The sequence below is a fragment of the Ixodes scapularis genome, unplaced genomic scaffold, assembly GCF_016920785.2.
Source record: "Ixodes scapularis isolate PalLabHiFi unplaced genomic scaffold, ASM1692078v2 PGA_scaffold6__148_contigs__length_123643588, whole genome shotgun sequence".
NCBI classification, from domain to species: domain Eukaryota; kingdom Metazoa; phylum Arthropoda; class Arachnida; order Ixodida; family Ixodidae; genus Ixodes; species Ixodes scapularis.
In genome coordinates, this window is record NW_024609881.1 from 85,078,128 (window position 1) to 85,139,075 (window position 60,948).

Consider the following 60,948-nt stretch of genomic DNA (forward strand, 5'->3'; position numbering starts at 1 on the left):
TTCCCCAGAACACTTTCGCGGGTTCCTGGGAGCACCTTCGTGGGTTCCTCGAGCTCCCAAATCTCCTTGACCGACCCTGCCGCCAAGTGAAGCGTATTTCCAGTTTAAGCGCCGTTTTAGCAGATCTGGGTCAGCCATTGGTGGTGCATAACCACGGCCAGACACTCTTTACTATTACAGTGCCTGGAATGTGTGCCGGACTGGTGTGTTTACCACGTCCCAAAAAGTGGTCCCTCGATTTCCACCTGACGGCGTCGTAGAAGTGTCATGCCGTCGTTGGCCGTGATCCTGACGGTGTTGCGACAGTGGTGGTGGATGTGACAGACGACTGCTCTGGTGTAGGTCACTTTCCAGTGTGACAACGAAAGCTTTGGCAGTCAGAAGTTGGGACACGATGACAACGGTGACACCCGCATTCTCTCACACTTATTATAATAAGTGCTAGCACTAACTGCCAGGATCGTGGCATCCGACAGCATGACACTCTGGCTTTTCTAGCATCGTTTGTCACTGCCCCGGGACCCATTTTTGATGCACGGGCGGGATGGGACGCTGAACACGTCAGTCAAAGACGCGTTCGAGGCACCACTATATGATGCAGTAGAACCTCTATATGGTAATCTTGTTGAGACCGGGGAGTAATATTACCATATCAGGAGTCTTACTGTATCAGGAGCACCTTAAGAAATCTGTTTTTGAAGCTATGAAAAGGGAGTGGAAATGAATAAACCGTTTATTAGTCCAAAAACAAACACCACAACTATAAAAATATCACTTACGTTACAGTAAACAACTCAGTTATACCAGCCTGTTCTTTTAGGTGCTCTGTACTTCACAAGGAAGTTGTCGAGGCTCGTCATGTGCGAATAGTGTTGCCCATTAACATCTGCTGCATTTAGAGCCCTCACAACTGTCCAAAGCAAACAGGAGTTAACATCTTGTAGGTTGGGTTTAGGTTCTTTCTCTGGACAACACTTGCTCAGTTCATTATTCCACGGATGCATTCTAAACGGCGTCTTCATCGCCTGAATTCTGATAAAAACTTGATAAAAACTAAGGCGGTTCCCCGCCTTCAGACGTTCAAACCATGCGTCTGTTGCCTCGAAGTCTTTTTCTCTCGCAACAGGTCCATTGATTAGCAATGCACGCTTGTCGAAACCATTCAAGCAGCGCTGTGTCAACATTCTTCTTTTATGGACCTTCGTAGCCTTTTGCAGTTTTCACTTTTCCATTGGCAGTTATATCCTCAATACGCTTCCTGTTTTCCACCAAGGCCAACACCGTTGCCACAAAAACGCAGAATTTATCCGCTGTTTGCTTTCGCATTCAGTCGTTACCTGCTTTTTGAAGGAGCGTAGTTCAAGTATGTTGCAGATCAGTCGTGATGCACAGTTCAGCCCCAATTACCCTGAAAATGGCGGCACCTTCTTAGTTTTGTTAGGCATATTGTTCTGATATGGCAGATGATTGCGGGCCTGCAAGAATGAAAACAGTCACGAACGACCGCAGCACCACTTAGAAAGCTGCCGTCATACAACGTAGCACTTTAGCCTGTAGCGCTTTTGTAATTAATGCACACTTTAGAGTTTCTAGGAACCAGTCTACACCGATCTCACCGAGAAATTATGCTGTTGTGGGGAAATAACATTTCATCAGCACTGCTGTGTTTTACTATAACTAGTATTCCGAGTGTTCACAGTGTGCTACATCAGAATTTCGGGCCACAGAGGAAATGGGAAATCAGTCAGGACCGACACTTCCTTTGACTATAACCGGAGCTTTACTGTATACTGAGTTACTATAACAAGATTCTGCTCTATGCAATATTGTTTACTGCATCTGTCCGCTTCTGCACTCTTTCATTGCATGAGTTACGAAAACGGGAGAGTCCGTTGCTGTCAATCGAGAGATATGGGCATTTCCCTAGATTCAAAAGTTTGAGAGGCTCTGCATTGGACAGTGGGGTTGGCTGATCAATTGTCGCATAGGACCCGAGCCTCATGCGTTTGCATACCGTAGGTTCCCTTGGGTAAAGTGCAACCTACAACAGCCAGATCTCGGCGCAGATAAGTTTTGTCATTGGCTGATCCCAAAAGAATGAAGGGCCTCTTTGTAGCACCCTGCCAGAAAGCGAATGCAGAGGAAAAGTTGCGCCATCGGCAGGACTCAACGACACTCGTTTCCATGCCTCAGCAAACCTCACTCATAAGGGCCCTCACTCACTCTCTCACCCTCATCTTCACAGGCGAGGTGAGGGTGAGTGGGTTTCTGAACCCCGAAAATTCATGAGTGTGGGAGTGAGGGAGGGCCACGAGGGCTGTGAGGACCATGAGGGGTATGAGGGCGGTGAGGGCCGTGAGGGCCATAAGTGTGTGAGGGGTATGAGTGCGTAAGGGAGGTGAGGGATGTGTGAGGGCTGCGAGGTTGAGTGAGGGTGAGTGAAGGGCTGAAGGTGAGTGTGACTGAGGATGAGGGTGATGAGGGGCTGAAGGTGAGAAGCTGTGAAGGTGAGGATGAGTGAGGAGCTTATGTGAGCGACTGTGAGGACAAGGGTGAGTGGGGGCGACCTAAAATGCTGACCTCTGCTCGTTGCTAGGTCTCCAAACATACCGAGAGGCTCAAGACACGCGTGTTGCCGCCCTCGCGCAGGCGGGGCCACGACGACCTGGGGGACCACTACCTGGACTGCGGGGACCTGAACAACGCCCTCAAGTGCTTCTCCCGGGCCAGGGACTACTGCACCAGCAGCCGTCATGTTGTCAACATGTGCCTCAACGTCATCAAGGTGAGATGGGGCGACCTTGAACGCGTCTCCGACTGGTGTGCGTGCCCCATCCTAAGAAGCAGCCCCTCGATTTCCATCCAATGACGTCGCGCAAGTGTTGTGCCGTCGCCTGCTGCGATCTCGGCGGTGTTGCGGTAGCGGAGGAGGATGTGGCAGACGTCGGTTCCGCTGCAGGACAAAAGTTTATGGAAGCTTCGGCAGTCGCGATCCGGGCCGTTGCGGCGACAGCAACACTCGCGTTTGCTCGTGCCTTTTGCCGGAGCTTTCGTGACCGACTGCCGGGATTGCGACATCCGACGACTCGAGTCGCCGACTCCCGTGGTGCGACTTTGCCGCCTTTCTTTGGAAGCACTCTCGCGGCACAAACAGTGCGGAACGCCGAGTGGACTTGTCGAAGACGCGTTCCGAGCACCGTGACGTAGAATCACGCCGTCGTCCGGAGTCGCTTGCACCGAGAAAGTTAGCTCCAACTTTGTTAGATCAAGCAATTCTCGGAACTGCGCTCGGGAGGGGATCCCTTCGCGTGTCACCCGTGGGGGGCCGCATACTACTCCGCATTATGAGACGTTATCGTCGTAGACAGGCAAAATCCATCCAATGAGAAAGAGCACCGATGCCGGTTTGATGGGAGTGCAGTCGTCGTATCATCTGTAGACACATGTGGGCTGTCGGAGGACCTGCTGGACCGTTTTCCAGCAAGCCTCCGTGCTTGCATACATGGTCTCCCTTGCCTTCGCTTTCCTCTGTTGCGATTTTCGGAGGGAACCGTCCCGTACGACCAACATTCTCGGTACCTGCCTTTGCACAAAATATTTAGCGGGGCTGGGCGTCGATAAAAAACTTTAACCCGATTAATTTACTTCCTTTAGTCCATTAACGAATTGATTAATTGCTTTATTTCATTTCCACGCATAATAGTTAAAAAAGGTTGAAATAAAATTTTTTGCATTTGATGAATATGCGAAAAACGATACAATGTACAATTTCAAACTTTAAATCAACCTTGATGCGTAGTTGAGAAAGGACAAAAGATACCCATGCTCGCAAATTATTACTTTTTGCTGCAAAGGCGAAGAGACTCATAGATATTCTCTGGCAATGGGGAACTCCTTCGATTGCTCACAATAGAGTCTGCTGCGCTAAACGGACACTCGCACGCCGTTGAAGTGGTCGGGGCATGTATAAACGCTCCGCTCTTTTGGAATTACGAATTCTGCCCTTACAGTTTACTTTACATCTAAGTTTCACCTAAAGTTTGCTTTCATACAAGTGTACTCGTCTACGTCTGCATTGTGAAAGCTTTGAATTTTTACTTTTTTTCTCGTTTGTCAAAATTTAATGGATTAACCGGTTATTAAAATTAATTGCAGTAAAAGCATTAATTGATTAATTGGTAGGTTAATCAATCAAATGCACAGCTCTAGTATTTAGTCTTTTTTGCCTATTTTTCTCTGAGCATTGATGGTATGGGGCACCAAGAGCAATGAAAACCGATACAGCTGCACGGTGCTACCGTGTTCTGACAGGATGAGGTGTGTGGGGCTGCCTGTCATTTGACGTTTACAGGCCACCTCCCTGACAATGCACTTTACTCGAAAAAGGTTAATTCCAAACCAGTTTCTGCCGACGTAAGACGGCAGCTCTGTGGTGCAGCCTTTTTACATCGGCCGTGACACTGCTTGTGTCCTGTGTAGGGTTTGGTGTTTGGACAGACCTTTTAGCGAGATGGTGAACTAATTTTCCAAAGCTTTTGGGGCAATAGTTTTAAGCCTGTTTTGGACAAGGTCGCCATCTTGTCTGCTTCGTCCCATTGCTCCTTGTAGCGTGAAGAGCGTTGGCATTTGTTTGTTGACGGATGCGGGTGTTGACGTCTGCGCAGGTGAGCGTCTACTTGCAGAACTGGTCGCACGTCCTCACCTACGTGAACAAGGCGGAGGCCACCCCGGAGTTTGTGGATGTACGTTGGGCCTCCTGCTTTGCTGCTCTCCTTTTTGTTTTTGGACCCCGTTTGTTTTAGCATTGTTTTAAACACTTGCATGATTAAAAGCACTTACGGCTTTGCTGAGGCGGACATAGGTTTTAACAGCTGACAAAACATCTGAGACATAGTTTGTATGTGGCATTGTTGCATCATGCTGGTGGTCTTTCCTACTTGTTCTTGTTGAGAAAAGCGAATTCAATAGTATACTTTTGAAGGTACATGTTCGGCAGCAGGGCAACTGCAATGGCGGCTGATGTGACGTCTGGGCAAGCCATGTACAGGATTACACAAACTTGGCGTCTTTTTCTCTGTTCATATTTTTTCTTATATATAAACAATGCCTTATTGGCATCATTATTGTATTTTTTTAGGTCCGTGTGGTGAAGTATTGACAATTTTTGGTATTATTATAACAACAAAAATGGAGCTGTCTGATTGATGCTATTCTTATAGTTCTCCAGAGGAAGCATGGTGTGCATTGATCACTTGCTTTATTAATGAGTGGGCCAATTTTTGATGTCACGTAAAGGCTTTTTTCAGCATAAAATAATGTTAGAACAGGCATAAAAAGCGTCGCCACAAATGCCATATATTTTTTTAAATAAAAATTTTATACATATATAAAATATATTAAAAAATATAAAAATTAAAATTTGTATATATTTTTCGGGAGTTGACTTTAGCAACTCTAAGAATTAAATTGAATCAATCTCCATAACTCGGTTTCTACTAGTTGTTTAACATCTATTTGAACACTTGAAATCTGCGGGAAATGCGACGTCTCGATGTACGATGTAGTAATTACTCTTTCATAAATAGGGAGCTCTGTAGCCAGGGTCCAACTGTAGGGGGGGGGGGGGGGGCTCCGCCTCTGGTGCCAGCTTTCCACCTTCGATATCACTAGGGCTACTCGTAAGCACCCACAGCCAAATCAAAGAATGAAAAGCGATAAGCTTGCACTGGAACAACACTACCTGGATAGCGAGGCTCTGTTGCTGGATTTTCTACGTCCCCTATCCGAAGCCAGTGCATGGCACAGATCGAACACGAGCGATGCGCCAGCGATTGGCTCAGGCTTGCGGTTAATTGCAGGAGACTTGTGTTCCAGTTGAATGAGGAGGCAGCTCTTTCATCCAAAAACAGTGCCCCACGCCAGCCTCTGGTAGATGGTGCAGAAAGTCCAGCACTTATGACCTTGCTATTTAGAAAGCGTTGGTTTTAGACGGAGCTCCTGCTGCATTCTTAACCTATTACCAACTACAAAGATGCTCATTTCCCTCGAAAGGTGCTAATGAAATGCGAAGGTTGTGAGAGTAGTCTGACTCGTCTGCTTTTCTGTCTTTGACTCGTCTTTTGACTCGCCTGCTTGTCTTTGTCTTGACTTGTCTTTGTCTTTGACTCGTCTGCTGGACAGGGCCACGCCAAGGACACCCACCAGAGCATTGTGACCAAGCTCCGGTGTGCCGCCGGCCTCGCCGAGCTGGCGACCAAGAAGTACAAGTCTGCCGCCAAGAACTTCCTCCAAGCCAGCTTCGACAACTGCGACTTCCCCGACGTGAGTTCTTGTCGGTCCCGTCAAACAAAGCCAGTCTTGCATATATGTCTGTATGCGAGGTTTCCTGGGGCCCTAATCTACACGGCAGGACCGAGCGGGATCAAGGGAATGGGACATCACCGCCTGCTGCGATTGGCCAGCGCCACCGCACCGCTGACCAATTGCAGCAGACGGCAATGTCCTGGCCCCTTGTTCCCGCTCGGTCCCACCGTGTAGATTAGGGCCCCTGGTGTCTTGGGCATTTTTACGTTTCTACAATTTAGGGCACAAAGGTCGGACTGAACCGGCATTTATAGAGAGAATGAAACCCGCCTTTTCGGTCCGTACAAAGAAATAATCCGTCTCCAAAAGCTGAAACTCCATGAGAATGTGAACCCTAGCGGTGGTGACAAAATGCAAAAGTTTGAGCACATAACATTACCTGGATCAAAAGGCACGTAAGGAGAACGTCTCTCCGTGAGCCAACGTCAACCTAAGCCTAATATTTATCAAGCCGAAATTGGAGATTTTGGGTGCCTGCAGCATTTGCTATTGCAGTATAAAAAGACTTGTTGGCAAGAACGAAAACATTGTCTTTCTTACTGACAAGTTTTTTCATCGAAATAAATGCTATGGGCGCCCACAATCTCAAATTTTGGTTTGATGAATGTTGGGCTAAAGCGCATTTTACATGCAATGATTTTGCTCCTAGAGCGGCACTATTCACGGCACTGCAGTCCTCTGGCCAACCACAGGGACAGAGCGGCACGTGACAGGAGGAGAAATGCTGCAGGAAAGCGTGCCTGTAGGATGGCGTTTCCACATTTTGAGCAGACGACATGAGGAGAAAATGCGCAGCCAATCTGGTTTCTTGTGCTGGGTCCTTTTTGGTGGGCTTATTTCCAGCTTCAGTGGTGTGTCCAGCCTTGAAGGGGTTTAGCTTGTGTGTCTGGGTACAGCAAAGGGTCTTTGTGAGGTCGATTTTCTCTTTCGTCTTCCCTTCTGTGTTGCAACGTGTATGTATTCACATTCCTGGGGAAGAACTGAAACTCGTTTTAGACAATGAGCTCTCAAAAAACGCTAAGCAAAGGCACATTAAGATGGCTTTTTTGGGTGTTTAAAATGTCTCTTTAGTTTTAATAATACAAAACAAAAAATAGACACGACAAATAGAGTAGCGAGGTCGTTACTGCGAGCCGCAGAAACCCATTGGGTGCACACGCTTGCTGCAAGCAACATTGGACAGCGCAGTGGCAGAAAGCGCTCGTGTGAAATCAAACCTTGCAAACCGTGTTGCCGCGTCTCTAACGGCAGCAATTTTGGCCGTGGACTCGCAGCACGCGGAACGTGCTTTAGGTGAATACCGTAGTTTCGTTTTCTCGATTGATTCACGTCCTCAAACTTGCCCAAGCACATCAGACAGTTGCGACCTGCTTTATTTTCTTGTCTCGTGCGGAATGTCACAGATGCTGTCGCCGAACAACGTGGCCATGTACGGCGGAATGTGCGCCCTGGCCTCCTTCGACCGCAACGAGCTCCTGCGCAACGTCATCTCCAGCAGGTGAGGAGGTGGCTTTCGCCCGAAATCCCGAGGGACAAATTTCGGAAAAGCGGTGTCTGGGGTGCCATGAGCGTTGCCACACAGCGGTGCATCGCACTGAAAACTGTGGTTGCCGACTTAATGGGGACGACGGGGAGGTGTTTAACTCGTCCTGCCTACGGCGTCTTCGGGAACACTCCACCATCTTTCGAGCCCCGAGCGTGCGCGTGCCGTCAAGGCGCACACACGCTGTTCTCGTCCTGTTGGCGATCGTAGCCGTGTCATAGTCGCACGGAGTACTCTGCTCCGAACGCAGGCCTTTTACTGGCGGTTCCATGTTCTTTCGAATGGCCAACCCTTGGTAGAATTTTCTGCCTGTCGTGAGCTTATTTAGTTCCGTTTTCCTCCCTCCTTTTAACGAACAAATGTCTTTTTTTTTTGCTTTTTGCACGGAGGCAACTTTGAAAAGAGATACCGTATTTACTCGCATAACGAACACACTTTTTTCCCCGAAAAATTACACGGGGTAACATTTTTGCATTTACACACTTCGTGCAAATGTCATATTAGGTGCCAATATGATGCGGCAAGGTACTGTGGCATGTCTCCAGTGGTGGAGGCGCACCCACAGCTGGTCGGGGCCGCGCCACAATAACCATGCTTTATAAATTGCAAGCCCTTTTATGGCGCTTTTTGGGGTGCCTTTTGCTGAAAGAAAAGTGCCCTACAAAGCTCAGTCAGCACGAAAAGCAACTCGACCGTTCTTAGGCGATATATACTGCTAGTATCCGGCGGGCACGCTCGGGTATATCCGCGACTACGCGTTTAAGAACTCCGCGTATAAGAACTCTTATGAAGTCCAACCCCCGAAGCCCGCTCCCATGGATCAAGTTTCGTTCACGGAGACGAGGAATCGTACGAAGTGCAACCGCCGACCCCCCGAAGCCCGCTCGCACGGGTTAAGTTTCATTCACGGAGAGGCTAGCAGACACTCTCAGCCTACAGTGCAGGGTGCACCTCGCTGTGCCGCTCTGTTACGGTTTAAATAAACCCATTTACCCGGAATATTGTCACGAATGACGAGTGATGAGGCGACAATAACTGAAGAAACTAAACGTTTAATGGGGCGAACTTGTGCCCAAAAATAAAAAGGGAACAGAAGAAAGCAGAGCGTCGCGGGCGTCGAAGTCAGCGTGACAGCAGAGTCGAACGCTGGGGCGAAACTGACTCCGGCTTGCCACGCGGAGCCACTTTTGTATGTGCGTGGGCTTGTGGAGCATTCGACGTAGAAGGTTTGGTGCGTAGAACATTATAACCTCGAATCAGCAAGACGGTTCTCGAATTTTTAGAATACTAGTCTGCAGGAATAAACAAAAAGATGCGCCGCTTCCAGGAATCGAACCCTGGCTTTTCGCGTGGGAGCCAGGTACGATAACCGTTAGGCCACGCGCGCGCGCTGCCTACTTGGTTAGCTGCGCGCACGGCAATACTTCCTCCTTTAAAAAGTGCATTGCCCCAATGCAACGCAAAACAAAACAAAATAAAATAGAACGATAAACTAAAATGTCCTTTGGAGCACATAAGGTCCACAGTCCTATCGAGCGTAGTACAGCTTCAGGCGCACGACGTGGATGACCTCAGGTCGTGGTGGGTGGCGTGACGATGTTCGTGTTCCGTCGGGCATCGCCTCGTAGTTCAGCTCGCTGAGGCGACGAAGTACCTTGTATGGCCCAAAGTACTGTTTCAGCAGTTTCTCACTGAGGCCGCGGCGACAGATGGGCGTCTGCACCCACACCCTGTCTCCGGGCTGGAAGTGAACGTCCCTGCGACGAAGGTTGTAGTGGCCCGCGTCGACGCGTTGCTGGTCTTGAATCATGAGTCGGGCAAGCTGGCGGAGTTCTTCGGCGCGTTGAGCAACTGCCTGGGCGTCGTCGCTTTCATTGTCAGATGGCTCATGGGGCAGCATTGCGTCCAGCATGGTAGTTAACTTCCGACAATGTGCCAGCTGGATAGGTGAGAATCCAGTGGTCTCTTGAACCGTTGTATTGTAGGCGAACGTGACGTAGGGCAACACCTCGTCCCACGTCTTGTGCTCTACGTCGACATACTTAGAGATCATGTCGGCGATCGTCTTGTTGAGTCGCTCAGTCAGCCCCGCTGGTCTGCGGGTGGTACGCAGTGGTACGACGATGGCTGGTGTGACTGAGCCGGAGGATTTCTTAGGTCATCTGTGCCACGAACGATGATTCGCGATCTGTAATCAGAACTTCGGGAGCGCCGTGCCGGAGGACGATGGGCTCGATGAAAAACTTGGCGACTTCCACAGCAGTCCCTGAAGGAAGGGCTTTCGTTTCGAGGTACCGTGTGAGATAATCGCTGGCGACGATTATCCAGCGGTTTCTCGACGTTGACGGCGGAAAAGTGCCAAGTAGGTCCATTCCGATCTGCTGGAACGGTGCGGTCGGGGGAGCAATCGGCTGCAGGAAATTAGGTTTAACCACTTTCACGATTTCACTGTCCGAAAGCGGACCACAGACGACGACTTGTTTGTTGACATCAATGCATCCGATAGACGAAGAATGTTCGGGGCTCGGCGATTCCTTGACCCAAGCTTTGTCAAGTGTGCATGACACTCGGTTTCACAGCTGATCACTTCCGTAACTTAACTACCGCAACCACACACTTGCGGCCATTACGAGAGCGGCTTGGCTTGGCTCGACTTGGCCTGACCAATTGGCGGCAAAAGAAAACTGGCTTGGTGGCTTGCTAAATTGGACGCAATTCGAGACTCGCGGATCCGAAGATTGGAGGTGCATTGATCACGTAAGTGAAAAAGAAGTCAAGATATTGAGTGTGAAGTCGTTATATTTGGGGGGGGGGGGGGGGGTGTTCATTACAGGGGGTAAAATTTTTGCATTTACACACTTCGTGCAAATGTCATATTAGGTGATAGGGATGAAGATTTTGATAGGGATGAAGATTTTGGCCTTTTGTAAAAGGAGCATGCAGAACGCACATTATTTAAAGGAGCATACAGTAGACTCTCGTTAAATCGAATTCCAGGAAGCCACAAATTTTGTTTCAATTATCATAAATTCATTTAAATAGGATGCAAGGCAAATATATGATCTGCCACACGAATGACTACGCATGCAAAGCAGATATTTGATGATTTCCTCTAAATAGGCCTACTGATCATCAGCAGGTAAGCCACATATAAAACATTTGTGAAATGTATGACATAAGTATAGGTATCCCCCAAAAATGTTGTTTATTGTGGACTCTTTAGGCAGCACATGACAACTCAAAACAAAATTAAGTTTGGTCATCAGGCCGAGAAGTTGTCTAATGTGGAGTATTAACTCTTTCCTGACCGTGCCCATAGACCATCACCGGTGATCAATGGTTTCAAAGCGCTGTCAAGAAATTAAATTTAGTGCATAGAATTATATTCTACAATCTTGTGGATAGCCAAAGAACTGTAGTTTCAATTTCAACGTGGGTTTGAGCTTTATCACAGGCTGGTGGGCTGTCTAAAATAGTCTTGGGAATGGTGGTTGCACATGTCTAACACGGCTAACTGCTACGAGTCTTCGTAATAAAGATGGCATTATTCAATAAATTCAACTCTATTGTGGCATATTTAGTAGAGCTCAAGAGCTCTGGAAACACTTTAAATGATGTTATGGGCGTCGCTTAATTAACAGATGGCTGTCGGTAAGCATCACTATAATTTCCAATGCTGTCCTGAGTCTGCATGCACGTTTTATGTTCCCAACAAGGCGGACCAAAATGCTAAATATTTAGGAACTGCAATCAAGACCCATCACATAATGAAGGTAGAACACAAAGAAAGCAATCTACTGGGCTTGTGAGGTGTACTATCTGTGTTTCCCATATATAAGCATTCCTTCATTGAAAAGCGCACGTGTTATGGAGGCTAACTCTCCGACGAGCCAAAAGTGCACTTAACGGGGGCTCAACAAGGGCACACATGAGCTATGAAAACGGGCACCACATGAAAATTTCCATAGCAACTTGCACGGACGCTGTGACGTGGCGGCACGGCATAGGTGCACATTGCAGCATTTGTGCAAGTTGTTATGAAAACTGCTGTGCGGTGCACATTTCCATCATTCATGTGTCCCCTAACTCTTCCCTGATCACAGGAAAAGTAACAATTTTCAAAGGATTCGTGCAAACAATTTTATTTTCCTAACTAATTTGCGTATCGAGCAATATGGCACATCAAATTCTGGCCAATTAGTTGTTTGTTCAAAACAACCTGAGGTTAGTATAACGTGAGAAGATTTTAAAACATTATTGTCTGAAAATACAATGTGTGCACGGAAGGCGTATAAATGCCGACAATTGTGCAGCTACTCTAATTAAACATCAAATAGAAGAAAAATTCAGAACATACAAAATGTGCTCCACACTCACAGCTATAACTTCTGAAAGTTAGTGGGTGGGGGGGTTCCCCTTTCCTTCTTGTGGGTCAGCCTTTATTGGTGAGGCTGGTCAAAGGTTTGCATTCCCTGAAATTCCAAAGAACCACTTGCATAGATACGTCTGCATGAGTTTGTCTTCCTTTCTAGGGGCAAACCAATCTCATGTTTTGCCTGCCTTCCAAGAGCACGCATCTTCCTAACGTATCACAAAAAAAAAATATTTAAGAATAAAAAAAAGTTTTAATTGTAGAAGTTAGAGAGGCGAGATGTTCCGACCTCAATGCAGCCTTTACACAAATTTTGTTCTCGTTGCGTGCCACGTGTCTACTACGTACGGGCTGTTGTGTACCGGTGTGTGTAAGGTTCCCTTTAATGCAAAGAGTCATACTGTCAAAAGAACCAACGAAAATGCCCAAAATACTGCACTGTGCCGCAGCTCGTTCAAGCTGTTCCTGGAGCTGGAGCCCCAGCTGAGGGACATCATCTTCAAGTTCTATGAGTCCAAGTACGCCACCTGCCTCACCCTGCTTAACGAGATCAAGGTGGGTCCGAGCGGCCTTACTTGCACTTCTGCCAGCGTCTGCAAGCCGCGTGCTTGTGAGGGCGTGCCTTCCCACGGCGCGATCGTGCCCTGCAGAGAAGCGCGGCAACACAGTGCAGAAAGCACAGCTGTTACCCACTTTTTTTTAAACTAAATGTCTGCTCTACAGAAAAGCAATGCTACCCAGTTCAGTATAATTCAGCTATCGGTCGATTCTGTCCCGTGCATTTGTGTATTGATGAGGAGTGGGACAAGAAATGTGGCTTGGACCACTTTCAAATGCTGTGGAACATTTTTTAGAGCGCAGCTCTTCGGTGCCCGTTTCCGGCTTGAGCGGCGTCGGCGTCGGTGTAACTGCGCAGTGCATTATGGGAAATGTCCCATAATGCACCGCGCGAGCCCCCCCCCCCCTCCGGGGTCACGTGACCTTGGGCGGGGGGGGGGGCACGTGACTCCCCCTTCCCGAAGTCAAGTGACTCCCCGGTCACGTGACTCCCCTGAGGTCACGTGACCCCCCCCCCCCCCCCCCGATGACGTCATCGTCACTGATGACGTCACCGGCATCATCATCATCATCATCACTGATGACTTCACGAGTGACATCACTGATGACGTCACCGGCATCGTCATCGTAATCATCACTGATGACGTCATCAGTGACGTCACTGATGACGTCACTGGCATCTGCATCGTCATCGTCATCATCACTGACGTCACTAACGACGTCATCGGTATCCGCATTGTCATCGTCACTGATGACGTCATTAGTGACGTCGCTGATGACATCGGCTTTGTCATCGTCACGTGACCCCCCCCCTGGTCAGTTGACCCCCCCCCCCTCCCGGTCAGTTGACCCCCCCCCCCCCCCCCCCAGTACCCTTCCCTCCTCCTCCTCAAGAGCTGCGCTCTAATTCGGCATTATAGGGAGTTGGAAATGGCTTTTGTTTTTTTTCCTTCACTACAGTCATGTTTTACGAAAAAGTGATGCTATATATATGGAGTAAGGGAGCCCAGCTGCATTCTGCCCCCTGCGGCACCACTGCACATTGCAGGGAAGCTAAACAGTGCAACGCGGGAAAGCGGTGTGTTGACTAGCTTCCGTGCGCTGCAGTCAAGGGCTGGTATGCTCTGCAGGATGACTTGGCTCTGACCTGTTTTCCTGCTGTACAGATGTGTACGACTGAGGAAGCCTTGGGCTGTTCTTCATAAACGAAGGCCTGCCTTCTGTTCACAGTTCGACGGTGTTGCCGCTTGTCCGACGGTCTGGGTTCTCCCTAGAAATTCTTGAGATCTGGACATCTGACAATATTCAAGGTGTTGTGGGGGGGGGGGGGGGGGTAATTGCTGAAACTTTTAGCGTTCTCGGCACTTTCTCTGCCACACAGCAGTGATTCCGTTTGCAGGGATTATGCAGTTTTGTTGCATAGTGCCACACAAATCGGCCGAACACAACAATCTGGGGCGCCTTACGTTTTCAAACTCTGCATTGTCTGGTTCAGCGGAAGCAAAATATCGAGGTGAGCTGGACATGGGGGAGGGACGGGCAATCGGCCAGACAGGTGGGCGGCAAACCCCCTGTCGCCCACTGTGGGGAGAATCCTGCCAATGACTTAGCTGCTGTTACTAGCTGCTGCACACAATAGCCAAAGCTACTGATAAGACTGCACAGCTGATGTGCAAATCATCAATTTGAACAGTTCCTTGACACTTGTCATTCTGCGACTGATATAAATCTTGTACCATGGACAGGACAACCTGCTGCTAGACCTCTACCTGGCACCCCACGTGAGCACGCTCTACACCCAGATCAGGAACAGGGCTCTGATCCAGGTAACTCTTTCGGAAGTTTTGAATATCAAAAACTGTTTCGTTGGTTTTCGGCAAGTAAGTTTGTGATTACTTTATATTTTATAAACCAGGCGAGAAGTTTTAAGCTCCGTTTGATAAAAGAATTCCTCTATCAAAACGCATCCGTTTTACTAGAGGTTTAGAGATGCCACGAAAAATGTTTTCATTTCGACAAACTACTGCTCTTTGCAATTAAAAAGCATGGTATGTCTTTCAACTTTTGTATACTTCCAGTAGTTTTTCCTCGGGCATAAGAGTGATGCAGACATCTCGGACAGTTCTTGTCTCGTGGACCTAGTTTTTTTCCATGATTCCTTTAAGAGATCATGGAAAGGGAGATCCCTTCATTTCTGGGTTGTACAAGTATCACAAACAGATTATGGCCTGATCACAAGGGCACTACCAACATTATTGAGCTCTTTTGATATTTTGCTTTCATTTTGATATAGGATCTTGCAACATTTGCGAGATCAGGGCATATTTATATCAAAGTACCAATTTGATACAGTTATCAATTATCCGCTAGATTTTGTATGTGTGTGTGTTTAGCTCAGCCTTTGATTTATGTGATACCTCGTGCATTTCCTTTCTTTTTTTATCGTCTGCTGTGTGCCTGTAAGGAGGCTGAAGACCCATCAAGCTGCTTGTACAGCTTTGTTCTTCGGCTCCCACTGTATCTATATGGTAGAATAAAGCTATTATCATATTATAAGCTCTAGAGACTTTCAGGTGGCCGTAACAGCTACCTAAGGGAGGGCCGTGACGTTGCTTCCCCCGCAGTATTTCAGCCCGTACCTGTCGGCGGACATGACCAAGATGGCGTCCGCCTTCAACACCACGGTGGCGGCCCTGGAGGACGAGCTCATGCAGCTCATCCTGGACGGGCAGATCCAGGCCAGGATAGACTCCCACAACAAGGTGTGTCTTGCGGACATTTTTTTAACGAAGATTGTTTGAAGGCAGGGATTCCTGAGGGAACTGTGATGCCACGAAGAACTGTCACGTCCCTGCCAAATTTAGCTAATGGTGGTGACGCGACGTTGTCGCCGAGACAAACTTTTTCAGATTTTCAACTGCCGTAATATTCCGAGGAATGGCCCGCCTAAATGTGAAAGCAAATCGGGTGAAAAGGAAGAGTGAGCTAACTTGCAGCGTGCGATTGAGACCCATAATGAGAGAAAGAAATGCAACTTTTTTGTGGTGTGTGACCTGCCAAACTTGTTTTCACAGATAGCAAATTGAGTCAAATGTAGGGGTGGTTTATCTTTGTGCGGGCAAAGCATCTTTCAGGCTATTATGCCAAGCTTGTATTCACCTCAAAAAGCATAGTAGTAAAAAAAAGTCTGGCTTCTCGCGGAGCTTTACTCATTCACTCCTTTATGCGGCAAATTAAGACATACAGGGGCAAATTTTAGATTAGCTTGCCATTGTTTTATCAGAATGTGCAAGTTTCAAGTTTCAAGTTCCGTAGTTTCTCCATCCGACAATCGGATCTTTTAAGAACTGCTTCGTGTGATGCACAGATAATGCGGAAAACATTTTTTTTCTCGGCATGATGACGTGCGAAACTGTCTGCTTTCTTACCTGCTGGCTTTCGCCTGTCGTCCCTCGTTGTCGCAGATCCTCTACGCCAAGGACATTGACCAGAGAAGCACAACTTTCGAGCGAGCGCTCTCCATGGGGAAGGACTACAAGCGGCGGACAGCTGTGAGTTGTTGTCGTTCGAGAATGTAGCTCGAGCTTCGTTCATATTTGACACGAGGTTTGTTAAAATTAAATGCGTCCCCTTGTTCTTTACAGGCGCTGGTGCTGAGGTCCGCTATGCTCAAGAACCAGATCCATGTGAAGGTGAGCATCCAGGTAGGGCCGGGCCGTCTGCCTTGAATGATGATAAAGCTCTCTATGATAAAGGTTGTTTTGTAGCGTAAGCTACACTGGCCGAGGTTGAGCAATTTCGCTTGGCTCCTGAAAAGTCGTGCCGCATATGCGCGAGGAGCAGTGACGTCACACATGTCAGTCCCCGATGCACGTGCCGCGCGCATGCACCCGCTCGAGATCATGGCTCGCGCTGTCCGGTTGTTCTGGGCGGCAGCTTGGTTGCTCGATACATAACACGGCGCACAGCTGGCCAAACCAACATCGAGCATTTGGCATGTCCCAGCAGAGGACTGAGGATTAATTTGGACCACCTGGGAATCTTTTGACGTGCAACCGAAAGCTCGGTTACACGGCGCCTCCTCCGCAATAAGAAGAGCGGAGAAGCTTAACTTATCGGATCCCGAAGTAGTCACATAATGCGTATACTGTGTGTGTGTCATTGAAGCAGCAGTAAGCATGATAATCAAGCTAATCCTAGACAACCAGGAAAGCTAAAAATAACCAGCTGAACCTAAGCTTATGCTATGTATATCCTGGCATAGCCACTGCAATTTTTTTTTCCAGTTAAATGTTTTTATTGTGAATACTGATAGTTTCAGTGCTTTAGTATCTCAAATGTCTTAACCAGTGTCTCTACCGAATTTCAACTTGGCTTCACTTCGTTTATTCTTTAATACACACAGCACTTAAAGTCTCCGGTAAGTTGTGGGGGTCCTCTACAAACTATGGTAATAGGGGCACTGACACATCAAAATCATATTTTTTTTTATTATCCGAAACGACTGAAAACGATGCTGGGACATTACCCTCAAAATTCAAAAATTGGGAATTCAGTATTTGTAAAGTAAAAAAACAATTTCCAAATACCGAATTCGAAGTTCCCGCGCTATCCGCGCCGGTGCGTTGACGTCAAATATTGCGGAGTCCTGAGTCCACTTTCTTTCACGACCCCCTGCTGTTGCCATGGCGACCCAAAGCGAGGAGGAAAGGAGCGAGCGCCGGTAGCGCCGGCGGACCGGTTTTGAGCGGTGTCGCCTTTTTTCCGTTGGAGGATACAAATCCAGGAGACTGCACCACAACGGACTCCGATTTTCGGTATTTCAAAAAGAAGGGCCGTAGTGCGTTTGCAGTTGCATTAAAAAACATGTTTTAGGATTGCCGTTATTAAATGTTATAGAGATGTCACCTACAAAGCTTCTAAATTTCATGATTTTGACGTCACGAATCAAAAAAAGCGAGGAGGCGAGAGGCGGGAGAATCAAACGCCACAAATAAAAAGACGCGCGCGCGTGCAAAAAAATTTTTTTTTGCGATGCGTTTTTTTTTTTGTGTTTATGACTGCAACTTGCATCGTTTTAGACAATAAAAAAAATACGACCTTTGGGGTGTCAGTGCCCCTTAAAGAAAGGGATGGGAGGGGGAAGGGGGGGTCATATTAAATGCACACAAAACTGACTTGATTAAAATGTTTGTGCAACCTGGCATGTTTCTCAGGGAACACAATCGAGCAACAACGTGGCTTGAGATTATTTTTCTTGTCAAGAATTAGTAGTGTCCCTGAAACATCCACCATTTGGTTCCACAGGAAGTCCACATGGCTACTCACACAACATGGTTTTTCTTTCCCTTTAGAGATGGCCACCCATGAAAACTTCAATGGGAAAAATTCTAACATTTCTGATTATAAGAGGAAGTGCTTATTTATGTGTTTTCCCCAATGCCAGAGCTATGGCGGGGGGGAGGGTCTTGGGCACGGTGTAAGATAATACTCTTCAGGTGAGGACAGCGCGCTCCTCGCGCAGTGCAGATAAAGTTCGCTTAACACTCTCTTTCTTTCTCTCTCTCACTATGGTTTCAAGCGACTCGTCGACCCGTAGGCACGACAAAGACTGCTTGTGCCGCCTCGTGCTCCACACGCGCAGAGCTCCAGCGAGGTTATCTCTCGTGCAGAAATACCACGGTGTACCGGGGTGTCATGGCAACGAGACAATTTTTTTCGCTCTCACACAGTTTCGCCATTTGGCCGCCGGCGACACTGTCAGCCGCGGGCACGGTGGCCGCGGAATAATGCAGCCGTTCGGATGCCCGTCGAACGAACACTATCCGATTCCTCGCGCCGCGCGTTCAGCCCCGCCGTGTCTTCACCTAAAGAGTGTATCTTACACCGTGGTCTCGGGCCATTGTTTACGATCTGCGGGGGGGGTCCTAGGCCCCTCCCTGAGACTCCCCTGGCTGTAAGCATTGCATAAAGAATAACTTCACTCTACAGGATCTCCCCCTAAAAAGAATTTACTGGTTGTTATTTTTTTACCACAGAAATAAACTCCACATCGCCGAGCTGTCATTCTCTGCCCAAATGTAATGTTAGTGGTGCGAACTAGATGCCGAAGTTTCAAAACTAACCATTTATCGCAAATAAAAGTAAAAGTTTTTAAAACTTTCAACGTGAAAATGGTGCTTGTTTTTGCCCAGTTTCGGTATTCAGCTCCACATATTTAAGAGCTCCGTCGGTCGCCATTTTTCCATTGAAAATTTCAGGAAATCACTTCGTAACTTTCTAATAAGGTAACGGCTAGTTTTGAAACTTTGGCACCTGGTTCGGATTGCTGTTGCTACATTTGGGCGGAGAATGAGTGTTCGGTGATGCATAGTTTATTTTTGTAATGAAGAAAACCTTGTACATTTTACATTTGATTAGACTTTCTTTAATGAATGTGGGTCATGGATATGCCAGGAAAATGGTCAGTGTGGCCTCACTGGAGCGACTGAGACAAGTGCTGGCACTCTAACCTGCGGGGAGGTGTTTACTTCAGTTGATAAAATAAAAACCTTGCTACGTTGACAACACTCGTTCTGTAATTTGAACACGGCAACACATTATGATTGTTATATGTTAATAGTCTGGTGTGATGTTCACCGATTCGTGTGTTTTGAACCTACCCTCTGCAAGGTTTAGGGTTACGGGCTCTACTAGAGGACTAAAGAGGCTCTTGTTTTTGAAGAATACGCCCGTATCACGAGCATTATGTTCACTACCTATTAATCGTTCCCCAGTTACAGTTGAACTTTGATTTAACAAAACCCGATTTTACGAATTTTCCAATTTAACAAACAAATACGGATTCCCCGCGCAGCCTATGCGCAAGCTATCCCTTCCTCGATTTTACGAAGTTCCCGGTTTAACAAAATAATTAGCGGGTCCTGGTGACTTCGTTAGATAGAGGTTCAACTGTAGTAGTTTTCATTACTCGTACAGATTTATGGGATGCGACCCAAAAATTTGAGGAAACCATCGTTCCACATAAGCGGGTGTTGCAACTAGCCACAATTTTATATTTGCTCTATAGAATGTGTGCCCACCCTCATAGATTGTTGAAGATCGTTGTGGTCGGAAGCATAATTTCGTTGCTTCTCCCGTTTGGTTTCCAGAGCCTACCGAGGGACGGTTCCCAGGGAGCAGACATCAGCATGACCTCCTGCAACTGCACCACACCCCGTAACTAGAGCGCGGTCAACAGAGTGCAAGCTCCAAGGACTGCAGTCCGCTCGTTAGAAAGTTGAGCCTGCTCTGGCTGCACGTCGCGACTCTAAACCAACCCTTGCGTTGGAGGGCGGGGTCGACGGTGTTTGGTTTCTTTCGGAGGCTCCCATTTTTAGTCTCGTCTAGAAACAAAGGCTCGCACGTTTTTTGTGTGTTTTTTTTTGTGCCGACGAGCTTGTTTGTGAGGTTGCTCTTTATATTTTAGCGTGTTTGTATTGGAGTTTTCTGGAACGTGTTTTGGTGTTTGTCCAAAAATCCGAGGATTTGTGGGTGTGCGATGGCTGGATTCGTACGAATTAAAATCAAGCTCATTAATTGGTTGAGCAGTCATTCTGGATGGCATTAACTTTTTTGGTAATTTATTTATTTCTTCGATTTATTTTAATGTGCTTGGGACGTGACCCCTATCATTGGAGTTTTTTGTAGTAACAAATTTTTGGTTCTAAACTATCCTCAGGTATCCAAGGCCATGCAGTTTATTTTTTTTTTCCTGAATTCATCTAGGCGAAACAAGAACATATGTTTACTTAGATCGAAGTGCATGTGGCACAGTTTTTTTTATTTTAAGAACCGGGGTTTTATGTTAAATGCTTTTCAAACAGAACTGGATTTGTTTCTTTGTATTTGCACTTCTGTGACTCAGTGAGTAGTCCAAGCTGAAACAAGAACAGGAAAAAAAATACAATAGAATTGCCATGACAACAGTTTGATCCGTCTCAAAAAGAACTATGTTTGCCGCTTGTTGAAGTTCATATACCTGCACTTTTAACATTCTTGCTGATTTTCTGGAATAAAAGCCCGAAGCTTGTCTTTTCCGAGGCACGCCGGTTTGGGTTTATCGAGCTTCGAGCTTCCAATTGGTTCAGCTAGTATTCTTTCAGGAGGGTGTGTTGTACAAATTACAAGCCTGGTCTGCCTGAGGTTCTTGAAATGACTAGCCTGAGGTTGGACTGCAAAGTATTGCAGTGAAACTTCTATGAGGTGACCACCTTGCTCAGACTGGATCTCAAATGTGTGCAAATGTTCAGATGGGTACAGTTACGTACAGTTAGTATTTCTATGTTTACAAATCCACAGCATGCAATCTTCACTGCCTGGCAGGCTGGCACACACATATTTGTCACTTTATTGGAATTATCTATAGGCCAGTTCACTGTTTACAAAAAGTCAGTCCAGTGTGGGATGGTAACAGTCTAGCAGCAGATGCTTGCTGTGAGGGAGCCACTTCCACCAGCTTCTGCAAGAGATGAACATGCACAGTGGCTTGTGCAGACACCATCGATCTGACAAGCCGATCACTCGTATAATGTTCGCATACAATCAACTACGAAATTATAGATATATGCACATTTTGCAGTGCTGACTATTCTGCCCTGTTTTAGTTTTTGCAGCTGTGAGGAGTAGCGCCTGATTTTTTTAAAGGGTTCATTGGTGTCGCTAGAGCCCCTGTAATGGTGTATTTATCTGTTTCATTTAACCTTCGAGAACTGCGCAAGGAAAGTATCGCAAAATGTATTTTGGGAGGAAAACAAATGGAAATAAAAATATGGAAATAAAAATCTGCAAAAGTTAGTCCTAAGTTAAAATAAAATGAAGTAATAACAAAGAACATTGAATCAACACTTTTTAATATGGCTTTGAGGCGAAATTTGAGGTAGCTGTTCGTATTGTGTTGCTTAAAATTCTCTTTGAGAAGAAGTGGGTGAACCTTTTTCATGTGAAGGCGACACCAAGCGGCGAAAGCTTGAAATGGAATTGTCGTACGGAGGGGTTGTTGCGCTACCTCTTCTGCTTCCTCGAGTCGAGGAGGAAGCAAGAGTGGTTGCGCAACTGTCCTTCCGGACGGAAACCATAGTTTGAGTTTTTTTTCACTGCTGCGCGAGGAGGGCTTGCGCGTGCGTCGAACTCTTAGCGCTCACTTTCATAATGTAATGCGCAATCATGGTGACTTGCAGTTTTCACCACGCTTCGTGTCCAATAGGGTGCCTGAACCACGTCTTGTGACTTACATGTTTACCGCGCGTCTGCATTACAGTTGCCAGGTACTCGCAGAAGGTACAGCCCCCCAAAATAGCCAAAAAAACAAGACTTCGCAAAAGATATTTGAAACATTTCTTTGGAACACTGATGACAAGATACAGGCAGTTTCCGAGAAAAGAGAGCCGTGTTTTTCGGCTCGGGTAAATTAAGCATCGCAGAAAGCTCTGACTTTGTGAGAATGTGACGCTAGCGGTTGGGATAGAACGCTAAAGTTTGAGAACATGACGTCACCCGAATCAAAAGATGAGAGACTTGTTCCAAAACACAGAGCGCCTCATCGCTGGGTATTGCCACGTTATGCATTGTGGGAATCGATGGGAAGCAACTTACACACGCACTCCACTCCTGGTCCACAGTTTCCCAGAATGCAACGTGCTCGGTGATGGATTGATGTAAGTAGTCTATTGAGAAAAACTAAATTGTTCCTTGAGCCGATGTTCGGGTAAGCCTAATATTGTGAAAACACGAAATGGCATTGTAGGCGGCTGTAGTATCCATTTCAGTAAAAAAAAAAAAAAGCTTGTCAGCAAGAAAGAAAGCAATATCCTCTTGCTGACCCTTTTTTTTTTCTCATTCAAATAGATGCTACATGCTCCCACAGTGACATTTTTTGTGTTAACGATATTAAGCTTAGGTGGACGTCGGCTCAGAAAGATTTAGTTTATGTCAGTTATTTTTTTATCCATAGGTAACGTTATGTCAACGTTCTATCCCAGTCGCCAGCGCCACATTCTCACGGAGGTCGAGCTTTCTGCAATGCATAGTTTATTTACCCGGGCCAAAAAAAACAACAACAAAAAAACATGGTTTTCGTTTCTCAGAAACTTCCTGTACATGTATTTACAAAAGAATTAAAAAAAGAAGACCAATATTACTAGTTTCCAGACTCAATGGTGGAGCACGGGTACATCGCTGCGTTGTTAAAACGCGCCAAAAAACTTCAGATGGTAGTACTCAAGATAAAAATAATAGCGTCTCCGCTACTAAGACCACAGAGGGCCCGCTTATTGTACTTTCACGCTTGTGATTTCTATAGTATCCTATGCGATGAACAAGTCGTTTGCTTCTTACGCAGGAGTTGCTGAGACGCCAGAACGACACCGAGCTCTAATTGGCTTTTATTGAAAATAATAGTGGGTAGACCGCAATGCTATTTGCCTTAAGGTCTACCCCCTATTTTTTTTTTTCGATCAGCCAATAAGAGTTTGGTGTTCTGACATCATTGCAACCCCTGTGCAAGAAGCAGACGAACTTAGTTCAAAACCATGTTCAGGGCTTTGAAACCAAGTGGCTTGAAATTGTTTGAATCTCGGGCATGAAATAGCCCAATAGCCAACCAAAAGATTTTACCGCATACTACAAAAAAAAAGAAATGGCCAAATTGGGCTGACAACCCTGGAACCTTTTCCGCCTGGTGACGTCACAACTGTAGCGCTGCGGATCGCCACGATCCTGGCGGCGGCACAGCAGCGAAGGCTACTGCGGCAGATACCCGTTCTGCTGCAGTTCGCTCTGTAGCCGACGATCCCACTGAAGCTCAAAACAGCCACGGGTTGGCGGGACCCTCCGACGACAGTGACGCCTTTACCAAAGTTGTCTGTGGTCCGACCGCTGCTGCGTCATATGCGCCAAAGTGTGCCAAGGTGCTCACCCCGCTACACCCTGCTGCATTTGACCAAAATGTGAGGAATATGCGACAACATTGCGTTAAAAATTGACGTGCTACTCACGCTACTCGGGCCTCGCCAGTTTTGATCGGGCCCTGCAACGCGGCCGTATCGTTAAGTTAAGCTTGTGCGAAATTTCAGAACTTTCGATTGTCGGCTCAAATAACATACTGTTCGATTGTATCCCCGTTGAACACCGAGAGTACTCGGGAAGTTTTGCGATGTTTCTCGTGTTTGTCATGTGGCGGGTTAGTTAGCTTCGTTTAGTGCGCTTCTTTCTGCGCACTGGTGCACTGCAGTGAAGTGACAAGCGTGGAGCAGGCATCACTATACTCCGTTTCACCTTATGTTGTACCGCAGCGAAGGCTAGAAGCGCGAGCTGATAGCGTTGGGCAGCTGCCCTTAATGCGCGAGAGCTTGTACCGCCGAGGTTTGCCCCAGAGCAAGGAGCTCGCGCTTGTAGCCTTTCCTGCGGTACAACATAAGGTGAAATAGAGTATAGTTCCAGACCGCGGAAACGAACCTAGATTCTGTTAGGTTCAGTGGATTGCAGTGAAGTGTAGATTAAGCCCCCAAATGTCGCTTTTATGTCTCCTGTGAAATATCCTTTGACCTTCTCTTTCCGTTTCAACCAGTTAAAAAGAAGGATGGTAAGTTTATATTGAGACTTAGTTTCGAAAGGAACGGCAGAAATTTTGTTGCTGTCGAACTGGAGGGATAATGTGCATTGCAAATGCCAACGCGTAAGCTGTGATGTTGAGAGACCTCAATTTAAATATGTCCAAATACAAGACAGGACTATAGTCCTGTCTGGTATTTGGACATATTGGCCATACAATCTGTCCTATAGGACAGATTGTATAAGCAACAAGAATTATGAAAAAAAAAAACCAAGTGACCTTTTATACCATTTCCCAATGCTATATTGTGCACTTTAATGATCAAAATTGTGTGAAAAAAAAGAACATTTCATACATTAAAACTACTCAATGCTCTTTGTTATTAATTCAACTTGTATCTTCTAGATATAGCCCGAAAATCCTAAATTCCAGAAAAAAAAAATCCGATTTCTAGTTCGGAACACAGTGCCCGACTGGAACACAGTGCCCTAACAGCTCGCAGCGTCGGCTGCGTGTGGACGTGAAACGAAGTAGAGCTGCCTTTGTCTCCCCTGTCTGTGCAAACGCGCTCGAACGCCGGCGTCCGGCGCTCGTCGTTTGCTTTCGAAGAGTGTGTAGTGGAGACAAAGGCAGCCAGCTTTGCGTCCAGAGCTCGGGTGTTCCTCCTCTCCCTTGGTCTCTATCCGTATTTGCACTGCCATAGCCTCCTCTATAGTGACAAAGCCTGACAGATCGCCACGTGAAGCGGCCGCCGAAATGGTAAAAGGTGGAGCGGAAGTCAACGAATGAGAGGAGAGCCACGTAACGGGCGCCCCGCTGCGGCGAAACGCCGAAACAGACTTCTCCCGAGTGATGACTCGGGCTCCTCCCGCTAGCGCTTTTTTTTTTTTTTTTTTTCGTCGGGTTTGAAAATCATGTTTCGGGTCCTCGCGTTGCAAAAGCTGTGCGCTGACGTCCAGGTTCCCCGAGAAATGCTCTCTGCTACCAGATACTGGCGCTCGGAATCTGCGACCGGGCACTCTATGGCTCCGTCGTCGAACTGCCAGGCTTTGTGAGTATAGAGGAGGCTATGGCTCTGCTTAGTTACTCTACTGCAGATCGGGCCACTCCGTCATGTAGGCTGAATGGCGGAATCGTTGTTGCCGCCACTCTGTCGCACCTGCATCATCTGGTTTACCATAACGGCTGGTCGTCTGAATGAACTAAAACATATATCGTGTTTTTAGAGGTCTACCATCGCTTGTCAAAACCAAAAGAATGATTAGTTTTAATCCTTGCTCTTAATCTTACTAAAACAAACATAAAAAAGCGCGGCACCGTTTTAAATGTTTGTGCCAGCTCAGCGTCCATGAGCACCGCGAGCGCCCGCGATGACGCACGTCTGTCGAGCAATCTTGTGATGATAGTTTTTTATCGCCAGTGGCGCTGGTTAAAACATTAGTCAGCAACAGGCCTATGGCGTCCTCGCCTTCTTTATATATATATATATATATATATATACACACACCGGGCATGGTGGCGGGAGGCCGAAGGCGTGGGTATTTAACTGGGAAGAAAAAACTATATATATATATATATATATATATATATATATATAACAACGGGCATGGTGGCGGGAGGCCGAAGGCGTGGGTATAAAACTGAGAAGAAAAAAACCCTTAGTGAAAAACAGCAACAACGGACGATTTAATCTTCGACGTTTCGGCCGGACTCCGGCCGAAACGTCGAAGATTAAATCGTCCGTTGTTGCTGTTTTTCACTAAGGGTTTTTTTCTTCTCAGTTTTATATATATATATATATATATATATGTATATATATATATATATATATAGAGAGAGAGAGAGAGCATTTTTATTGGCGCTGTTAGCGCAGCCGTCATCATGACACGTTGCTCTGGTCTTGAAACCATCGAAGCATTCGCACTGTCGCGTCTGCTAGACGATCAGCGTCCGGTAGCTAGGAAGCCATTCTTTAGCCAAAGGAAGGCAGCAGACAACAGCCACCAAAGAAAGAAGCCTATTGAGCCCCCACGCCGACTGTAAGCCCCCTCGTGCATTTTGATGGAGCCCTCCATTATACATATCGTTTTTTAGTCGACGACATAACCTCGAATAGGAGGGCCACGCCTATCGCCTGCTACGATCTGTCGTCTGCTCGCATTTTCACCTCGGCTCCAGTTTAGAGCGGCCGACTTTGAACTTTAAAGAAGAAAACGAACAAAAAGGAAAGCGAGAGCGGTCCCCCACGACGTTTGGACTGAAGTTTGTTTTTCTTGCTTCCCCTTGTTCAAAGATAAAAGGTGCCCCGCATAGCTTGTCGATAGCTTCCGTCTTATTTTCCAGACGTCTGCTTGCCCGCAAAGATCGCGGCTGCGGTCTTATCTGTTGAGGCACCGCCTTTAGGCGCTCCGGAGGTGGTGAATGTGGGTTTTCGTTTTCATCTCTTCAACGTCAAGATTTGAATCTGCTCTATTTCTGTTTAGTTTTTTTTTTTTTTTTTCTTTACGGGTGTCTGCTTATGAGCTTTGACGCTATAACTAGGGCCTTCAAAGAATCAACTACCATTCGAGTGGGCAGCGGGCAGCCGATTTCACTTCGTTGCCAACAGAACTTGTTTATATCGCTGGCACCGCGGGTCTGTTCTCCCTCTTGCACCACGCGTACGTATTGACAGGGACTTGCGATGCTGGCGGGAGGGTGGCTGTTTTTGTAATAACTTTCTTTTGGGATGAAGTGATCACGAATTCACTCCCTTTTTCTCGTTGCGTCGTTATTAATGACGTTTTCCTTTTCAGTGATATTGTATACAGGAACCTATATGCATGTTTTGAATTATTATGATGTGTCCAGCTGTGGTGGCCCACGGTAAGAAGTGATGTCGGAAGTCTAAACATACATTGTTCTCTGGACGATAAATGATTTTGAACTCGGTGATCAGCGGCTTTGAGATGATTAAGATTGGCTTCGTGGTTTTCTTCGTTTTAATGCACGGCTGCTTGATCGCTTGTAAGATTTAGCAGACATGTCCATTATCGATTTCTGTTTCGATGTATTCTTTTGGCGTTCTGAGCTCGTGAAGCTTTTGGAAACTTAATTGGAGAAGCGTGAACCAAGGGAACACGAACTGTATAACTAGAGCTGTGAGGAGAGATCGGAAGAAAGTTTCGCTAGCTGGACCGATCGTCAGGCAAGATTAAAATGAACGAGATTAGACTACATTACGTTAGACTACGATCGCACAAGTTACAGTAGTAGACTATGTCCTCCATTGTAGCTTCAAAAACTCAAGGCCTTCATTTTAGTAATGTTATGGAAAATACCGAAGAAAGGACAAGTACCAGATATATTTTCAACGATGTTTTGCGTAAACGATCAGGATATGAAAGTTAATTTAATTTAATTTATTGATCCCTTAAATTCTCACATGGGCCTTTATATAATGGGTGGGGGGCGGGCAGTCTTTGTACGATTTAGGTACACAGTACAAACAAGAATACTAAACAAAGGATAAAACGCGAGTGGTCTACAGGCCGTAAAAAGTGTCAATGTGCTCTGAATTTTGAGATATCGATATGGTTACTATTGAGTCTAGTAATTTATTCCAATTGTTAATAAAAAGCTGCAGAGGAAAAAATTTAAATATATTTGTCCTAGGAATGGATAAAGGCGCTTGCAGAAGTTATCTAAGCAACGGGAGGTGTGAGGTGCAGGTGTGCAGTATAAAGATCTCTGCAAAGGAAGATAGTAGCAACATTTATGTAGAATGGTTAAGGCGGATATCGTCCTACGTGTTTTAAGAGAGGGGAGGCGAAGTTGAGTTTTAAGAGCACTTGCTCAAGCCGTCAAATTGTAATTTCTGTGAATAAACCGTACCGCTCGGTTTTGGACTGCCTGTAACATCTCTTCTAGAAATAACTGATGTGGATTCCAAACCGATGAGGCGTCGTCTAGCTGGGGACGAACAAGTGAGGGGTATGCTACATGTTTAATTTCCTTTGAGGCAAGAAAAAGGTTGCGTCGCAAAAAACCGAGCGTCTGGTTAGCTTTGCTGACAATGTTAGTTATATAGCATTCTCGAGGTACTTACAAGTTCGTACATTTTCTATCGTATGACTGGAAAGGTAGATTGGACAGTCTATTGCATAATGTTTCGTAGTAAACGTCATTTGTTTGGTTTTATTTACGTTTATTTACATCTGCCACCTTTCACACCAACATTTGATAGCGTGTAAATCAGCTTGGAGTTCGCACACTCAGAGGGATCGGTTATTTTAAGATACACAATACAGTCATCAGTATATAATCTAATTGAATACTTAATTAGGGAAGGTAAATCATTAATGTAGATGAGAAATGAAGGACCGAGCACGGTTCCCTGAGGTACTCCGGATTTAACTTATATAGAATACGAGCAACAATTGTTAAAGGCGTCGTACTCTGTTTGGTTTGAAAGGAAATTAACTATCCAGTTAATCAGTTTCTTCAATTTTAAGTGAACGTAATTCTACTATTAAACGGTGATCAGGAACCTTGTTAAACGCTTTTTAAAAGTCAATGAAAATAACATGCGTTTCAGCATGAAGATGAAGGTTTTTATGAATGTCTGTTATAAATTTAAAAAAAACAACAAAAAAAAAAAAACAAAAAAACTGAGTGTCACAGGACACACACCGCCGGAAACCGTGCTGGTTTCCAAAAACTAGACCATTATCACCCATGTAGTTTATAATTTTTATGTAAACGATATGCTCCATCAACTTGCAACACTGGTGAGGGAAATTGGCCCATAATTCGTGGGACAATCTTTGTCATCGCTCTCATATATTGGACTAACTCGAGCATGTTTCCAGTCAGGGGGTACGTCAACGGAGTGAATGGACTGTTGGAATAGCTTGCATAAAAGAATGCTGGAAACAGGTTTAATTAATTTGAACAATTTAGTCATATATCGTCCGGGCCTGGGACAGAATTATTGGGAAGGTTTCAGTTTCTCAATCAGTCAGTTTCTCGATGCAAACGGAGTAATAGTTGACCAGGATTTCCTGGGGTTTGTTTTCAGTAAATTAAAGAGATACATGTTAAAGAACTTATGCTTAGCTTTCTTAATTTCATACATGTCGAAGCGCACCACGCTGATGAGGTTTTTGTGAGCTTTGCGCGACTATGGAGCCTTTGCTTTTTATTGAGGAGCCGTTTGAGACGAAGAGAAAACCAGGGGCGCTCGGTACATGCCCTGATATGACGCCTCAGAACAAATGTGTGCAAGGCTTCTATTTATAGTGCATTCCTGATTAGGATCCGATTTTCATCAACCGTTCTACTTTGAAAGCCTTCTAGAAAGGTATGCATGAAACGTTATAGATGGAGAAGAAGAGCATTTTGGTCGGCTCCAGGATAACTAAACGGTCTTACTTAATGGGCAGGACTTGGCCGTTGGAATTGACAATTGAACGTAAATAGACAGATGGTCAGTAAGCTCTATAGGAGTTCGACAACTGCGACGCATTTCAGATTGGTAGTGAGAAATAGGTCAAGAGTTGTAGAGCCGCGAGTTGGTTTATCGACCGTTTGGAAAAGTGAGCACCAGTCAACGAAACATCGGGCCTGAGTGGAAAGAGAACGCCACGAGTAGAACGGCATGCAGGCAGGTACAACAGGCCATGCGATTTCGGGGTACTTGAAGTCACCAGCGAGTATAAACACGTCTGTGAGATACAACTGCATGAGGGATTCCATGCATTTCTCGAGAAGGGATTATAGTCCAAGAAGGTCGGGTGGTTTGTAACAAACAATGGCCAGTACAAAGGACGAGGGCGTCGTTATTCGGACCCACAATGCGTCACAATCATTCAATACTTGTCTTTTTAGAACATGTGGGGTACCCCACTGGTTTTTTCATTGTCTCCAATTTGATTGAAATTTTGCTAAACGAACCAACAAACATCGTGAAAATAGTATCCCAAATATTAGATCAAAATATTGTTTTTTTGCAAAGTTATTGAATTTACAGTTTTGGTCTTCACCGTGTTTTTCAAGCTCGAAGTCTCTACTGGCAACAATGAAAACGTGACGTCAGTGGAAGGCAAGGGTTCACTCTTTGGGCTGTAGATTTTGTTTTAAACTTATTCGAAGCAGTTTCATGATGTCAAATGAATGCTTGGGAAGCTCGCTGCGGTACCCGCGCTCCAGCACGGAACAAATGATTGGCATATTCTATTTTTTTGGCTGCTTGCTCGACTGGCAGGCCTGTCTGCCACTGACGTCACGGCACTGAATCGTGCGCCTATATTTGAATGTTGGTTTTCGCATCATTTTCATTTGCCGATTTCACAATACCTATTATGGATTTCGCGATTCTAAATAGCATACCGGAGAGAGTAAAGGCCGGGGAGTCAGAAAATATAGTTAGTTGAGGTAGCTAAAAAAATCGGTGGAGTACCCCTTTAACCGCTATAAAAACACCGCATCCACGCGTCCCACCCTGTTTTTGCGAAAAATTGAATGCGAGTCGTTCAACAGTAATTCAGAATTATCAATGTCTCCGTTTGATCAAGATTCTGTTATAATCACAATACCAGCAGAACGTGAATCAACAGCAGATTGTAGCTCTTCTTGTTTTGAGCACACGCTTCTTGCGTTAGCGATAAAGAAAGAAAGGCAGGCAGAGCGCTTGCGTCGAGATAATATATTTTCTTTGTGCCTTGGTTGCTACGCTGGAACAGCTTTCACGGAATTCGTTTCCTTGTCAAACGCATGCCGAGTACCTCCAATGAAAAGTTTATCGTACCGTAACCGAAAATCGTGACCTTGGTTTTTTGCAAAAGCTAACAATGCCCGCCTTGCCATGCGTACGTCCGGGGAGAAATCTTCGCCTAACCGAAAGATAGATCCAATTAGTGCGGTACCCTGGGATAAGACGAGTTTTTTTTTTTTTTTTTTTTATCGTTGAAAGAGTTAAATTTGACTATAATGGGTCTGGGGGGGGGGGGGGGGGGGGGGGGGGGGGGGGGGCTCATCAGGGTGCGCTCCAAGTCTGTGAGCACGCTCGATTGCGGAAACGGCGTGGGAGTAACGCCAAGACTTGTGTGGCAGAAACTTATTACTTTTTTTTTTTCTGATTCTCGCCATGTTTCGTTATGTGTGTCCGGGTTATAAGGGTACTGTTATAAAGGGTCTGCATTCTTGAACTTTGCGAAAGGATGGAGCAACTTGTACGACTAAAGGAACAGTAGAAATTACCACTACGAGTGGGGTCACCTCTACCACAGCCGATTTTATCCAAAGAAAATTCATCATGCACGATTTGTCGCTGTCAATTTTGGCTGTTGGAGAAGATTGTAATAATTATACCCGATGAAAACTATGGGCTGCACGTTCGGTCGTTCTGCCGAACGCATTTAAATGCGGTAGCTTTGCAGGGTGGGTGGTGTTCTTGTTCGGCTGGTGCCTACGGCAGATATGACCCTTAGCCTTTCAGTGCCCTGGGTTGGCTGGAGTTATTAGTTCAGGTGGTGCCTATGCCGTGTTTTGTATGTCTATAGGCCAACGCGTTGTGTGCAAACAAGCGCGCGTTTGCCCGTTAGTGCACTGCGTGTGCGCAGAGACCAAATTCGTCCGAAATGAGGCTTCTGCGCCTGGGCCGGGCCAACAACAGCGCCACCACAGCGGCGTGGCGTCATGGCCATGTGTTGCTGTATATATAAGAAGATGCTCGGGACGCCTTGCGTTTTGTGGAATGTTGGCAATCATAACACCGTACCAAAGTTGAAAGCTGGGCTACTTGGTGTAGGCTAAACGTAGTAAAACAGCCATCTTAGACAATAGGTCAGCCCACTCGAAGGTTATCAAAAGGGGTATTGCGATTTCGTGCTTGGGCGCGGCCCTTAACAGGTCCTGCGTTCACACGGTGCATGAAAGCTTTCAGGCGCAGTGCGATGGGCTGAGAGACGCTGGGTTTCCGCATGCTTTTTTGTGGGATGCTGCCGGCGCCCTTGTTAAAAAAAAAAAAGTAAAAGGAACCTCTCTCCCTAAGAAAGTGGCGGACAGGTGAAGGACTGTCGTCATCCCCTATACCTGCACAACGTCTCCCACAATTTAAAGAAAGTAGGAAGTCGGTACAACGTCCCTGTGGTGTTTCCCGCCCCTCAAAAGTTGAGCCTGATATGTTCGAGGGTAAGGGCCAAGGCAGAAGGGGGCAGTCAAAGAGCAAGTACACAGAAAAGCACGCAAAGCCGTTTGTGAGCTGTGCTTCCGGAGTGGTACACAAGGTCCCCCTCTCGTGTGGTGAAGTGTATATTGGACAGACGGGGAGATGCTTAAACGATAGGCTCGGGGAGCACAACTACTCACTGAGAGCCACGGTCGGAGGGCACTTGGTGGTGCACTGTAAGAACTGTTTGTGCAAGCCGTCCTTCGAGGAGACCATGCTTGTAGACAGGCACTAAGACAATTGTGACGAGGGAAGTGATGGAGGCCTTTTACTTTTAGCGGAAAGCGGGCGCAGTGCATCAGCGAGCCGTCGGTGACGCTATATATTGAAGATATGTTGTTTTTCACTTCGACAATGAAGAAGGGGCGGGGGGGGGGGGGGGGGTGAGGGACAGAGCACGCGGCACGTGGACGACCGGTCGCGCGGTGCCCTGTGTGATGAGGCAGAAAGATTGGCACCTGTGTAGATTGCTGCCTTACGTGTTTACTTTCTGTGTTTTCGGTCCAATAAACACTGGTGTCCGCCAAGGGGTGTCCTTGGTCCGCTACTTTTCTCAATTTGTATTAATGATTTAGCCTTATGCATCAGCGAGAGCGTGAGTATTCGTTTATTTGGAGATGACTGCTTACTGTTCAAGGCTATTAACTCTATTAGCGACCAGGTTGTGCTGAATGAAAGTCTGAATGCAATTTCTAACTCGTGCGATCTCTGGGAAATGAAACTTAATCAAGACAAATCTGTGTTTATCCGTATCACCAACAAAAACTGCCCCCTGTGTTTGATTACTCTATTGGCAATACAATCATTTCCCAAACAAATAGTTTTAAGTAAAACTTTGGATTGGGCTACTTAGTTCAATGTGATCTAGAGGACTAAAAAGTCCTCGAGATCACAATGGGCCATGTGTCTCTTCTACGTCCGTGTTTTCAGCGCTTTTCAGTCCTCTAGTTTTAAGTACCTTGCCATTACGATCACTAACAACCTCTTTGGGTCCTCACACATTGAACGAATATGTGCATCTGCACGTCGGAAACTGGGCCTAGTGAGGCAAAAGCTTAAATACTTTCACTCTCATGTCAAACTTCTGGCCTATAACACACTAATAAGGTCTCGGTTGGAGCACGCTTGCTCTGTATGTGATCCTTTTACGAAGAAATACTTTAGCAGGTTGGAGCAGGTCCAGAGACTAGCAGTTCGTTTTATATATAATCGTTATCGCCGGCGCGACTCTGCTATCGAATTAATTAGAACTAACAATATTCCTCTAGAATCCCGCAGGAAGCTAGCTAGATTAAAATACATTTTTCAGCTCATGTATCACAAACTTCGCCTTGAGTCTTCATCCTACATTCAGCCATCATCTACTAGACAAACTAGACATGACCGTAAACAAAAATTAACTGCTGATCCTGACGTCCATGACTGGCTCAAGAATTACTACAGCGTGATTTAACATAACCGTTGGGATGACATGATCAAGCTTGCCGACGTCGTGTTTTGCCTGAAGGGCACAGCACTGCAATCGTTCAATAACCATGAAACCAAAATTAATTCACGGGACGCTTTCAAAACCGCCTTTGCGGACGTCTTTGTCACACATGAACGCCAGGGACAGCAAGTCAAGGACAAGCTTTCCAAGCGGTACCAAGTCGCCTTTGAATCTTCGACCTCTTGTATCGAAGACATCCTTCGGCTGCAGCTATGCCAGACGACGAGAAAATCAGGCAGCTTTTCAAGGGGTCACAGGGTCTGTTTTTTTTTTGTCGTCGCGCCTAAATCTTCTCCGACCGTTCACCAGCAAGTTACGGAATGTCCAATGTTCGAGGAACTCCAAAGCGATCGGATCTCCAACGCTCCATTTGAACGCCGGCCGCCCCATCTAGCGCCGGTGAGCTTTCTACTCTTATTCGAAGAATTATTCGCGATAATTACGTGAACTTTTGACTTCCTTTCGCATCTACGTCGACATTTCACACCCACAAACCGAGACGTCTAACGTTTATCCTCTATCGCGCGCAGACCCGCGTCGATTTGCCGCTTCTTGCGCCGCATTTCGGCCAGCCGAGCTAGGCGCTGCTTCGTCTCCACTGTCTCGTTTGCCTGCCTTGCAAGCTTAGCAGCGGCAACCGCTGCTTGACGCTGCTTTCGCTGTTCACCGGTTTCCCGCGCGCGCATTGGCTTCCGTCCTGTGACGTCGCCCCCCTTTCGCATTTTTCCTTCAAGGGGCGCTGACAGGTAAAATCATATTTATTTTTTATTATTTTAAACGATTATGGACGATGTCTGGACTATAGACCTTTTCCACAAGGGCGCCGCCATCTTGAATTGTCGTCACTTTCAGTATGGGCGACGAAAAAAAAGTAAAACGTTTCAACCTGTAACTAGTAAAAAAATAGAGGCGAGCCAAAACGAGAATGTGTGACGGTTAGGCTTATATCCTAAATGTCTTCTATTGGCGTGGCAACGGCAAAGTTACGTTTTCGCCCATACTGGAAGTGACGTCAATTCAAGATGGCGGCGCCCTTGTAGAAAAGGTCTATACCCTCCAAATTCGAGGCTTGGGAACTCAGTATTTTTGAAGTAGAAGAAACGATTTCCAAAAGTAGATTATGAAGTTTCCGCGCGATCGGCGCCAGTGCAGTGACGTCAAATATTGAATCGTCCTGTAACTCGAGTTCTTCTCCCGCCCCCAAACCGTCCCAACCGGAAGTGTCGCGTTCGCCCGATCAACCGCGCCTCTCCGTGCGTGCAGGCCTGGTGCAGGCTATCGCTGTGAGCAGACGACGCTTCACTTTCGAGTTTGAAGTTATTTTAAGGCCCTTCCAGCGATTTCGAATTCTTTGAAATGGTGTGAGGTCGAAGGAGACGCGCACAGGTTCTCGAAGTGAGCGACGTGAGGGGAAATGTCGCCCCGGTGTTCCGTGAAAGGCTGCCCCCGCCGGCGGAGTAACAACCGAAAGTACGCTGCACAGGTTCCCGAAGAATGCCTCAGAGAAGACGGCCTGGCTAGCTGGAATTCCTGAAGGTCTACTGGAGGCTTTCGGATCGAAGTCCTTTATTTGCTCTCGACACTTTGTCCACGAGGATTATGACGTTAGCCCAAGTGTCTCTAGAGTGCTGGGGGTTCAAATGGTACCTCGACTGAGGCGTTGTGTCGTTCTAACGAACTTCTAGCAGCAGGTCACGTCACACGAAGCAAAACGCCCAAGGCCCAAAGGTAAGTCTATCAAACGCAGAAAACTCGGCTCGATTCCTCGACTCCCCGATCATCCTCACTGCTGCAGGTGCCGAGCGCCGCCATGTTTTCCGAGGAAGGATAAAAAGCTATGGAGGCGACATCGCTTCCGGACTCCGATTTTCGATATTTCAAACGAAGGGGCGGGGCGTAGTGCGTTTGCAATCGCGCTCAAACATGTTTTACGAATGCCGTTATTAAATATTATACAAGTGTCCCTTTTCAGAGCTTATAAATTTCATGATCGATTGCGTCACAAATAAAAAAAAGCGAGGAGGTGAAAAACAAAAAAATGCCCCCCCCTCAAACAAAAAACGTGCGTGGATTTCTTTTTTTTTTTTTTGGCGTTGTGGTATTTCTTTTTGGTCTAATTTGGTCATCGTTTTAGACAAAAAAAAAAAAAAAAAAAAAAAAAAACAAGAATAAAAATAAAGGATCTTTGGAGTGTCAGTGCCTCTTTCACTACTCTCTACGCGGCGCGCTTGCCTTTCCACTGTCTTGTCCACAGACGGACGCCATCAGCTTTTTCCCTGTCATGTTGTGCTAACGCTAACGCATAAAAAAAAGCTTTTATTGCTGTCGTTGAAAGTATCTACCCTCTTCACCCTACCCTTCCCACAATCCCCTTCTCCCGTCACGATTGGATGATTTTATCAAGAAGTCGCGATGTGTGCATTACTTAATAAATGTTTTTTTTTTACTCACTCAGAATGAATTCTTAAAGCCGAAGCCACACTTCTCATACATCATCAGGGGCGGATCTATAGGGGGGGTCCGGATGTCCTGACCCCCCTCTTGATTTCTGTATGTGTAAAATTTAGGGCGTAAAACGAAGGAGAGGGAAAGGGGGTTCCTAAACATATTGTACGCTGACCAACACCTGACCCCTCCCTCAAGAAATTCCTACATCCGTCCCTGTACATCATACAGAAGACAGGCAGTTCGCTGCGAACACTATCTCAGAAATACGTGCGGACACGCCTAAACCAAGTTCCAAGGATGTTCGCTTTATTCATTGAAAACCCCGCAGTGCGTCTTAGGCAGTGGTTCCGGTTGTTGCAGTCGTGGTCACAGGAAACGCAACCGACCACCAACGTAAAATAATCACAATTAAGAAAAAAAAAGAATAAAAGAAAATAGAACCATAGAATGTTAGGGCGGAAACGAGCTGGTGATGATTAAACATGATGATCTATATATCCCTGAGACTAGGGAAAAGACGACGATGAAGGAGAGGAAGCACAGGAGTCTTAATTTAGACTCCTGTTCTTCCTCTCCTTCATCGTCGTCTTTCTCCCTAGCCTCAAGGTTTTAGTTCATCTTATAGAACCACATTTGTTTGCCAACCCAATAAATACCAAAGGCTTTAGGAAACAGCAACAACATGTGAACCCGCGTCGGCAGCTTTGTGATTCATTCTTGCTGTTCCCTCCAACACGAAAATCAAGTTTAAAATACTTTGATGATGTACTTGTCAGATAGAAAGAAAGAGCGAGAGAAACAGAGAGAGAAACGCTGCTTTTGGTGTTTTAGACGTATACGTTTTGATAGGTATCCTAACGCACCACATGAAGGTTAAATCGTTGGGAGCCTTCGCGAGAATCCGACCCCCTTTTGTTTTACTCCACTTCTCGAAGTGAAAACGAATGTCGATGGCGTCGATTTCTTCGAAGTCGCCAATGCGGTGCACAGTCTGGCAGTCTGCAAGCTCGCTCACGAACGATAATAAGACCGCGCGCGCATGCACAGGAGACGCCCCGGTCGCGCTTGCATATATCTTCCACGGCCTCTTGGCTCACCCTGCGCACGGTGCTCTCACGGCCATCCCGATACAATCGCGAGGTGGCGATTTCCTCCCCTTCCAAACTCTCTTTAATTCTCAGCGAGCGGAAAATTGAATGGGCACGGCGGCCACGCTCGGCCGACCGGGCGCCGCCTTGCGATACCCGTTGGCACGCTCGTTCACTTTGCGAGCCACCGGCAGCAAGAAGAAGAAGAACGTCGGCGGAAGGTGCAAGTGGATCGGCGACTGTATACCGGTCGTCGTGCGTATGCCCCTGGATCCGTTGGACCTCCTTGAGACTGGGGTTTTTGTTTTCTGGTTAGGGCTGGTTGCGAACGAAACCGCAGATGGCGACGACAAGCCGTTTGCTTCTCACTAAAGCCGCGGGGAGTCACAGTGGTCACACACTATGCTAAGGACACTGTGTTAGCCGCAGGCATGAGGACAGAATTATATGCGCACACGTCTCAAGCTTGTTCGAAGTATGTTTGCTTCATAAGAATGTACGCCTCGAACATGACTTACAGTGTTTGTATACGAACAATCCGAGAGGACCGTCATACAAGGAAGGAATGTGCACCAGAGGGTAGGGAGTTTTAGGGAACAGTTTTCGCTCATCCGATACGCGGTACGATGGGCCCTCCGGTACGAACTACGGATGTGACACCGCAGAAGGTTCTCTCTCGCGCGCAGTTCGTACCGGAGGGCCCATCCTACCGCGTATCGGATGTGCAGAGACGCTTCCCTAAAACTCCCTGCTGTCTGCAGACCATTTTGAACGACGTCTGAGAAGTAAATGAATGGAAGGAACTGGTAGTATAACAAGAGCGGGACTAGTAAGATGCTGATGATTCTGATAAGAATGAGTTTTATTCGCGTTCCCAGTAGCCATCCGAGGCTTCGTTGTTGACTCACGAAAGTAGAAATATTTTGTTCATAGTCAACCAATCTGTTTTTCTTGGAGGGCCCAAGGAAAACCTTGCGGGCTCGGTAGTGATGCCCTTAGCGAAGACTATTACAGAAGTCGAAGGAATTGCGAAACAGGATCAAAGACCACGATGCATATCTATGAGATATATGGTTTAACAGGCAGTTATGGCAAGTAATACTGTTACGCGTGTAATGTACTACTTGTGCAGAATATGCGTCGATGGCAGAGCAAGTTAGTTCAGTTGTAAAAATATGTCAAATTCACTGATTATCCATAAAGTGAATGGTAATAGATGAGGAACGTAGAAAGCCAGCCCATCCAGCGTTGTTCTGCTAATCCCAGCATATAATAATCCCGCTGCCGGTTCAAGATACCTTGTCACCAACGCACTAGCGAGTATTAGCTTGTAATGTATATTTGCGTAAAGATAGTTTTACTATGGTGGCTGGTACTTCCGTTGTAGATGGATGGTGCGGTGGCTAACCATGGGTTTTCCAACGTCCGTTATTCCTGACTCATGACACGAATACACAGGTAGAAATTACAGCCATACTGTAGTTTAAATCGAAATAGACAAGAGTAGTTTTACAGTGCTGAACAAAGGTTTCTTCGGTACAAGGATTGTTTGTGCAAGAAAAAGAACAAGAAAAACGCAACAGAAAGAGTCAAATCCGTTGTTTGGATATTTATACCACGGGATATTAGTCTGCCTTAACGTGAAAAACGAGATAGCGAAATTTTACTTAAAGTTAAGGAGATAGGCTTAGTCGATACCATTGACATGCAAGCTGAATTAGCAAACTTTCACACACAAAAAAAAATTTAAGTCACAAAAACAAACAAAAATCTGGCGTGGCATCGATGATAATTCAACGAATACACCATGTACACAGACGCCGTGGATTGTGACGATGATGGGAACAGAGTGTCCGGAAGACCGTGGGATGTTGACTTCCAACAGTGATGACGTCCCCGTTGCCGTCGTAGTGGGTAGACGGTGCACAACTCGGCATGTCGCCCTGCTCTGGTGGCGCCCACCGACGTCGCCGTAGCGGTCGTCCATCACCGCGGTGGTCCGAGGGACCGGGCTCATCCAAACGACCGCCGGATAAGTAGGTGGTCTCTTTGGGAGGTTCGAAAATTCAGACAACCACGCCTCACGGTTGCAGGTTCCCCTTCATGCGGAGCACGTTTGGCATAACCCCTGCAAGCAAGTAAAGCAACCATTACGGCTCATTTAGCAACGGCGCACCACATGCTTTTAAAAGATACTTGTAGATGTGGAAAGGGCAGTATTTCAAATACAAGTATTTAAAATACGTATTTCAAATACTTTGTGTATTTTGCATTTGTATTTAATTACAAATTGGGTAATGTATTTGACGTGCGTATTTAAACACTAAAACGTAGGTATTTCAAATACAATGGACCTTTCCCGAGAACCGTTCTGCGCACGCGCGAGCGCCCGATGCCAAGCGGCGGAAGTCGGAACGAAAAATCGAGGAAATTCTGAAGGAGGCTGTATATCAGCGAGTAGAACACGTAACTGCAACCTATATATATATAATTGTGTTTCACACAAAAAAAGAAAGTCGATAGAAAGGAAAACACGAAGTTTGGGTGGACGCGCCGCTGCTCAGAGAGCGAAGAAACTGGTAGCTAGCTCCCATTATCGATTGGTAGCGCAGGTATTTCAATTCCTCGATTTTTAGTTCGTGCAGCCACCGCCTGGTGCCGTCGGTATGTGGAAAAGGTCCATTGTAATTAAATACAATTTTTGTGGGCGAAAATTCATCCCTCAAATTTATTGTCACTGTCGAGAACAGGAAGAATGCTACGTTCTGCACCGAATGCAGTGTCTCTCAATCAAGCACAAGCGTTTAGTGACTTTGTGATTACGGTGCTAGTCCAGGGCAAGAATAGTGACGAAATCGACGATCACAGGCTGACTGGCTAAAGAAGTGCCTGTGACAACTTGTGATGCTTTCCAGCTTGATTTCCATCCATATTTTTGCCTGGAACATTCCAAATGCGCGGGTCGTCCAGATTTTCATAACTGGTGCGAGTTGCAACAATAAACAATTCTCTAGCTAGTGCTGCGCGTCTTGGTCATCTTGGTTCTTTGCTGGTCTATACCAAAATGTAAACGAAAAAAAAAAAAAAAAGCTGCTTGAAGCTATGTACTTTTTTCACCTATTATGTCCAAGCTGATTACATTTTTTTAAAATTATATTTCTATTACGTTACTAGAGCCTCGCACACGAACTCCCGATCGTGCGATGCAAAATTAAAATGAGATACCCAGAAAACCGTTGCAGGTGTCCTGAAGTCGCTGACGCAAATTTTGAGGAATGTATTTGGAAAAGTATTTGGAGGAGACCAAATACATTTGGTTGTATTTGTATTTTGTACTTAAATGCTTTTTTTGGAAATGTAATTAGATTTGTAATTAAATACATTTTTGACGAAGTATTTTGTATTTGCATTTCGATACATATTTGCGTGTATTTTGCCCATCCCTGCAGCTAGAGCCGAGACGCGTGTCCGTCTCTGCTAAAAGCAAAGTTCGACTCAAGCATCAACACATTTACTCGAAGCAAATCTTAAGCACATCGACTAAAAGCAAATATAATGCACATTACTAAACTGAAATCTCCAAAAACGCATTAGATAAAAGCAAATCTCGTAAATCACACACTTCAACGACGCAATAGCTGCTATCGTCAATCGCAGCACAGTCAGTCTGAACGTTTGCCATTAATTTTACTAATACATATTGGTCTAACCAACTAGCCTTCCGACTCCTTACAAATAAATAACTCGTAAATCTGATGAGGCATATTCCCAGTTCCCTCCACTCTCGGATTTCTGCCACGAAACAATTCAGCAGACGTGTCCCTCCTTCCGCAAACAAGTCTGCTATTACGGATGCGGTTTCGGTTCGAGGAAGGAGGGAGTTGTCAGAACGCGTGTAAAGAAGGAGACTTGGCGCCTGTGTATTTTCTTTTTCTCTTATTATTTGTCGGCCTAGGCGGAATCTAGTCGGCTGGAGAGAACTGGGTCAGTGTCAGCGGGCGACCCTTTATGTCGGCGATAATCACCTCCAAGTCGGCGGTTTCCCGCTTCTTTTCTTGCTTGCTTTTCTGTCTCTACTTGACTTTCGCTTTAGGTTTTTGTTCCGGGTTCGATCTCTCTCTTTCTCTCCTCCTATTTTTTTTTTCTGGAACCCAACCACACCCTTAGCATCCGCCGCCGTCTACTCTCGCTGTAAAAATGGCGTAATAGGACTGTGTTTTACGTGGATCCGTTTCTTCGCTTTATTCTGATCCGTTTTCTTTTTTTGTATGCCGCCGCGTTCCGTACTTTCACGGTTGGTCCCCGTAAGCAACGAATGTAAGAAGAATGTCCAACGATGCTATAACTGTAACAACAACGTTACACCGGAACGTCGCACTATTCATCTTTATCTTTTTGTTTAATTTTTCTTTGGAGTTTTTATAGCGTTGAACGCTTTTTAACGGAACACCCTAATCCCAGAAAATTGTCTGTCCATACATTTCTCCGCTAAATTTAGCGGGATAATTGACGTCGTTATTAGATTAGCTCAGTTACGGATATACGCTGCTTGCACGAGCAGTACCCGCCCCCCACACAGACACAAACACACACACTCCACGCACACACATACCCCGTCCTCTCCACCACAGCTCGCCTTCCGTCATTCGACGCGCCGAGTTTCACCGTACTCTATGGTGCTCTATGGAATACACAGTTATGAAACGAAAATCTATAGATGCAAAAATGTTCCAGAAGCCGGGTCTCATTATGACGATGCAAACTACATCGGCTTGACATAACACAAATAACAATCTAATCAGACGTTTCGTCTCCCATACGGGAGACCTCATCAGTGCTGCCAAGATGGCCCTTTAAACGACCAGTGTCTATAAAAAAAAAAAAAATAGTTGGCGCTTTCAACGACGGGAAGCAAACTGAAGGAAGTGAAAAAAAGGGGAGGGGGGTGTATTACCTTCAGCGGGAGTTCCACAAGCTAGAAAAGTTGGTGGGCACGACGCGTGACGTCACGACTGTAAGGTCACGTGACGTCAATAGCAAGAAAATAAATCAACGAAGGAAAAAAAAAAAAAAACGCGGGCAGGCTGGTGAGTTATTTTTATTATGAAAAACGCGAGACTGACATCGTATGTGTGCCTGTCCGGTTTTTGGCTTTATCTGTTCCCAGACTCGAGTTTTTCATTATGGCATACGTTCTTGTTCATTCCCCGAAACAACTGTTTAATGTTTCCTGAACAAATTTAGCCGATCGCTCTTCAAATACTGCACTCCATGCATTATCGATATAATTTATCTAACTTTGGAGATAAAGGCTGCTGCACCGTTTGCCGAATCTGGTATTGGTGTTGGCATCTAATTTCGGGAAGTAGGCCAGCGGGAAATTGTGCCAAAGCGATATGTGAAGGCGGACAAAGAGAAGTTTAAAGCAAGTTAGAGGAAATGTGTTTATTTTTTTAAAGCGGAATCCGAAGGGGTGTTTGCAAGTGCATTGCAGGATACTCCAAGATGAGACATACGCGGCTCATGCCCCCACGGCTCACGTGGGGTCAGTAAATATGTTTCAGCCGCTATTTGAGTCCGAGTGATTTTTCTTATGTATATAACGGTACAGGCTCATTTGTGTTGCTACACCGTCGACCGTAATTATTTAGATGACGTTCAGAATCAGTTTCTGAACCCTCTGAGTTGTAAATTTCCATATGTATATCAGGGCTGGAATATCATTCAAAAATTCAACGTGTGCGGTGAGCCACACATGCCAAAGGTTACCAATCATTTTACAAAACCACGCAACGATTGAACAGCTTACTGTCGTCCTGCCCTTCTTACCATTTGTCCTTCAAGACAGGCACAATAGTACTTCTGAAGGGCATATTTCTGAACACAACAGGGGCGTTTTTTGTTTTACAAGGTGTTTTGACATACAAGGGCAGCAATGATCCTTTTCCACGCAAAGACGGCATCTAGCGGCGGATGTACGAACTTTTGGAAGCAGAATTGTCATCAGCTTTGTCAAAGAAGCGTCTCTGAAAGGAATTTTGTCAAGGTTAGCACTCTAGCGGGACCGGAACTTAGAGATCTCATACACTCATTTGCCCCAGCATTGACCCTGCTATTTCGGATCTCACAATTCTTTCCGAAGCACGTGCATGCTCGCAGAACTTGGTGGAAGGATAGTTCGCACATGCGCAGAGCTCGTCTCATAAAAGGTCCACTGGTCAACATCGTCACCAGGCCCAAGCAAACACGCCTCTTGTAAACCCCGTCAATAAAACGAAACAGCAGCAACAACAACAACAACAAGAATTCACGCATGTACACGTGACGGGAGAACCAATGAGAGGACCTGTGGAGCACAAAGAGCTCATACCATGTGATAGAAACTGTGGGTCTGGATTCCACGCGGGGGCTTGTGGCCCCAGAACATCTATGATTGGATACATTCCGTTTTGGTGTATTCAGAAGACAGCAGGAAACGCCTAAAAACCAGGCAAGTTAGTGTAATGCTTAAAATAAAAAAAAAAAAGAATAAAACACGGAGGACAAGCACAGGAAAACCACGCTTCTTTCATTTAGCAACGACATTAGTGTGATGGTTAGCATACCTAAATGGTAGGGAGGAGACTCGGAGTTTAATTTCCGGCCCCGCCAAAGATATTCTCTTCGGGCCATTTTGTGAAATTTATTCCATTCGATCATTGCTGCTTCTTCCTCTGAACCTTTAGACCATTTACATAGGTCCAGGTACCGTTACTCGCCATGGGCTTTGTCCCAGCGGTTTCATACCGACAGCATTTTGATCGATACTCGCCACCTTGCTTGGAATGAAACGTTCGTGTTGTACTTCGTTTCACGTTAGACCCGAGCGCAGCCGACGCTACGAGCCGAAGGACCAGTAAGGCCACGCCGAAGGTGCAACCTGTTCGCTATCTTTGTCTGCGTGGTCATCCGCCTGCTCATTCAATGGGACGTAGATAAGGCGCCGTAACTTTGGGTGTATGGTCTGTGTTGTGGTTGTGCGTCCTTTTGGCTTTGACAGCGCCCGCAGTTGATGGAAAACAAGCTTTGGAATATGTTTAGACCGTGCTTCGTCTCCTTAGAGACTTTGTGTGCAAACAAGAATCGTTCGTTTTGCTGTAGATGCAATAAAAGTATCTACAAAAAACGAAGTTAAAAGTTAATTATACACATTGCACATAGCTGGGATATAGTTACAGTCAGGGATGGGCAAAATACATGCAAATTTGTATCGGAATACAAATACAAAATACTTCGTCCAAAATGTATTTAATTACAAATCTAAATACATTTCCAAAAAAGCATTTAAATGCAAGATACAAATGCAACCATATATATTTGGTCTCCTCCAAATACTTTTCCAAATACATTCCTCAAAATTTGCGTCAGCGACTTCAGGGCACCTGCAACGGGTTTCTGGGTATCTCATTTTAGTTTTGCATCGCACACTCGGGAGTTAGTGTGCGAGCCTCTAGTAACGTAATAGAAATATAATAACAAAAAATGTAATCAGCTTGGACGTAATAGGTGAAAAAAGTACAGAGCTTCAAGCAGCTTTTTTTGTCGATTACATGTTGGTATAGACCAACAAAGAACCGAGACGACCAAGACGCGCAGCACTATACTTTGTTTCACCTTATGTTGTACTGCAGCGAAGGCTAGAAGCGCGAGCTCATAGCGTTGGCAGCCGCTCTTAAGTCACGAGAGCTTGTGCCGCCGAGATGTGCCCCAGAGCAAGGAGCTCGCGCTTGTAGCCTTTCCTGCGGTACATCATAAGGTGAAACAGACTATAGCTAGAGAATCTTTTATTGTTGCAACTCGCACCAGTTACGAAAATCTGGACGACCCGCGCATTCAGAATGTTCCAGGCAAAAATATGGATGGAAATCAGGCTGGAAAGCATCACAAGTTGTCACAGGCACTTATATAGCCAGTCTGCCTGTTAACGTCGATTTCGTCACTATTCTTTTCCTGGACTAGCACCGTAATCACAAAGTCACTAAACGCTTGTGCTTGATTGAGAGACATTGCATTCGGTGCAGAACGTAGTTTTCTTCCTGCCCTGGACAGTGACAATAAATTTGAGGGATGTATTTTCGCGCACAAAATTGTATTTAATTACAATTGTATTTGAAATACCCACGTTTTAGAATTTAAATACACACGTCAAATACATTACCCAATTTGTAATTAAATACAAATGCAAAATACACAAAGTATTTGAAATACGTATTTCAAATACTTGTATTTGAAATACTGCCCATCCCTGGTTACAGTTACCAAGAATTAAAGGTTCGTAGGTTTGCACCTTGGGATTGAAGGCAGTGACCTAGTAATTCATTTACTGTTTCTTACCTTATTTTTAAAACCCTTTGAACTTGATATTTACGAACGCCGAAAAATATTTGCTCTTCCGGCCTGCTACAGGTTACCTCGCCAAAACATCGATTAAATCCTGACTCATTTCTGGATGATCAAAGTCAGTGCTTCTATCGGTGTGTGTTAGGTCTGTCGTTCATCCAAATCATGGCAGCCGTGACTAGTGCAACGCAAGGACTGATAACAATCTAGTGAGAAGATGCACATCATGCTAGGACACACTTACGGACCTAGGGTAGCGAAAAAAGCGGTTACAGCAATATAAATTAGCGAGTTCGAAGATGCCAGCATTGTAGTTCTTTGAGTACGCTGGGTGGCCGATGGTGGGAGTCGTCCAATTCCTCTGCAAAAGATGAAAAAAAAAAAAAAATGAATGCGATCATTCAAACACCAACAAACGTTGCTTGCAGGCGTGCTAAAACCAGATTGTCGGCAACCTTTCAAACACCTGAGCGCTACCATCTGGTCACAGCAGGACAAAACAAAAGTTTATTGGAAAGTCGAAGGGGTTATCCACATAATATGATTATCCACAGGACAGCAGAACATGCTTTTGAACAAACGGCATAGCTGGAGTTTGTTTGTCGGACTAAGTCAAAACGAGAGAGCTAACACACATTAATTAGCGTTTTATAATAAAACACGAGAGATACACTGGCAAAATGAGATTACTTCAAATTCTCTCCCAAGAAACTGATTGACGGTTTTGTGTACAACTTGATTTCGTTTCAGCTGCGATTCGTCACTGTGGTCACACAAGATGTTATAGACTCGAGTCCTCGTAGTTCTTGTAAAAGTAGTAGGTCGTTGTTTAGAGGGAAAAGAGTACAGGACCATGGTCTGTCTCTGCAGGAGGGGTCATCTTCGTCATCCTGTTTTGGTTGAAGGGAAGTGTAGGTACAATGGAGGAAAGGAAGGGAGATAGGAATGAATTAATTAATAATTAAGGTGGTATGTTGCAGTAAACCGGTGCCTGCTGCCTCCCAACGAACGCATGCACGGAATCGCGACCCAACAGCATAGAGCTCTGCTGGACTCCGGGTCGCTGTCTCCTCACACCAACCTTGTTGTACAAGCGAAAGTTTTTGGTGGCTCAGAAGCTCGACTAGACGCAGAAGTAACAGTAGTTTTTGCTCTAAACTGAAGTGCCTATAGACTAAAAAATCTCTGGAACGATGAAGTTTGACAGATCACAAAGTTGGAGATCCAACGAGGCCCTTCTGCTCTGCCACATAAAACACATGAGAGGAGATCGCTCGTTTTTTACAGAACCACTAAAAGAATCTCCAACGAATCTTTCGCTAACCGGTCATTTTTAGCTAACCACATGTAAAAGTTAAATCTGGTCATGAAATATTTCATGAACGTTGCAAGAAGCGGCGCTGTAGTGAGGGTTGTTTGTCCCTTCATTTGACCGGAAGTTCGCGGGAACGTAAATTCGGAACAGCGTCTCTTTCCAGTGCTTTCAATAAGAGGGTCATGACTATAGACCCTCTTATTGAAAGCGCTGGGAAGAGACGCTGTTCATTTCCATCGCTTATCACCCGGGCCAAAAATGCTGAATCACTGAGCTGTAAACGCAAGCAGCGGCCGATATACCGCACATCAGAGTAATAGCGCACGCTCAGAGGGCGTTTCACAGCCCAGCAGACAAGGATGGCAGCGGGCAGAAGGCGACTTTTGCACATGTCTGTTAATTCAAGTGCGACCTTAGTCGAAGCTAGGATTTGACGGAGCCTATCAGTCAGCGCCAAAAGTGCACCATCACGGCGCTCGTCGTCTTTGTGCGTCTGCTATATCACCGACTTAACCAATCACGTACATTGAATGCGCCATGATCCTGCGCTTTTTCTCTGCGTGATTGGTTTACCCGATGATATAGGAAACCCACAAAGACAATCGCCCTAACAATGCACTTTTGGCGCTGTTCGATTGGCTCCATCGAATCGTATGCGGAGCCCAAGTTCGTCTGCTCCTTTTACAGGGACCGTGGTGACGTCAGAACGCCGAGCTCCGAGTTCTGATGGAAGGATAGGGGTAGACCTTAGTGCTAGCTCCCCTGGGGTCCACCCATTACCCTTCGGATCAGAGCCAAGCAGAGCTCGGCGTTCTGACGTCACCACGACCCCTGCCAAAAATGCAGACGAACTTGCGCTCCGCGTATTGTCGGCTGACGTGGGACTTCGTGTGAAACCGAGTATGAACAGTTACATAATCGTACCATACGTCACTTGCCTTCCACGGGAGCATTTCGATTGAACGCCATCGGAAAAAAAAAAAGAAAAGAGAAAAAGGTTGTCCGTGTCGGGCCCACGCGTCTTGGAGATCCAGCTGATACCCGGAGGGCCTCCGTCGCGGTCTTTTCCGGAGTCGCGGAATTCCTGTAGTTGCCAAAGGGCCCCGCGGTTCTTTTCGGAGGAATGCCCGCCGGTGAGGTCCCCCTGCTTCGAGGCCGACGCCCCTTGGCGTTTAGCTCTACCTCACCTTGACAGCGCTGTGTATATACACGGGGACTGTTGTTTCCACCGCGGGACGGCTGTCTTGGGGTCCCGAGTCTCCTGAGAGACACGCCCAAGGTCGGCAACGGCATTTTGCTCCAATCCGCGGCAGCCAAATTCGCCCAGATTGATCAAGAAAGCAAAGGAAAGCAAGACAAAAGGAAGCCCACAAGCAGCCTGTCATTGAAGTGATGCCTGTCCAGTTAAGGGCAGTGTACCACACCTCTTTTTTGTTTGTCCGCTTATTGCTGGGAAACGAAATTACGTGACGTGGAAGGCTCGTATATAAGGCTGGCCTCGTCGAGGGAGCGGTCACTGTGCTTTGTTCGAAGCAACTCTACTAAACTCAACATGAACGCTCTTGTGAGTACGCTTCGGTGTCTCCTAAGTCTTAGGGATTCGGCGCAGTGGTCGACGCTTGCTGGTCCGTCTTCTCCGACCCTGGACTTACGCGGTGGATATACGGCGTTAAACTCGCAAACGACCGATTACGGTCTTTATCTGGATTAACCCTAGGATCTAGAAAAAGCTACGCCGGAAGACTGTTTCGGAACTTCTTTAAAAGTTAAGATCGGTGAACCCGAATTCAATCCCTTTTGGAGGAGGATTTTGAGTTTTAACTTTCAAGAACTTTATGAGTTTTGTCTGAGATTGCAGTTTCTATGGGTACCGGGATACCTAGTGTGCTCCTTGAAACTCTCTAAAGCTTGTTGTAGTGCTGTAGCTATGAACTTATCCGAAACTCGTTAGGTCAGATTTCTGCTTATCTGGATGGTTTTATAAGGGGATCACACGTGCTCAGCGCTCTTTAAATTTGTCTCTTTTATTAGAATAATTTGCTGTTCGAGATATTTTAACAATGAATGAGGAGCCTTGCATGTACGGGACAGGATCGCAGTAAAGACATGAGCATCGACTAGTAATATATTTCGTCACTTTTAGAATAGAATTTCAATTCCGAGAAAACTGAAACAATTAAGGTTCCTAGTTCTCATAGTTTTGTCGTCATTTGCTACTTTTTTTGTAGTTCGCCGTCGCTCTTCTCGGCCTTGTCGCCGCTGCTTCCGCCGGATTCATCGGTGGTTTTGGCTACGGCCACGGTGGTTACGGCCACGGAGGCTTCGGCCACGGCGGCTTCGGCTACGGCGGTCTCGGCTACGGCCACGGCCATGGCCACCACGCCGTCGCCGTCGCTGTCCCTGTTGCCATCAAGGTGCCCAACTACACGACCGCCCACTACTCCTCCCACGTCAACCACGGCGTGACCGCCTCCGTCCGCGGATACGGACATGGATACGGCCACGGCTACGGCCATGGTGTTGCTATCCATGGTGGCTTCGGCGGCTACGGACACGGTCACGGTGCCGTCGCTATTGCCGCTCCCATCATTTCTCATGGCTACGGTCACGGCTACGGCCACGGCTACGGCCACCACTAAAAGGTCGATATGACGTAGCTTGGGTCCTGCCATCTGCTGGAGTTCTCTTCCAAAGTGGTGAGTACAGCACTTGATTCTTTGTTTGCGTTGTCGACTTGACGAGTATCTAGGTGCCACTGTGAGCACTTCGTATAATTGCATTGAGAATGGTTGACTTCTTGATTGTTTAAATACGGTCACGATCGGCAGCGACTTTATGATGGTGAACACTTGCAAAGTAGCCTGAAAGTAAGGAAACAGTCGATGCTGTTAGGCAAGTCCACACTAACGAGTAAGATGATGGTACACCCATGGTGTATACGTAAGAACGGAAAGATTAAAATTCCTACGTGAAGGACGTTCTTAAATTGCTTGACAAGTATACGAGACCTTCGACTTAATGAAGGACTTGAGTAAATTGAAAAAAGTGTCGGGCGCACGTTTATTTAGGAAGGTATGATCAGAATGTTAAAGAAGGATTGTCGTTAGTGTGTTGTAAAATGTGATTGGTAGCGTTCGCTTCTAGAAGGACATGCGCAATGGCCACTGCAGCTATTGACTTCCCTTCTTGGCTGTAGGTTGTATACTGGAGTATTCAAGCTGTGTTGCTACAAATATGCCACGGTTCTGCCCTATCAAACTGGCAGCGCGAGTACCGTTAAAATCTATTCTATTCAGAGTCGAACTGTTCAATCAGGAATTTCATCTCGGGCAATTGAAGCAGTCATAGGCAGCCGTAGGACCATAGGGTACGGCTAGGTAGAACTACGTTTATCGTCGCCTGGTTGCTTTCTGATTGGTTCAACCGGGTGATGCCGATATCTCACTGGCTAAACCTGTGACTACGTGATTGTCGGGGTGGCCGGGCCCTATGGTTCTTTATCTGTCTTTAGCCTTCAAAAAACATATATCCAATGTTGCTTCAAGGAGGTAAAGTGATAGATATGTGAAAGAGCATTCGTCGATCCTTTGTCCCTTAAACCACAGATTCTTGCTCATATGTGCTATGACAGTCGGACATAATGCAATTATTTACAAGCAGCGTGTCAGTTTCTAGAAATCATCGTGTGAAGCTTTGAACCATTGTTTTGTAGGGCATCGACTGTAGCTGAATGGATTGAGTTTTTCTGATTTAGATAATTAGGGCTTATCCAGAGTTTTATAAACTACCATGCGAAGTCCGGAACCATAGTCTTGTAGGGAATCGAGTGTAGTTGTGTAGAGGAACGCACTGAGTCTTTCTAATTTAGAGATTAATTGCTTAATACCGTTTTTTGTCTCTCGTTCTTTGCAGGTTCTACCTGCGGTTGTCATGGCGATCAGCGAAGGGAAGCCTCGTCAGACCATCGACGTACAGGCTGTACAAATTCACGAGTCCTGTACAAATTTGACGACGTAGAACAATTCGAACACGCGTCACGGCGCACCAAAAGGAAACAAAATGAAATAAATATTTATTGCAAGTCACGCATATTTTTCTTTCTGCACTTCTTGTCGTATCCCCTGGTTGTTTTAGTTGGCCGAAAGCAACTGGTTAGCGCTCTAACTAACGCACTTAGAAGTAGTACAGTGAAGACCTTTGTCTAAAGTACGCGTACTGGCTTAGGCTTTAAACTGCACTGCCATAAGCGTAGATATATATTCTCCATTTTTCACGTGAGTTGAAACGTGCTAGCGCCTGAACTAGACGGCGGGTTTTGTAGCATTTGCGGGATCAAATATACGCGATCTTTTAGGGAAACGGTCCCTTATGGCACTCTAAGTCGTAAATCACTCTTATGGTGAAAGAACGCAGAGTAATAAATCATGAAATATACGCTTACCGGAAGCGTGCCAGGACACTTCCATAGATGGCGCTACTGAGTTTGTTTCCAGAACAGTGCGATTCTTGTTGGTACGCAGTACAAATACCTTGGAGTGAAAATGACGAATTCTAAAGATTATCTGGAGGAACGGGATTAAGAACTTCAAGATATCAGCCATGAGAAAACGAAACGTACTGCGTCGAAAGAGCCTTTGGTGCTGGCGAGCGCTACATCATCACTCGAGACCTTTGGAAAGCTGTCGCCGTACTTGGGCTAACTTTCGCCAATGTTATTACTTGTGCCCCCCAGCGAGACCCGAGAATACCTCGAGCGACGACAAAGGGAAATCGGACGACAGACATTAGGATGTCATGGGCGAGTTGCCAATCACCTGATCTAAGGAGATCTTGGCTGGTCCTCTTTTGAAGCGGGGAGGCCAGCAGCAAGCTGGAGTATTACGCCCGGCTGCGACACCTGCAGGAAGCGTGCTGGGCAGAGAAGGTATTCGTTGAAGAGATTGCGCCGCACAAATGCATATGGATACTCTACACCAAAACAAAACAAAACACGTAAGAATGAATCCGGCAGAGTAGACATCTCTTTTGGTCCTATTCATTGCTTGGTCGCGCACCAGTCCCCTAGCTGTCTTTGTAGCTTTGTGTTTGTCCTTTGTCCCCCTTTTTCTCCTTCCCCAGGGTTTATTATCGTCATTCTTGTCCAGCTCGCTTGCACCTTTGCATTAATTGCAATCTTATCATAACCTTAAAATGCAGGCCGTTCACTCTTCTTGGTCTTAGACTGGTGGCAGCTGATAAAACCGGTTTGATATACTGATGTCTAACTCCTGGTTAGCTCAGTTGGTAAAGCGCTCCACTGGAAATGGAGAGGTCCCTGGTTCGATACCAGGACCAGGCGGATCATTTCGGTTGCGCACCAGTCACCAAGCAGTGTTTGGAGATTTGTGTTTGTTGTTTGTCTCCCTCGTTCCATTTCTCAAGGAACTATTTTCGTCAAGGTAAACCAGTCAGAATTCAACACTCAAGGTCTTGGCTAATTTCATCAGTTATGCTTCAAAATCGAGAACTGTGGGTTCGTACTGCGCAGTTGCCCAGTTGCAATGTGCAAGTCGAAGAGCAAGAATGTGGCATTTTTATTGATTCTTTCAGCGTAGAAGTACAAGGAGCAGGAAAAGAAGATAAAATAAAGATGTTAGCCTAGGAAACGTGTCTTGGTTGGCTATGGCCAGACACAAGTTTCTGATTGCCGCGAGCCACTGTTTCTATGCAATGCGCAAGTAGTCCGCTATCGAGGCGCACGCTATAAAGTCATAAAACTCACTATGGCTAGAGTTTTTTTTTTTTTTTTTAGTTGGTCCGCAGTGCGATGCGATGCCGTGACTGCTACGTGGCGGTATTTTTCTGGCGAATTGTTAGCTCGCGTCCGACTACAGATGTAGAGAACCAAACCCAAACGTTCTTTTAATGTTGAAAGCGCGAATACAGAGCAGTTTAAAGCCGAAAAGTAAAGTCCCTTGATACTCCCTTTTACAAGTAACGACAACCGATACACATGACAAAGCACATTCTGCTGGAACAAAATGGCGTCATGGCGTCTGCTGTGCGCCGCCATTCGCTTCTTAAAACCTGCACCGTCACGCAGTCGGCGCTTCAAAGAATGCCGCTACTTGTAGAAAGCTCTTATCTGGGAACTTTACAGAAAAGGAGCTTAAATTCACTGATATCGGCAACCATTTGTGTCGTTAGAGGCACATTTCGGTTTTATAGCGGTGGAAGCTATGACCCTTTCATAAGTTTTGCGAATGGGTGGATACTGCCGAAATTCCTCTTCCAGAATACAACTAGAGTGAAGGTTTTTGCAGTATTGCAATACAAAAATCTACGCACCATTTATAACAACAAAAAAAAATGTTTTCGGCTTATATAACAATATTTTAAAACTATTTAAAGTAGACGGTAAAAAAAAAAAAGGTTGTGCAATATATACGCAGACATGAAGTGTTACAAAAATAGCCGATGGATGCTGCCAGTGTTTTCTTTTGGATGCTGTTACAAGCGGTTGCAACATGGTCAATCACATTCATAAGCAAACTTGCGAATTAGCCTCTCACGAGCCATGTTTGCAACTTTGTCTTTAATGCTCGAGTCCCACTGGAGCGACAAACAAAACAGAAACGACCGACACCGTGAAGCCTCGAACACGTGCAGTTCCCAAGCGATGGTACCTCTGGCAAGCTTCCAGTCTCCTGGTGCTCGAAAAGTAAGCACGATGTGATTGCAAGCCTGTCAAAAGTAGCTTCGCGTGCACGCTGCATGTGCTTGAGGTTTGTCGGCGTAGGTTGTTCCCGTTCGTCGCTCTTGGGGGACACGGGCATCAGAAGGATCGAAGACACTTTCGGGTCTACTAGAAGCTACTAGAAGCGCCTGATATCAGAGTTCTCCGATTCCTTCATGCAGGTGGGAGCGATTGCTCCGGCCCTCGCACGTACGCTGATCGATAGGGTCATCAGCGAGGCTTTTAAACAAGGATAACCGTCGTGGCCAGCTGACTTTTCACCTGGTGTGAACGCCCCTTTGATGGCCGTCCCTGATTGCGACTAGACGTTCGAAGGCGCTGCAGCTCCAAGTGCCGCCCCCTTCTCACAGTTCAGAAATGAATCGAGAGAAAAAAAATAACTAAAGGACATCGAATCACGATTGTATGGTAGAGAGAAGAAGGATGTTGCAGACCAGAAGGGGCGGTGTCGGTTTATTGGCAGGTTTACACCGGGTCGGCCATCGCGTAACACGCCGTCGTTACGAAGGTCGGCTCCGTGTTCCGTTTGATGGATATTGGTAGCGCCACTCCAGGGTCGGAAATAGATCCGATGGTGCGTTTCCCAGAGCGACTGCCAGCCTTGAGAGAGAAAGCACAAAGGCACGCTGCCGAGCGTCTGCGCGCTCCTAGCTTGAGCGTGCACGCGGGCACGTTCTTTTTCGTTGGCTCTGCATGTGATGCGGTCGTTCGAAAAATTTGTTTGTCTTACAGGAGCGGCTGGGCACAAAGGAAACTCGATACGCAGAAGCGAAACCTGCGGGCCCAGATCAAAGAATGGAGCAGCAGTTGTTATTGATTTGTTGTAGGATGGAAGCTTGCACTGTGTGGGTATTGGGTTGTACTACATATGATAATTACCAGCATACTGTTTATTTTAGGTTTTTTCGTTTTTGTTTTGTAAAGCGTGTGGGAAGTCGAAGACGTGGTCTTATTAAGAGCGCCATTTGACGTCGTTGGGGATGCTCCAAGAGCGTCCTCAAAGCACCAGTCTGGTAGCCGACGTTTTTCTGTTCTTAGTATCTTCAGGACTGGGTTTGGCTGAGCTTTCAAGTGAAATGTCGGCTGACACTCTGAGGCGTCCAGGAGGTTTTGTTTCGAGTTCTTTTCCACCAGCTTCGAGTAACTTCTTGACTTGTTTTGATCTTCGTTGATGAAACTAACTAATAATCACAGGCGATGTAGGAAATTCTCAAAAGAAAGTTGCAACATAAAAATAAAATATCTTCGCCTTAAAATAACAACCCAAGAAACGAACGACTACAACATTTTTTCCCCACTACCTTTGTTAAAATGGTTGGTCACAATATTACTTCTACGCCAGACACGTACACTGCACAACGCTGTGAGCGCCACCAAGCTATCGGCACGTTTTTCTTTTTTTAGAATCGAAAGGGTGTCATTAAAGCTACTAGAGTGATGGAGAGTGCTCATTTATGGCACCAACATAAACTGTGACGTTTGATGCCAGCCAATACTGTTTCAAAGTAGAACGCGAAAAAGCGCCGATTTCGTGTTCGCGCTAACTGTGTCGCACTCTGCACACGTCACTGAAAACAAAGTAATTAATTACTGCCAGTCGAAACTCTTCTAACTATAGTAACCTGAACTATATGCGTACGCTGCAGGTAACCGAGTCTTGATCAGAAGGAATACTCTGTTCCGTTTTGTTATAAGCGACTGAATCCAAAACTACAGACGCGAAGATGCTGCCTCCATTGTTGCATTGACGTTAGCCGAACTCAGGCGTTTTTGAACTGAAAGAAACGTTGATTGGTTGGTCGAAGTCGAGGTCTCTTGTCTAATTTGTGAGCCCCATTCGACTATCGCTACCTTGGGAGGATCTGCGTCAATTTCAAACATCTACACCGCAACAGAGAAGCTTGTGACTTGAAGGCATTGCGTGAGAGTATATATACTTGTGCGACCTTTGTCATAGCATATTTTTCTGAAAGGAGCGTAACATGCAAGCCAAATTCATGGCCTATCTATAATGAAATGACGTAAAGATTACTTCCACATCAACGCATGTTTCTTCTCACTGCAATGACGGCCAAATCAACAGCTGTACAGCCTTTTGAATGTTTGCATGCCGCTCGCAGTTGTCCAGGCACAGGGTTGCTCCAGCAGCTCTAGAAGTCAATGTGTCGGGTTAGACAACGAAAAGATAGCCTCGATTCGCGTCTAGTCTCTTCACTTCTTTACTGTATATGAGAAATGTAGCCAGTGCTTCAGGACTGCTAGCCTGGCATCTTTAACGTGCTCTACGCACAAATACACACCGATATACACGGTGATCTGGCCCAGACCCAGTATCCCGGGGTTCTGCAGAGTGAGCTTTCACTTAACGTGTGCTTCGAGCTATGGTAGGTCAACGCACTCGATCACTGTATCCCTCCACCCTAGCAGATTCGGCATCGTCGCACGCGAAATACGAAGCGAAGTAGGGGCACTGCGTCTTTCACTGTCACTTTCGTTCCCACCTTCCTCCTCTATCTTTTCTCTTTCTAAATTATTATTATTATTATTATTATTATTTTGCGGCTGCCCGTCTGCTCGACGCCGTGCAACCTTCCACACCCGCGACCCTGGGTGTACGTAGACGCACAGTATACGCCTGACTTCAGTGATTATCCTCGAGTCGTTAATTTCATCGCGATTTTCCGATGGGTGTGTTTCGAACACAGACACACACGTCCGCACGCAGCATACACGCACACTCGAGCACACTGCAGCCCGTCTATCCTCTCCACGGAGCCGTCTACCTGCCCCCTCCTTCCTTGTTGCATTTCAATGGTGGACCATTACAAGGATTGATGGTCTAGTTTCGCGGGCCCTCAGCCGCCTGCATTCTGGTCGTGGTGGTCTACTTCTCGAGTACGGCCTGCTGCGCCGGTTGCGTTCATATGCTCGTCCCAGCTTGCATCGAACGCTTAAGTTGTTTTTGATTTGTCGAATCGCTCGTTGTTGTTGCTGTTGTTCCGTTTGGCGCGGTGTGCTTTGTCGTGCCGTTACTGCTGCTGCTGCTGCTGCTGTTTGCCAGTCGGAGTTGTCTTTCGAAACTCAATAACAGCCGGGCGGCGGGTCCGTCGCCCTATATGCTTAGAGAGCCTAGACTTAAGAGAGAAAGAGAGAGAGAGAGAAAGAGAGAGAGAGCAAGAAAGCAACGTAAACCGTGTGGAACATTTGCAGTTTAATGGCGGATGCGTCCAGCGCAGATTGGTTTTCAAGTCCGCTTGCGTTGTGTAGTCGTGTGGCAAAGAGGAAAGAGCGCGAAGAGGCGGAGACGCTTGTAGACGCTCGACGCTTTTGTCACCTTCTCGCAGCTACTATTGCAAACGCTGTCTATAAATCACGTGATCCCCGATCGAGGAGCAGCTTGAAACACTCCGAAATCTAGGCACACTGTAATGCACAGCGAACACTCGCCGATGGCGTTCGGCGTTGGCGCTTCGATAACAAGAGGGAAAGTTAGCGACGTGAGTTAATTGCTCGTAGAGGAGAGGCTGACTGATTGCTTGTAAGAGAGGGAGAGAGAGGAAGGAAAGGAAGGATCGGGAGGAGGAAAGCGGATAAACGTAAGGCGAGTTTTAAACGAGCGTAAGAAGTTTATACCGGTCGGAGAGTGAGTATTGGGGTCGCAAGTAATATAGAGTCTAGCACGTACTATACGTCGTCGTCTGCGAGCATTGTCTTTGGCGAGATGGGATTTCGACAGCGGTCTGATGGATCGCGGACCCGAAATCTTGCGCGTGGAGGGCTGTTCACAAGGACTCGCTTAAGGCGCGTGTGTGCGCGGCAAATCTGGCGGCCCCACATGACGTTTTCAGCCGCTTTCGAGGGTAATGGAGTGCTCGTCGAGTTTCGGAGTTTATTCGCGTGAGACGTGCCTCGTCTCGTCAGGGAGGTCTAGAAATCTACGAAGCCGAAAAGTGAAGCCGCCGATTAACTCGATAATGATTGGCTGAGCCAAGGGATGACGTCACACACTCCCCCAGCTCGACGATGATTGGCTGGTTCAGGTACCGGAAGAGTGCCAGGGGTTTAAAAACCCGGGCTAGCGCCTGCATCTACATTCCAAGAATTGCTATCGAGTGTACTATGTACACATGCCACGCGTTAAGCCACGGTCGTCAAATTAACCGACGAAGAGTGCCCAGAGCGTAGACGTCAATCCCGGAGGAATTGGACTGAAACCACACGTTTCAAGTGCAACGTACAATTGGCAAGCAATTTGATATGCATTTTTTTTAGCAAAATTGAATGGTTATTCGTGAGTTGATCCTTTTTTTTTTCTTCTCCAGACTTGGCGTTCATCGAAGCTTTCGTTCGTGGTACACGAACGAAAGGTACACTGTCTGAGTCGTTTTTCTTTCTTCCATTACAGCTTTTGTCAGATTGGTCATACAAGAACCATCCGCGGACATGTTCATGTACGAAGCAAAACTTGCTTCGAATATATGCTTAAGGCGTGTCCGCAGATGCTTTGGTCATCATGAGAGAGTTATAAGGAACCGTTTTTGCACATGCGATACGGTACGGCGTGCCGTCTGCTACGCACTGCGCATGCGCTACCACAGAAGACTGGGACATGAGCATTTCTTAACCGGAGAACTCGTCGTACAGTATCGGATCTGCAAAGACGGTTCTCTAAAACTCCCTACTTGTTGCAGCGAACACCCTGTTTTTTTTTTGTACCATGTACGAGCAGGGTGACTGTAACTTAATACAAAAAAAAAAAAAAAAAAACACGCCCCAGATAGTGATTGCAGACTGTGGTTTTTATGACGTATGAGCAGCGCGACCAAAGCTCTATACGAAAGATTTAGCTATGCCCATGCCAACGTATACACGTGGAAATACTTTCAGAGGGTCGTTGTCATTTTGCCAGTTACTTCAGAGCCTGAGCAATTTCTTAGCGCATATTCAGCAGGTTCCTCTGCGCGCGGTGAGTCCCCGGGTCGTGTCACGCAGAGGAACCTATATAGAACATCTATACGTGGATTTCGAGTCCCGGTTCGTCGATGAGTATGTCAGCGGACCACGGAAGTTTAATCTGCAACAAAACGAGACCGGAGAAGTACGAACGTAAACGATCTTTTATTTATTTTAGTTTTATAATTTGTGCTTCCTTCTTTTTACTTCTACGTGAATCATCACCGCTTTGTGGTGACAAATTTACTAGGGCGGAAACTCGTCGGTGTTTCCAGACCAATGTGGAGCGCAAGTTCGTCTGCTTCTTCTGCAGACGTTGTGGGGACGTCAAAACGCCGAGTTCTGATCGGCTCTCATTGAAGGATAGTGGGTAGACCTCGGGGCAGCTGGCTTTGAGGTCTACCCTTTACTTTTCAATCAGAGTTCATCATAGCTCGGCGTCTTTCTGACGTCACCGTAACTCATGCGCAACGTTACTAGATTAGGTCAGTTGTGGAACCCCCATGGAAGGGGCTACCCCTTCTCATTCACTTCAGTCCGCCTCCCGTCGTTTGAAGCGCCATCTAGATTTTCGTTTCATAACTGTCTGTCCCATAGAGCACGGTGGAACGCCATCTAGACGCTGCTCTTCGAAACGTACGTATTCAATAGAATACACTGCAGTTACCATAGCAGCCGTGTGGCGCGTCGAGCGACGGGAGGCAAGTCGTGGTGAGTGGGGAGGGGTACTGCTCGTGCAAGCAGCGTCTGTGAGCAGTTCCGTAACTAATGACGTTGCTCCTGCGCAAGGAGCAAACGACTTGCTCTCCTCATAAGTAGTTTATGTAGTGACCGTGATTCAAGTTTTTTTCGTTTCGTGCGATGCGCCACCGGTATCTTTCGGGTGCTGCTTAGTTGTTTCAGTTTACATTGTCCACGACTGTACTTCAGGGAAAAAAAAATCTGTGAATCTAGGCGGACTTGTTCAAAACATTGCCTTATTTTAGACATCCTGTAAGAAATCACTGCTAAGGCTGCTAAGCAATCTTCTCGTACCTTTCGAGCGACAGCTTCGGCAGTGCTTCAATTCTGGAAACGTTGTTTCGAACAAGCCTATAGGCTATAATACTTGCTCGGAAGGGAAGTATCGTGCGTCTGTTGCTCGGAGGACAGCTAACACATATTCTGCTCATGTGCCAACAGGTCGCGCATGCGTCATGTTAACCGAAGTTAGCTAGTATACGTCCACCGCTTGATACGTATTTACGTGGAAAATGTCTACTTACCTGTTGGCGGCTGAGAGAAGAGTCGATGTCCTCTCAGGTTCTCTGTACCCGTAGCAACGTTTGAAGTTGAGCGAATCGTTACGCGGTATAAATAATAATAATAATAACAATAATAATAATAATAAGAAGAAGAAAAACGGTACTAGAAATACTCGAACGAGGAAAACAAGGTCATATTAGTGTGTCCTCTTTGTCCTTGTGCTTTGGTGCTATTTTTTTATACCCACCTATCCGAGCCAGTCTCAAGTAACCACAGAGAGAGAGAGAAGGACCTCAAGGCAAGGCGTGTCTTCAGAGAGCCAGTATTCGTTGTGCTTGCGCCTGATGCAACTGCTTTGCGTTCTTGCAGCGACCTTGTATTATTTTAATAAACTCACTCGCTCACTCTGCGTGCTGCGCGGATGATGACATAGATTGGCGTTCTTGCCATGCGCTGGTTTCTGATGCAACAAGTTGACGATCTTACCGCCGTCGTACCAGAGCGCAACACTGACACACCTGTGAGGATTAGAGCCACTAAATGAGCTGCGCTTAGAGTATCGGCACTCCGTTCCCCGACATTGATGTGGGCGCCACCATTTTGGCTCGTATGCAGAGCAGACGCAATTGCCGATCGCCATGATTCAAAAGTGCGACTTCC

The 60,948-nt window shown here is 46.2% G+C and overlaps 2 protein-coding genes and 1 non-coding gene across 3 annotated transcripts in view; all 3 read left to right on the top strand.

Annotated features, from left to right (window-relative positions):
- The window catches only part of LOC8024546 (COP9 signalosome complex subunit 1), a 26,028-nt gene extending 5,086 nt beyond the window's left edge, over window positions 1-20,942 (top strand). The window contains exons 5-14 of the mRNA XM_029993851.4: window positions 2,650-2,785; window positions 4,665-4,742; window positions 6,181-6,321; window positions 7,767-7,861; window positions 12,728-12,833; window positions 14,582-14,662; window positions 15,461-15,598; window positions 16,301-16,387; window positions 16,481-16,528; window positions 19,988-20,942. Of these exons, the coding sequence (XP_029849711.1) occupies window positions 2,650-2,785; window positions 4,665-4,742; window positions 6,181-6,321; window positions 7,767-7,861; window positions 12,728-12,833; window positions 14,582-14,662; window positions 15,461-15,598; window positions 16,301-16,387; window positions 16,481-16,528; window positions 19,988-20,062 (985 nt within the window). The 3' untranslated portion in view covers window positions 20,063-20,942. The remainder of the gene's footprint in view (window positions 1-2,649; window positions 2,786-4,664; window positions 4,743-6,180; window positions 6,322-7,766; window positions 7,862-12,727; window positions 12,834-14,581; window positions 14,663-15,460; window positions 15,599-16,300; window positions 16,388-16,480; window positions 16,529-19,987) is intronic.
- Window positions 20,943-48,906: 27,964 nt separating this feature from the next.
- Window positions 48,907-49,993, top strand: LOC115331671 (cold and drought-regulated protein CORA). The gene is made up of 2 exons (XM_040500857.2): window positions 48,907-48,918; window positions 49,583-49,993. The coding sequence occupies exons 1-2, from the start codon at window positions 48,907-48,909 to the stop codon at window positions 49,991-49,993; spliced, it is 423 nt and encodes a 140-aa protein (XP_040356791.1).
- Window positions 49,994-52,619: 2,626 nt separating this feature from the next.
- Trnas-gga lies at window positions 52,620-52,692 on the top strand. The gene has a single exon. It is a non-coding gene; the product is annotated as a tRNA-Ser (tRNA).
- Window positions 52,693-60,948: the final 8,256 nt, after the last annotated feature.